Source organism: Impatiens glandulifera, chromosome 1, assembly GCF_907164915.1.
Source record: "Impatiens glandulifera chromosome 1, dImpGla2.1, whole genome shotgun sequence".
Classification (NCBI taxonomy): domain Eukaryota; kingdom Viridiplantae; phylum Streptophyta; class Magnoliopsida; order Ericales; family Balsaminaceae; genus Impatiens; species Impatiens glandulifera.
The window spans coordinates 142,337,711-142,409,799 of record NC_061862.1 but is presented as its reverse complement, the minus strand read 5'-3'; the positions used below and the strand labels follow the sequence as shown (position 1 = coordinate 142,409,799).

At 32.4% G+C, this 72,089-nt stretch overlaps 2 protein-coding genes across 2 annotated transcripts; one reads left to right on the top strand and one right to left on the bottom strand.

Moving 5' to 3' along the window:
- The first annotated feature begins 14,818 nt into the window (after nucleotides 1-14,818).
- LOC124919965 (ABC transporter C family member 10-like) lies at nucleotides 14,819-21,581 on the top strand. Its single transcript, XM_047460337.1, has 11 exons — nucleotides 14,819-16,798; nucleotides 17,650-17,970; nucleotides 18,040-18,126; nucleotides 18,200-18,781; nucleotides 18,859-19,023; nucleotides 19,101-19,395; nucleotides 19,472-19,686; nucleotides 20,534-20,839; nucleotides 20,931-20,994; nucleotides 21,077-21,316; nucleotides 21,400-21,581. Exons 1-11 carry the CDS (start codon nucleotides 14,834-14,836, stop codon nucleotides 21,510-21,512), a joined length of 4,353 nt encoding a protein of 1,450 aa, XP_047316293.1. The 5' UTR covers nucleotides 14,819-14,833; the 3' UTR covers nucleotides 21,513-21,581.
- Nucleotides 21,582-53,294: 31,713 nt separating this feature from the next.
- Nucleotides 53,295-60,033, bottom strand: LOC124919966 (ABC transporter C family member 10-like). The gene is made up of 11 exons (XM_047460338.1): nucleotides 58,025-60,033; nucleotides 56,844-57,164; nucleotides 56,688-56,774; nucleotides 56,034-56,615; nucleotides 55,793-55,957; nucleotides 55,420-55,714; nucleotides 55,119-55,333; nucleotides 54,039-54,344; nucleotides 53,868-53,931; nucleotides 53,545-53,784; nucleotides 53,295-53,461 (listed from the first exon to the last, which is right to left on the bottom strand). The coding sequence occupies exons 1-11, from the start codon at nucleotides 59,984-59,986 to the stop codon at nucleotides 53,349-53,351; spliced, it is 4,350 nt and encodes a 1,449-aa protein (XP_047316294.1). The 5' UTR covers nucleotides 59,987-60,033; the 3' UTR covers nucleotides 53,295-53,348.
- Between the last annotated feature and the right edge of the window lie 12,056 nt (nucleotides 60,034-72,089).

Genomic DNA, 72,089 nt, shown 5'->3' with positions numbered 1-72,089 from the left:
AATTATATTTAAGTTAATTAATTAAATAAAATATTTTTAGGTATAAGATTAAGTCTATCATTTTTTAACTTTGTCTTTTCTCTTTTATTAAATAATTTGTTTAATTTATATTTGGAAAGTTAGTTAGTTATCTTGTTTAGGAAAGTTAATTAGTCTTTCTTTTAGAAAATTAGTTAGATTAGTTAGGAATTAGTTTGTTATCTTCATTATTTTATTTTAGTTAGATAAGATCCATTAAGAACAAGCCAAGGTCCATGAAGATTCTCCAAGAATTGGTCAAGATCCACAAAAAATGGTCAAGAACTTAAAAGAAGGCCAATATCCATCAAAGAGAAGACACAATTTCAAAATATTGAAGGTCCAAACTCACATTAAGGTTAAGTTCATTTCAAATTAAAGTCAAGGCATGAGCCCAAACGAGGGGCCCAACCGGTGACCCGACCCATGAACCGGCCCAAGAACCGACCAAGAAAAAATCATGAACCTCTCTAGAAGCTTCTAGTCGTGGACCTTGAAGAAATAGGAGGGAAGATTCTCATTTTGAATTCAAATAAAGAGCTCATGTGGTGTAAACGAAAAGACCAAATCTCTGACATTAAAATCATGAGGTATTTTAATTTCATAGGCCGAAAAATGACATGTCATTTAATTTAATGACATGTAAAGGTCATGTCAAGAGGATAAGGTTTCCACCTCAGGGTTGTTACATCAAAAATAGTTGAGGAATTTTGAAATTTCATGATATTTTAAATCCTAAACACTTGGTGAGTTTGTTGGCTCCCACAAGACTAGATAAAAGTTGTTATTCATAGGCACATGGGGTTTAGGGCTTCCCTAGATATACCTATATAAATACCATCTAGGCCATTGTGCCAAGAATAATAATTTTCACAAAGTTTACGACCCTAGGCTGCCAAAATCTTCCCCCATTCGAATTCTATATAAAGGCGGACCATTCACCCTAAGAAAACACTAACTCTTGTTAGGTTGCGTCACAAATTTTGCTAAGGAATTTTATTTATTCTCCTTTTAAGGTCAAGAAAATAGCCTTCATATAGCTTGTTAGGATCGGGATTGTCGATAGGGGACCGGGGTCCGGCTAAAGGAAACCTCTTACACACACAATGGTTGGCGCTAATCTGGTTAGGAATTAACACCGGTCTTAACACCACACAGACTGTCACCAACTCTTGAACCGAGTTCAAGGGAGGAAATGTTTGTTTCATCCTGAAGCAACACACACGGATCGGATAGAAATAAGAATGGAGAAGGGTCAGTTAGAATAAGGGGAAATCGGTTTGGTTAGTTCAATGACCGGAAATGATTAACAAACACATGACACAAATTTTATGGATATTCAGAGATGAAACTCCTACGTCACCCCTTCTTCTCAAACAATGAGAAGGATATTCACTAAGGAATATTCAACAACACAATACACCACACAATCGAGTCTTATTTACTACTCGATGTTCACTTTACAACACTCACACAGTATTGTAATACACTTTTACAAATATGTAAATACCCAGAACTTAACAGTTTGTTTTTATCACTCAATAGCTTTGTAAATTTCTCAAGGTATGTTCGCAAGAATTTCTCTAACTTCGTAACCTTATCAATTTGAGAGCACCCAAAAGAAGTGTGAGCATAGAGTGAGCAGAAGGGAAAAAGTTCTTCAGCTTTTTAGCTTCCTTTTATAGTAGAAATATGACAATGGTCATATTTCTCTCTCTTTAAGATGGTTGGTCAAAAGGATCAGCAATGCATTTAATGCGGTGGAAGCTTCCCAAAGTATGATGTCGTGCCGGCTCAAATCAGGTAACTTGTACGTTTTATGTTTGTACACTTGGCAACTGTACATTTGACGGTTGCCTGCTCCTTGGAGGTTGCTTCTGGATTTATACCAAGTCAGGTAACTGTTCACTTGATAGTTGCCTGCAGTCTAATTAGCAGACTTGTTTCAGAAGACATGTGACGCAGTCTGAACCTTTAAAGACCTTCCTCTGCACATTCTAAAGAATATATATTTGCATCAACACGTCAACTGCCAATATATCCATATCTTTGATTTTGTTTTGATTTAAACTGTCCGGTGAAAATGTATGTTACCTTAGGATTTGATCCGACCGGACACATATCGGTTAATAACTTGACCGGTCCTGAATTTTAGCCGAACCAGACATCCGAGAAGATAAATAAGAAGTTTCGGTTTGTGCTGTTTTAGGAAAATAGTTTGACCAGTCAGGTTGAAAGTATGTACCTGCACATAAAATTGAATTTAATTAAGTTCTTTATAATTAACTATCTAATTTTTCTAACATAGCTCTTTTGATACCTTCACTTTATTTTTATTTTAAATTCTTTGTCTTTGCCTATAAATAAAAACTAACATGCTTGTGCATTATTTTTCTTTTCATCATATGTTTATATGATCTTGTTTATTAGGCTTTAAATCGTTCTTAAAGAAATATAAAATAGGTAATATATGATCCATCATGTTTTTATTTGATGTGAATATCTAAAAACTATTCACAAGAGTTACTAACAAATAACGTATATCAATAATGTATAATTGATCAATGTACTATCAACATATAGGTTTTTATGTGACGTGAATGCCGAAAAACTATTCACGAGAGTTACTAACAAGTAACGTATACCAATCATGCATAAATGATCAAAGTACTATCAACATATATGTTTTATTTGACATGAATGTCAAAAAACTATTCACGGGAGTTACTAACAAGTAACATATAACGATCATGCATAAATGGTCGATGTACTATCAATAAATAGGTTTTCATTTGATGTGAATGTCGAAAAATTATTCATGGGAGTTCTAACAAGTAATATATTTTAAGTGCGTTCATGTTGCTCGGTTCAATGAATTCTTAACCTTCTGCTATAAATATACGAACTGCTCATTTATAAAGGATTTTCTTGACCATGAAAGATCATTCCCTTTGGAAATGGAATTTACCCAGGAGTTCGCAGGTTTGTTTGAGAATCAAATCACCTTATTTTAGGTTTTTAGGTTTTACCTTCTTATTAAAAGTGTTTAATATTCGTGTTTGATAGATGTGGATTTTTCACAAGGCATTTAACCTCATGCCCTCCATTAACATCAGTTGTTCATATCGAGATTTGATCTAGTGTTTTTCAAAGTCATTACTTTATAAGATTATTTTTAGAGTGTTAATCTAGATTTCTATTGGTTTCAAAACATTCATGCCATAAACTAATGAGTAAGGAGTTTCACCAGTCGAAGCTCGAGCAGTTGTACAATACCCCCATAAGGCATATGATAATTATTCGTGCCAAACTTATATGTGTTGTTCATTTTCTTGATGATTCTAATCACATTTTTGTTTGTCGCTTCAACCTCTCTGTTTAGTTTATGGTTTATAAGGTGATGATTTGTTGTGATGCTCGATTTTAAACTCATTGAGAAATTATAACACTTCTTCTTGGAAGTGTCGGTCATTGTCTGAAATTAGAGCATGATGGACTCTATACCTAGAAGTTATGTTGGTGCATATCAATTTTTCCATGTGAGACGATTTCAGGATTTTATAAGAGGATGTTTCTACCCATTTGATGAAGTATTCATTGGCCACGAGTATAAATTCGTGTCCATTAGAAGCACGGAGATATAATTTCCCAATGGCATTGATACCCCAAGTAGAAAAAGGCTGAGGAGACATCATGTTGTAGAGAATTGATGTCGGGATATGCTTTATATTAACATAAATTTGACATTTACGATATATTTTTACATAGTTCACACATTTTTTTCTAGGTTTTTCCAATAATATCTTAGATGGAGTATTTTCTTGGCTAAAACCATTTTATTCATGTGTGGACCGCACACCCTTGTATGTATTTCTTGTATGATCCTTTTCAATTTAAGACCATTTACACAAAGTATGTTTTGACCATCATCGAATGATCGTTTATATAGTTTGTTTTCTATCCAAGCATAATTAATGGAATGTTGGTGTAACGCTCGTCGCTCCTTTCCTCGGAAATGTGGAGGGTATTCTCCATACTCGATGTTTTTTGAAGAGTATCATACCATAGTTTGGTAGATGTTTTGCAACAAGTCACTGTTCCTCTTTCAAAGTGGGTTTTTGCTTTTGTCTCATCTTGAGTGGCTTGACTTTAATTCCTTCAAGAATATGATTTATGACAACAAGGGTAGTTAGTACATCCGTAAAGTGGTTTTTGCTTTTTAGGGCATGAACGAATGATACTTGATCAAGTTTGTCTATGAGCTTAGTTAGATAAGCAAGGCAGGATTTCAAATTTTCCTCTTTTATTTTTTAATTTTTTTTGGTTTAAGATATAACCAAATTAGAGTCACCGACTACTTCTAATTTAGTTGCCCCTCGTTCGTAAGCCAATTTGAGGCCTAAGAGACATGCCTCGTATTCAGCCTCCTTATTTGGTAACGGGGAATTCAAGTTTTATAGATATCGGGTTATAAGTGCTTGTAGGGTCAACTAGTAAAATTCCAATTTCATATCATTGTTTGTTGAGACTCCGTCAAACATCAGTTTCCATGTGTTTGACGTAATGACCACGATTTCATCATTGGGAAAGTCGAGTTAATCTTCTAACTCAATATTAATGGGTTGATCGGCCAGGAAGTCTGTAATAATGCTTACTTTTATAAATTTTGGTACCGTATAGGCTATGTCATATTAAGATATTATCATCATCCATTGGGATATTTTTTTTGTTTATGTTCAATATTAATTAATAAGCATCAAAAACTAGAAAACCCAACCTATACAAAGAGCTCTTGAAATCTCTAACAAGAAAATTTTGCTACCACCCACCATACAATTGGGTGATCTCTTGTATCTTATTATTAAAAAGAAATTGTTTTTATTTTTTCGAAAAAGTTTTTTAATAGGATTGTCACCAAGAAATATGCATAAGTCAGTTGTGGGACGATGATCGTCCGGACAACCGACCCAATTAGAGTAAGAGAATGCAAATAGATCAAGAGAAAGTGATGGACGAATGAGAAGTCCATGATGATGAGTATGACGAAGATAATGAAGTATCATTTTCAATGTAGACCAATGAGTGGTGGTAGAAACTGCATGAATTGGTAGGCACGGTTGACAACAAATACTAGTTTAGGTCGAATATACGTCAAATATTAAAGAGCACCAACAGTCTTACAATACATCATTGGCTTAAGAAGAGTGTCACCATCATGACAAGATAAATATGACCTAAAAGAAATTGAAGTGTTAATAGGTTTTGAGTCACTCATATTAGCTCGAATAAGAATGCAAATAATATATTTTGATTGAGAAAGGAAAACGTCAGAGATAGATCGATGAGCTTCAATCCAGAGAAAATAGTGTAGTGGACCTAAATATTTAAGGGGGTGGTTAAGTTGAGAGATGATGGATGAGATGTGAGAGGAGGAATTGATAGTGAATATAATATCATCCATGTAGATAATAAATAACAATACAATTTGTGGAGAGTGGTACATGAACAAAGACGAACTATTTTTGGATTCTTGAAAACTAATGAAAAGAATGACAGATTTCAAGGTAGTAGACCATTAATCGAGATCTTGCTTGAGTCCATAGAGTACTTTGTGAAGTTTACACATGATTAGGATTATCAGAATGAGTAAACCCAAAGAGTTGAGACATAAAAACTTACTTGTGTAGAGTTCCATATAAAAATGTGTGCATTGTTAACATCGAGTTGATGAATAGGCCATTGATGAGTGACGGCAAGTGTGAGGATGGTTCAGATGGTAGTATGTTTCACAACTAGACTTAATGTTTTAAGATAGTCAATGCCTTCTTATTGATGAAGCCCCTTGTATATAAACGAGCCTTGTAACGTTCAATGGAACCATCAACTTTTTGTTTGATTTTGAAAACTCATTTGTAACACAAGATATTCTATGAGGATTGAGGAACAAGAGACCATGTATTGTTTTGAATTAGAGCATTAAACTCATTTGTCATGACAGAACGTCATTGAGTATCTTTACTGGAAATGGAGAAACATGTAGGTGGAGAGGTAGAGATGGTTACAAGGTTGGCGTTACAAAGAGCATATGTGATCATATGATGAGAGGAACATCCAAGAGCTTGTATAAAGGGGTAAAGTCCACGTATTGGAGTATGAGCATTGATCGAACATGAGTTAATTATTGAGAGTGGATGACAGTTGTTTGATGTTGGTGAGTTGTAGATGAAGATGGATGGTCGGAGTTTGATAATGATAATGAGTGTTCAGGTGTTAGTGAAGATGATAGATTTGTTGAGAAACAATCTAATCTAAACACGCGATAAAAGAAGATATAAAGATAAAGTGGTAAAGAATAATAAAGAACACAAGATATAACGAGGTTCGGCCAACAATGCCTACATCCTCGGGGAGTCGTCCATTTTATTGATATTCCATGGAATAATGGTCCAAGTAACCCTAGGTTACAATGTCTCTATTTATAGGAGTACATCAAAAGCCAAAAGACTAAACTACTACTCCTAAGCCCAATAAAGGCTTAAAGCCCAATTACAATATATAAACTCTAATTAAATATGAGCCCAAAACCCAACAATCTCCACCTTGGGCGAATACCGCGCTTATTGAGATGTGATGAATAAATTATAAATCTCCACCATGACGAATTTCACGTCCCTTAGGAAATACACGAGCCGTATCCATCAATCTTCACCTCCACTCCATTCAAGAGCCCTTAGAAGAATAACAATCTCTTAGAGATAAATCATTATACCTCCACTTCCGTTCAAAATCCCTTAGAAGATAAAATCATAGAGTTTATAACACCTAGTAAATTTGGCAACTACGCTACTTCAGCGACTAGAGACATTCAACAACTCTTCCCAATCTTTGTTCATACCCGTTGACATATGCGGAAACTAGAATTAACAATTCTTTATTATGTCAAAATAATCTTTACCTTTGTTTGCCACAAATTGAGTGTCTTATTTTTCAAGTCCAACAACCAACTGAAAACAAAATACCGAATAGACCCAAGACGAACTTTCATCGTCTACTTTTTCAAAATCAGATATCTATCGAAAACTGAGGACACCCAAAACGAACTTCCATCGTCTACTTCCTCAAAATAAGATATCGATCAAAAAACGAGAAGACCCAAGACGAACCTTTATCGTCTACTTCATAACAAATAAATTAGGCTATCACGACATCTCTTTTCTCTAACTCAAGATCTGACAAAGTATTTGTCACCCATCTTGCCTTGAACGTTGCATACTCAATCAACTTAAACCTCATACCTCTCCTTGAATAAATTAGCTTGCAATCTACTAGTTTTTTGAATCCAAAAACGCCTAGCAATCCAAGAATATTATTTCAATATTCAATATCTCTCTTCAATTGTCTTCACCCATGCTTCAAATGATCATCTATAGTTTTTTTTTCTGAAAGAAATCGAATACCCTTTCATTTTAATTGATCGAACCTCTCATCTAGCCCATTTTTCATGACTAGGAATCCCTATTCAAGGTCTCAATCATCACATTCATCTAATATATGATCCACAATGTACAGACAATTAAGATAGAACAAAAGAAGTAACAAAATCATCACCTTCGAATTAACCGAGTCTCACATCTAGCCCCTTTTTCATGACTAGGAATCTCACTCAAGGTTTTTATTTATCTTCTCACATTAGAAGATAATGCAATGATTTCTTCTCGGTCGTTTGAGAGTTGCTTTCAAGATGTGTCCACCTCAACTTATAAGTGTCTTTCATTTGTCTTCCTCTTCTTGGTCTTTCATTGATAATATGTGTTAACTGGAATTGTTTCAATCCTTAATCACCCGCCAACTCAATGCAATCTTGCAATTTGGCCTAAAGGATTGTCATGTCAACATGTCGACAATGTTATCATCGGTAAACACCATATAAATAACAACTTTCCATACTCGATCATGTTTTTGTCAAGTGTAAAAACACATAATCTCACCACAGTCTTCATCTTGATTAGCTCTTCCAATAAGATAAGGTCATAACCAAAAAGATACAAACTTTTTTTGGTCCCAAATAAGTCAAATAAAACTAAAATAGGCAGACACTTTAAGCCCCAGAAAAACAAACTTCGAGACGTCCAAACCTTGATCCGACCATTGAAAATGTAGAGGAATGAGTTACCAATCCTCTCGACAAAATCTCAGCGCAATCGGACTCTGTTTGAATCTCCCATCGTCAGTTTGATGAACCCTGTGCGGCTGTAGGCGAAAATCTACTACTAGATTTTCTCTCTACCCCTCTTTTAATTTGACTTCTTCAATAACCGGTTTCCAAAGAAAAATCTCTCCAAACTTATTTCAGCCGAGAATTTCTTCAAGTCAAAGCCCTCGCCATAGTGAAATAATGTCACCCATGTATGCCAAGACAACAATCAGTTATAATAAAACCTCCAACTAATTTTCAATAAGCATGAAGATGTATCGTTTGTTCTCCACATTCTTCTAGCAAAATCCTGCATAGAAAGAATCTAACAAACCATATATATGATTAGTGCATCCTCAACTCATACCTTAGAAATTATCATTCTTGGTAGAACCCTTGAGGCATCAACACCCACTTGACAACTTCGCACCAGCACTTACCGAGATTGCCAATCAAAACCTACTCATAAGGTTGATGCAAATCCAAATTCGGCCTTTATACACACATATCAAAACCACACTCTTGCAAACAAACATTAAAGCCACCCGCTTTAATCAGAAAACCCTTTACATGTTGCATCAACTGTTCCACAATCTGCAACATCGAATAAGCACTCCACCTTCTTTTTCAACTCCAATTTTCAATCTCCCCATTGACGAATATCAAATTTCTTAGAAGATAAATCACAAATCTCCATATTTGAGAAATTCAAGTCAAACAAGCCTCAATACAAATCCAAGATCAAAGCATACAAAGCTTTGAGAGTTTGATTAAAATCAAATAAGGCTTTACTTGTGAAAATTGGAACAAATAGGTATTAAACCTATTTTATAAAATCAAACGAGACTTAAATAAAAAGTCTTAGTTGAAAAATTCTTAGTTGTTGACTGCTTCAAAGATTCTTGGCTTCTCTATATATATTATATTATATCATAATATAATATCTATATATATGGAATATATAGAGATATATATGGAATATATATATGGAGATATATATGGAATATATATGGAAATATATTTTCTTTTTCCTTTGTATATTTTAATAGACCAAAAGAATATACCTCATCTTCTTCATTCTGGTGTTGTTGCTTACATGACGACTTTTCGTCACCTGCACCCATTGGCGCCTTCGAGAAGAATAAAAGACCATTGTCTTCTTCTCTCTTCTTCTCAAACCTCGTCACTCAAAACTAAGAAATATTTTTAACGACCGTTGACATCTCCTTAGCAATTGAAGATTTCGATTCAAATCTTCACAGCGGCTAATTCTTCTACAACCAATGTCGTTTCTCCAATAGCCATCTTCAACAAAAGCACAAATATCCAACAACTTCTTCAATGGTGGTTAGGGTTTCTATCATATCTTCACAAATAGATTAGGTTAAACATTCTCAAAACATGCTCTGATACCACTTGTTGAGAAACGATCTAATCTAAACACACGATAAAAGAAGATATAAAGATAACGTGGTAAAGAATAATAAAGAACACAAGATATAACGAGGTTCGGCCAATAATGCCTACATCCTCGGGGAGTCGTCCATTCTATTGATTTTCCATGGAATAATGCTCCAAGTAACCCTAGGTTACAATGTCTCTATTTATAGGAGTACATCAAAAGCCAAAAGACTAAACTACTACTCCTAAGCCCAATAAAGGCTTAAAGCCCAATTACAATATATAAACTCTAATTAAATATGAGCCCAAAACCCAACAAGATTTGAGGGTTGTGATGTTAAAGTTGGAGATATTAGAGGTGATGAACGTGACATGAAAAGAAAATAAATTATTGGAGAGACTCGTGGTGTAGAAGGATTAGTATATGTTGGTGTTGTATTTTTAAATAGAAATGTTTGTTCATCAAAATTGACGTGACGAGAGATATATATTATACCATAAGAAGGTGTAGATAGTGGTATCCTTTGTGATTTGGATTATAGCCTAGAAAAATACATTTTAGAGTTCGAAGATCCATATTGTGAGAGTTATATGATCGAGTGAGTGAGAAGAAAGAACATAAAAAAGTTTTAAGAATAGATAGTTAAGAGGACGATTAAAAAGAATTTCAAAAGGGAGATTGACGAGGTTTACCATTTGAAGGAAGATGTTTAATGAGATACATGATTGTCATAAAAGCATCATCCTAATAGGATAGAGGCATGAGTAAGAGGAGTAATACTCATTTATGTAAGGTGGTGAATTTTGCGTTCAATAATACCATTTTGTCCACTTATATGAGGGCATGATAGACAGTGTTGAATGTCGTGAGTTTCAAGATAAGCTTTGAGACTCCTATATTCGCAATTAGATTGTAGAGTTTTGATAGATGTATTGAATTCATTTTCAAAAAGTGTCTTAAATTTGATAAAAGTTGTTAAGACATCATATTTTCGATAGATAGTATATAGCCAAGTGAAGCGACTGTAGTCATCGATAAAATGAACAAAATATCGAAAACCATTAATAGAGAAAAGAGGACTAGGACCCTAGATGTTAGAATGTATTACTCTAATGAAGCATTACAACGAAACTGAAAAATATAAAAAGGAATTTTGTGTGCCATAATGTGTGATGTCAATAATAGTTAAATGTAAAGAAGACATAATAAATGTTGATGTGTATGATCATGAAGGATGTCTAGTACGATGATGCTATGAGTTTACAAATAAATTAGTTCCAACAAAAGTTTGATGAGTGGAGGGAGGCCCAATTTTAAGTGTTCTGCGAAGCAGTTCCCTCTTCATAACCTAATCTTTGACATTGCAATGATTTGATGAAATAAAAAAAAATTATTATTGTCAGAAAAAAATTTCGAAACCTTAGAAGATTTTTGTAATTAATGGGACATTTAATATATTACATAGATGAAGATTTTTTATTGAAACATGAAATGAATGATTTTCTAATATTAAAAATAGGAAGAAAGTTATCGTCGCCCATTTTAATAGTTTATGTATCATGATAAGGAGTTTATGTATCATTTTAATAGTTTATGTATCATAATAAGGAGTTTATGTATCAATATTAGAAATAGAAAGAGAGTTATCGTCGCCCATTTTTTGAATTAGTTATTTATTTCTAATCTCGTGCAATATGCCCGTATAGAAATTCTAACAAATAATTCTATTAATTCGAAATTATTTTTTTAATATCTATTATTTCTGGTGTCAAAAACGAGTGTTTACATTAACAAATAAATTATAAATAAATATTAATGTGTAAATTATTTTATTTGATAATATATATATAAATTAATTTATTATATATTAAAATATATGATATATTAAATTTTAAAATATTATTCTTCATTATAATATTTTTAAGTAATTAAGTGTACATTTTAATTTATTATAATTAAATTTATACATTGAATTTAAGATTACAATATCTGAAACAATAAAAGAAAATAACCAAATAAATATATATATATATAACTTATATTTCTTAAAACTCATTTACAATTAATACTTAATTATAACTTGTACATTGCTATCATATAACCAATGAATTGTCGGATAGTGGGTGTACTATATAAAAGTTGGGTTATGGGTTAAAGTGGTTTTATTTTGATTGTTGGTCCAACCACTTGTCTATTACTGAATATTTACTTATCTCCTTTAATATTTTCAATAATATTTTAATCTAAATAATTTTTACATGTAGTCTTTAAAATTCACCTCAAGATCTTAAAGTATCACATGAGTTTTTTGGGTTCTTATAATTTGGGCTAGATTACAGTAGCTCATTTTATATTCACATTTTTGTTTTTTCCAAGTATTTTAATTATGATTATCCTTTAACTAAGTAATTGTTATTGAATAAAATAAAATTTACTTTTAAAAATGTGTTGGATTTCAAAGTAAAATTGTTTAATTTTCATTTTTCTTTGATCATACACATTAATTGAGATGATAATAAATTTAAAAAAAAATGACATGTTATTTCAACCTATATATTTAATTATATTCTAGAAAAAACAAACATTTATCTAAAATCAAAGTAAATCTTATAAATAAAAAGTCAAATTTTAGTTAAAAATAGCAACTGATGCTTTTCTTATCTGTACAATCTTTCCTCAATCAATCTAGGAAATCAACTTTATCAAGATCATCATTGAATTAACACTTAAATCAGTCCTTCAACTATGTCAAATTTGAAATTATGTCTTCAACTATGTTTTTTAATCTATCTCCCTTAAACTGTTAATCTCTTTTTACATTAACTTCAAAATAAAACAAAGTCTTTCAAATACTTTAGTCATGTAAAACAATTTTTGATTTCTAAACACTTTTAAAAAAATTTATAACTTAAATAGGTTTTGACTTCTAATAAATAATTACATCAACAAATATGAATTTGATAAAAAAAAATATATATATATATAAAAACATTCATCACAATTCAACATTATTTCATGGCAAGTATTTTATCATTATATAATAGAAATGAGAAAGGAGAATAAATGATGTGACCAATCTTATTACCTAAAAAATAACAAATTTTATTTTCTTTCTCTTCACTCGCCATTTACAACCAATTATGTGATGCAACGTAATTTACTTCCACATTTTTTCTCTCAATTTCTCTCCCCTATCATTCATATCTATAGATTACAATTTTTTAAATCTTTTTATAAAAAAATATTTACCTATTCAAAATCACCGCCCATTAATATTTTTCAAATAAAAATAGATTTGTTTTATGAAAAAAAAAACTCATATGTAACAAGCTCTAAAATAGTTTCATAGTTTAAGGGTTTATTTAGAAAAATAAAAGGTTTAATGATATATTTTAAAATTAACTAATACTTTGAGGTGCTTTAAGTATACATGTGCTCTCTTTTGTTATAAGTAAAATAGAATTCCATCATTTCATAGTCTCAATAAAATAATCCCTTTGATTGACCTTCCTTGTTTTTATTCCAATAAATTCCCCCACTAGCTAGAGAAGAAGAAGAATTCAATTTGAGATCTTCAAGCTAAGACAGTGAGCTTCTTCATGTATTTCATCTCCTGATCCTTTCCTCCTAGACTGCCGGCCGGCCGGCCAGACTATAGCCATCCTCCGCCGCCCACACAACAAGGTATATATTTAAAAAAAATTATTTTCAAGATCATCATGACTTAGTATTCAACTTCTCTTCCAATTAGTAATATTTTGATTTTCATCTTATTAGTTAGTATTCTATTTATTCAAATCTGATATGTTTACTTGCTTCTTCTTATCATTTTGATTTATTTTAGATTATTCGATTTATTCGTTACACTTCTTGAGTATATTTGATTTTATTTAAATAGTGAAGTTATATATAATTCTCTAGTTTATTTCACCTTTATCGTATTTTTATTTTATTTTATGTAGTGTATATTTATTTATTTTAATTAATAAAAAAAAATTAATAGATGATACAATTTTAATGGGGGTGAGAATCATTTTAATTGAAATTCAGAAAATATGCTCAATTTTTTCTAAACATTTACCATTAATGGTTAATGATTTGTAATTCACACAATATATTATAAATGATATATTTATTTTTCACATTTTATTGTAAACATCTTAATTTTAAATTTTAGATAGTGCAAATTTAAATAATTATAAAAATTTATGTGTGAAAAAATTGATTACTATACATTATACATGTATAGGCCGGTTAAGTGGACATGCTAGTTTTGAAAAATGGGTTGTTTTTTTCCTTCATTCTAGGATGATTTCCATAAGGTAGTCATTGAGATGAGTGAAAGAGATAATAATATTTAATGCAATAGTGGTGTTGACATGCCACTATTAAGATCAAGGCTAGGACATGATATAATAAAAAAAAAGCTAATATAATTTTTTTTTTATTTTATTTAAATGTTAGAAATTATGAAACAGATTCTTATTACTTGAGGGTGGATTAAATAGTTAATATAAATTTTGAATTAATATATGTTCAACAAAATATATTATGAATTAGTTTTAAAGTGAAATAATAATAGTTATAATGTTACTAATTAAGATTCATTCTATTTTAAAGTATAATATAATAATAATATATGATAGTTATTATTATATTACTTTTTATAGAACAATTATTAATGATATTAATTATATGACTTGATATTTTTACATATCAAATTTAGCAAAGTATGACTTATATTTTTACATACCAATTTTTTTTAAAAAAATAATGAAACATAATGTGGTTGATTTAATTTTTATTTAATGTGAAAGATGTATTTGAATTAAATATTAATCTTTTCAATAACAAATAAATGAAAAAAGTGATCTTGTAATAAATTTTAAGATAATCTTAGAGAAAACTTTTTATTTTATTTTTATTTTTTGACTAAATGAAAAAATTAAATACCAAATAAGTTAAATAATTAAGAACACTATGACATAATAATATATATATTTTTCATAAAGCAATAAATTACAAAACTAATTTTACTTGTTATATCAAAAACTCCTTTTATAGGTGTGAACTTTAAAAATTGCATATACTCATTATTTTCAACAATTTTGATTATTACAGCTTATACTTTGAAGAATAATATTTCAAGTAAGATTCATCTGATTCAGATATACATATTTTACAGGTAAGAAAAGAGGATTAACCAAACCAAGAAGAATATGGATGGTCTATGGAGTCATGAATCTTGTGTTTTTGATGTTGAAAATTTGATGGATCTTTCAACTTGTGCAAACCATACAATTCTCCTCTGTTTTGACCTATTTCTCATCATCATCTTCTTCTTATTCCTTCTGATTCACAAGACATCATCAAAATCTGTCAACTATTACAATAAGATCACTCATTTTCATGGCTTTTCAAGTTGGCAAATTGCATCCGCCAGTTATAATGCTGCATTAGCCTTGGCTTATCTCTGTTTTAGCCTTTGGTTAAAGAAAACCATTTCTTTACATGAATGGTTACCATTTTTGTTGCATGGAGCAATTTGGTTGTCAATTGGGTTAAGTTTGAGTCTTAAAGGAAGAAGATTTCTTGGTTCTTCATCAATATGGATATTGTCCACACTTATCTTCATCTTTGCTGGCTTTGTTTTCGGTTTATCGCTGTTTTCAGCAATTTCGATCGGACATATTTCATTCAAGATAGTTCTTGATCTTCTATTCCTCCCTGGAACTGCATTATTGTTGATCTGCACCTATAAGTGTCACAAACACGAAGAAATCGACAATTATGTCACTCTTTTGAAGGGCGAGACAACTTCGAATGATAATGTTGATTCCTATTCATTTTCTGGATCTGGGGTTTTCAGCAAAATGACATTTTGGTGGCTGAATCCACTTATGAGGAAAGGAAGGGAGAAAACCATTGGGGAAGAAGATATACCGAAATTACGTGAACAAGATAAAGCAGATGCCTGTTACTTGCTGTTTATAGAACAATTAAGAAAGCAGAAAAGAGACGGCTCAATTTTAAAGGCGATCATCAGTTGCTTCTGGAAGGAAATTCTCGTGTCTGGATTCTTCGCGTTTCTAAAGATTATCACTTTGTCTTCTGGTCCTTTGCTCCTTAATTCTTTCATTAAGGTAGCTGAAGGAAAACAGAGTTTTGAACATGAAGGTTATTTCTTGGCTATAACTCTGTTTTTCGCGAAAATACTAGAATCCTTATCGCAAAGACAATGGTATTTCCGAACAAGACTTATTGGTATGAAAGTAAGGTCTTTGCTTACGGCTGCTATTTATAAGAAACAGTTGAGACTATCGAATTCCGCCAAGAAAATGCATTCAGCCGGTGAGATAATGAATTATGTAACTGTAGATGCTTATCGAATTGGAGAGTTCCCTTTTTGGTTTCATCAGATATGGACAACAAGTCTTCAGTTATGTTTAGCTCTTATAATCTTATACAATACAATTGGTTTAGCCACAATTGCAGCATTGTCTGTAATTCTTATAACAGTCGGTTGTAATGCTCCAATGGCGAAATTACAACACGGGTATCAATCTAAACTCATGTCGGCTCAAGATGAGCGGTTAAAGGCTAGCTCGGAGGCATTAGTTAACATGAAAGTGTTGAAACTTTATGCATGGGGAAGTCATTTCAAAAGGGTTATTGAAAAACTAAGGGAAGTTGAGTATAAATGGTTATCAGCAGTTCAAATGCATAAATCTTATAATTTGTTTATTTTTTGGTCATCCCCTATTCTTGTATCGGCTGCAACTTTTGGTGCGTGCTATCTTTTACATGTGCCTTTAAATGCAAGTAATGTTTTTACATTTGTGGCTACATTGAGGATTGTTCAGGATCCTATCACTCTTATTCCTGATGTGATAGGAATTGTTATTCAAGCTAAAGTCGCGTTTGCTCGGATTGTGAAATTTCTTGAAGAGTCTGAACTTGGAAACGAGAATTGTTGTCGAAATAAGGTCGGAGGAGAAGAGTTTAGCGTTTTTATTAAGGCGGATAGTATATCGTGGGAGGCAGTTGCTTTAAAGCCGACATTGAGAAATGTTGATTTGGAAGTTAGATCGGGTGAGAAGGTGGCGATATGTGGCGAAGTTGGCTCGGGAAAATCTACATTACTTGCAGCAATTCTTGGTGAAGTTTCGAATGTCCAAGGAAGTGTAAGTTCTTTCTAAGATGATCTTGTTTTTCTTTCTTTTATTTTGAAGGATAATTATTAGATAAGACTAGATATAAATATAAATAAGGTTTATTATTAGTGGGTAAAACACAAAGTTACACTTAAACAACTAATTCTACAAAAAAAAGATGTAAAAATAACTAAACTCTAAGGATGTCTACATTATTTGATATATTTTGTGTTAATTAACTTACTTGATTATCTATTATTTTAGATTTTATATTGTGATTTTTCAATAATTAGTATCCAATAATATTTTTTTCTAAATGTCTTAATCTAATATATTTGTAAAAAATCAGGTCAAATGTAAGAGTCATGTCTAAAGTAATGAGTTTAATATCTTAGAAATGAATAACTCATTTTGATATTTGATTTTAACATAAAGATGATTATTTATCTTGGTTTATTGAGATTTCAAACATTTTTTTAACGATTAGAAAACACGAAGATAACTTGATTTTATTTAAATGTCATTGATGTAAAGATCTCATCTTATCTCTATTTGTGTTATAACATGTTGTATCAAAGTTTCATCTTTTCTCACTGTTTTAAAAGAAAAATAAAATAGTTATGATAGGGCCTAATCGAGACTAAATAAGAAGCTCATGCTTAAATCTTGAAAAAATCTGAAAAATCAATAAATTGATTGTTTGTTTTCTAGATTGATTTGAGATATCATATTGTTATTAAGTTCCACAATTTATCTTAATTTTTTTTTATAGTGTGAATCGAATTTGTTTAATTAAGTTATATTTATTGATTTCTTTGTTTAGAATGAATGTGGATTGTGAATATACAAGTCTTTAGACATAACAATGATGTTGTGTGCAGGTTCAAGTACATGGAAGTATTGCATATGTTTCTCAATCAGCATGGATCCAAACAGGAACAATCAAAGAAAACATCATCTTCGGTTCTTCATTCGACAGTCAAAGGTATCAAGAAACATTAGAAACATGTTCATTAATGAAAGATCTCGAGTTACTAGACTACGGAGATCTCACAGAAATAGGTGAAAGAGGCGTTAACCTTAGCGGTGGACAAAAACAACGAATTCAACTTGCCCGTTCCTTGTATCAAAACGCCGACGTATATCTACTAGACGATCCCTTCAGCGCAGTTGATGCTCATACCGCCTCAAGCTTGTTCAATGTAAACAAAAGAAAATCATAAATTTCTTCATTTGAAAAAAAAAAACTTAACTTGATATGTTGTTTGTAGGAATATGTGATAAAGGCACTTTCAAAAAAGACAGTGTTACTTGTCACCCACCAAGTTGATTTCCTCCCCGCATTCGATTCAGTCATTGTAAGTTACAAATAAACTCATCATATGTGTATTGGATAACATCTCAATTATGGTATTTTTGTCTTTTTGACAGCTGATGTCTGATGGAGAAATACAACATGCTGCACCATATAACCAATTGTTAGCTTCTAGTAAAGAATTTAAGGATCTGGTGAATGCCCACAAAGAAACTGCAGGCTCAGAGAGACCAGCAGACACAATTAAGAATAAGGTTGCGGGTTCAGAAAAAGAGGAGATAAGTGAGAAGAAAATGAGGTTATCGAGTGGAGTTGAAGAACAACTGATTAAACGAGAAGAAAGGGAAGTTGGAGATACAGGTTTAAGGCCATACTTAATATACTTGAATCAGAATAAGGGATACTTATTCTTCTTCATTGGAACTCTTTGCCATCTTACATTTGTGATTGGACAAATTCTTCAGAATTTGTGGATGGCTTCTAATGTTGAGAATCCAAATGTTACCATACCATGGCTTATTTCAGTTTATATATTCATAGGAATTACATCAACTGTCTTTGTGTTTATTAGATGTATATCAAACGTTTCATTGGGAATGCGTTCTTCAAAATCCTTGTTCTCGCAGTTACTAAACTCGCTTTTTCGTGCTCCTATGTCGTTTTACGACTCCACTCCATTGGGAAGGATCCTTAGTCGGGTGAGACTCCTCATTTGTTTGTTTATTTATCATTTATATGAAAAAAATAACTAACTTTTTTTTTGTTGTGTTATCAGGTGTCTTCTGATTTGAGTATTATCGATCTTGATTTGCCATTCAGTTACTCATACAGTGTTTGCTCAACTATAAACGCGTACTCTAATCTCATCGTGCTCGCTTCCATTACATGGCAAGTCCTTTTCGTATCGGTTCCTATGATTTATATAGCCATCCGGTTACAGGTAACATTTTTAGTATTTGAAATGAATTATGAAAAATGAATGTAATTTAATTTTGTTTTCGTATATTGGTTCGATAGAAATACTATTATTCTTCCGCGAAAGAATTGATGCGAATTAACGGGACAACCAAGTCTGTTGTGGCAAATCACCTTTCTGAATCCATTGTTGGAGCGATGACAATAAGAGCTTTTAAGGAGGAAGAACGTTTTTTTGCCAAGAATCTCCAACTTATCGATGTGAACGCGAGCCCGTTCTTTCATAGTTTCGCGGCTAATGAGTGGTTGATTCAACGTCTCGAAATACTTAGTGCAACTGTCCTCTCTGCATCGGCTCTTTGCTTAGCTCTGCTTCCTCGAGGAACTTTCACTTCTGGTTAGTAACTAGTTTATAAGAAAAAAATGTCTCGATATTTGATTTTCACTAAAAACGTTATTACACTACATTGCAGGAATGATTGGAATGGCTCTATCATATGGTCTATCATTAAATATGTCCCTTATTTTCTCAATTCAGTTACAATGCACTCTTGCAAATTATATTGTCTCAATTGAAAGACTAAATCAGTATATGTATATACCAAGTGAGGCTGCAGAAACAGTGGAAGAGACTAGACCTCCACTCAATTGGCCATCTGTGGGTAGAGTAGAGATTCAAGATTTACAGGTAATTTTTTTTTATCATATCTCATTATTCCCATCATTATCTAGTATAATTTAGATTGTATTTCAAGTCAGAGTCTTAAATTGAAAGGTTAGTCTAATGTTCAATTACATTGATTAATATGTGAGTCCATGTAGGGTGTGATTAGGGGTAAACTCAGAATCCAAACCGAAAACATTTGATTCTCCGGTTATAAAATCGGACGTAAAGTCCTGATTAAGTATAATCGACGTACATAATATACGATTGTATATAGGTTATATTCAAATCACTTAACCAATCTAATTTGCCCTCATAATATATTAGTTAATGTTAACGATTAAAAAAATAATTTCACATTATACTATGTTGAATTTAAATTTTTGCTTAATAAAATAATTTGTTTGAAATTGATGTTATACATAAACATATTTTACTTGATTTTTTTTATTTAGTTGTTTTAAAATTAGTTTAAAATAAGTTGATGATGAATTATTGGACATATTTGGTCGGATATTCAAATAATGATAATCTTACCAATAATCGGCATGATACTGGTAAGATATAAGGTTTTAAATGAATAACCGACATATTATGGACATTTAAATTTATCCAAAAATTCGACCCAACTTGATACCTGATCTAAGTGTGATGCGCTACTAGTCTAGTTTCCAGGAAAAACAATTGTCTAAAAAAAAGTAATTTAGAAGCTTTGTGAATCACTATTAATTGTCTCTATAATGTTTGATATTTATTTACTTATTTATCTCCACCAGTGATATATGAGTGATGTTATGATTAAACGACTATCTATTTAATAAGATAAGATATGGGTGTTGAATAACATTTTCTTCGCTATTTCTTTTAATAGATAAGATATAGGGCAGATACACCATTAGTCCTACGAGGAATAAGTTGCACATTTAAAGGTGGGCACAAAATAGGTATTGTTGGTCGAACCGGAAGTGGAAAGACAACATTGATTGGTGCCTTATTTCGCCTAGTAGAACCGGTTGGGGGCAAGATTATAGTAGACGGTATTGACATAACAACTATTGGACTAAATGATTTGAGATCACGGGTTGGCATTATACCTCAAGATCCAACTCTTTTTACTGGAACCGTCCGATACAATCTCGACCCGATGTCCCAACACACTGACCATGAAATATGGGAGGCAAGAAAGCAAACAACCAATCAATGCCTTATCTTATTTATTTTTCATTTCTCTTCTTTATAAACATTTACAAAATTGTCTACTTCAACAGGTTCTTGGAAAGTGTCAATTAGAAGAGGTTGTGCATGAGAAAGAACATGGTCTAGATTCCTTAGGTGGGATTTTGTCAACTTGTTTGAAATTTTCAAATATTGTTTGGTTTTTTACACCATTAATTGTGACAATATTGATCATTAGTTGTTGAGGATGGTTCAAATTGGAGTATGGGACAGAGGCAGTTATTCTGCCTCGGTAGAGCTCTTCTAAGAAAGAGCAAGATCTTGGTTCTCGACGAAGCAACTGCTTCAATCGATAATGCAACCGATTTGATTCTACAAAGGACTATTAGAACCGAATTCGCAGACTGCACTGTGATAACCGTGGCTCATAGAATACCGACAGTGATGGATTGCACGATGGTTTTGGCAATGAGTGATGGTGAGAATAAGCAAAATTCATATATATGTTTACACAATCCACTATTCTATTTGGTTTAATTTGATTTGATTCGGGTTTTGCAGGAAAGCTGGTGGAATATGATGAACCAATTAAGTTAATGAGTAATGAAGACTCATTGTTTGGGAAGCTTGTAAAGGAGTATTGGTCACATTACCATTCTGCTGATTCTCATTAAAGATATTTTAAAATGTATGTATCATGTATGCAATGAAGAAAGATATTTAAAATGTTTTGTATTTCAAGATGATGATTTGTTTTTTTTTTCTTATAATTGTATTTCTTTATTTTGTTAGTTATATAGGTTAAGTAATATTTTTAATACAACTTTTTCATTGTTAAGGTTATACAAGATAATGTCATGTAAATTAAAATTCTTAGAAAAAAATGTATTGGAACTTGGAAGTAGATGGTTTTGAAGTTTGGTAAGATATTACAAAATAGTTAGTTGTTTTGATTTAATTTGAAGATTATGTTTTAGCATACTATAACAAAATTCAGTGTCAAAGAGCAAGTTACGAGTTTGATTTTCTCCATCAATTTAAATTTCATTTTTTCTTAATGTAGGAAGTTTATTATTATTTATAGTTATTATCTTTCAATTCAATTTAATAAGAATTTATATATTAAATAATATTAAAAATTTACAAAAATAAATTTTTTTAATAGACAAAATATAACAAATATGTCATTTTTGCAAGGTGATTCCAAATACGAATCGCAATGAAAAATGACAAATTAGAACAAATAGGACAAACCAATTAAACAATATTGAATGAATTACGTATAAATATTACGGTGTAATAGTTAAAAATGTATGTATTATGTATGAAATAAAGAAAGATATTTAATAATGATTTGTATTACAAGATTTGTTGTTTTTTCTTATAATTGTATTTCTTTATTATTTTAGTTAATAGGTTAAGTAATTTTTTATTTTATTTTTTATCCTAGTACAATGTTATGTATTCTTATTTTGTAAGTCATGACTTTCCATTCAATTATTAAATTATAGCACGGAAATTTAATGTTAGAGGCAAAAGTTTCATTCATTCTTCAATGGGGAGTTAGTCGAACCAATGGAGATAATTTTTCCAAGTTAGGTTTTCAGTGTTGGATATCTAGTATATCATTTGGATTCATATTAGAATGTTATAAGACTAAATTATTAAATTGGGCTTTGTTGGGCATTTAGGATTTTGGGCATATGGTTTATATATATATATATATATATATATATATATATATATAATGATAGCAACCTAAGTTTTTAACTATTTTGCATACAATAATTTGGATTTGTAAGATTAATTAAAAAGTAAAACATAATAATAAGTTATTACTCTCTTTTTTAACTTTTTATTATTAAATGAATTAATATATTAATTTTAAAAAAATAAATATTATATCTTTCATTCTTATTATTAAATGATTTAATAGGTTCAAGGTTTATTATTAAATGACTTAATATTTTAATTAAATAATAACTTAATAAGGTAACTCAAAATTTTGAGATTGATTTATAGGAGATCAAATTTCAAAAATTCGATTATTTAAGGATATGTTTGGATTTGTAAAATTGGAATTAAAAATTAATATTTAAATTATATTTCTAATTCTACGAGAATCGACATTCACTACAACAAAAACATATTTTGGCGACCCTTATTTGCCAACTTATATTAAGGGTGGCTAAAAATCAAAAGAAACAAAACTTTTGCCCACCTTTATACATTCAACCACCCTTACTAATTTTTTTATATTCATACTTTATAATTTAACTATTCTAAATTTAATATTTTTATATTTATTTTTTAACATTATAAATATTTTATTTCATTAATTTAATTTTTTAAATTTTTTTTTTGGGAAAAACGACTTAGCGTCATTTCATTAAAAATTCCCAAAAACGGGAAAAAAAACCACGAGTTTAAGAGATCATTTTAGACAGGCCTAGAATGATTTTGAAATCGTAACATTCTGAATAAAACTAAAAAGCTAAAAACGTAAATAAATTATCTGTTTACAATGCTTTCAATTCTAGTGAGTTTAAAAAACGGTAAATTTTAGTTCCTGCAGATATTCCAGTTCTCCTCCATGCTGGAAATTCTTCTCCACGTCCCGCGAGGGCGCTGCAATCCGATACAATATCTTTCCATAACTCGTCAATGCTCCTGCGGGTTCTGTCATATACTCTTGCATTCCGTTCTTGCCAAATGTTATACACCACTGCTCCAAAGCTGCACTTGAACACGCTTGTTGCAAATCTATTTCTCTTGCCTTTGAGTAGTGCTCCTTCTTTGATTTCATTCCATTCGTTTGGGAAACTGATCAGCTCTAGGCTTTTATAAAATCTGTCACAAAGCTTGGAAGCAATACAGCAGCTCCTGAATTGGTGATAGGTGATCTATGGTTCTGTCATATGCATAGAAGTCAATTTTTTTTAATTTAATTTGACTTATAATTTTATTAACAATAAAATTTAATTATAAAATTTTTTATAACATAATTATTAAAATTTTTATTAACATCTATCCTTTAATTAATTATTATTTAAATTAAATTAAAAGTAAAAAATAATATAAATTAAATATTATATTAAATTTAAGAATAAAAATTTTACCTATATATTTTTAAATTTAGAAACAATAGCCCAATTTCTTATCTCTCTTAAAACCTAATTACTTTATCTCTCTTAAAACCTAATTATGCTCCCAACTACGTAATCCACCTCTCCAACAGTTCCATTCCTCTAGAAAAGTCACCGTCACTCGTTCTCTCTCTATTCTGTCGGCTAATTCCTTCAATCTCTTGAGGAGGCACGCTCTTTATTGTTAGTGTTAGGGTTAATTCGTTGAGCTGATTTCTTCACATTATCATGTGATTTAGACTTGGGTAATCTTCTTCTTAGAGAGTTTATTTCCTTTGGAGATTCATAGATTCCATCTCCATTAACTGTTCACTTGATTATTAACGGCGCTAATTTGATCTTGTTCCGAATTCTAGTAAGGATTTGTTGAAAGAGAAACCATGGAGAAAGTGATGAATATTATAAAGCCAAAACCTAATCCTCAACAGTAATTGAGAGACTTGTTGGGTTATTTTGATTGGGTTCCCAACTATGAAATAAAAAGCCCAGTACATTTAAGAAGCCCAGAAGTTCAGAAACGCAGAAGTCCAGAAGCTTAAAAGTCATTTTGTATTAAATAGGGATATGATTGTCTTATTGGAAAAACACTTTTGAGTTGTCCATGTTCTACTGTAAGAGGATGAGGAAGTGGCTTATCAAAATACATCTGAAAGTCATCTAGCATACATTTGTAGAGAGATAGTGAGATCTCTTCATTGTTTAGCTCTTATCTTCATTTGTTTCGTGTTTAACATTTGATTATAGTGAAGCTTCTTTTGGACAAAAGTCCCGTGGTTTTACTCCTTGATTTGAGGAGGTTTTCCACGTTAAATTCTTGGTGTTCTTGTTTTATTTATATTTCCTTTTATGTTTTTTGTTTCTCGCTCCTAAAGATCCAATCAAGTGGGGACTAATTTATTATCACAAGTTTGATGATTATTCCGCTTTATTCCCAACATAGTGGTATTAGAGCTTGGTTATAAGCGTGTTTATTTTTTGATTGGTTTATGGAGATTAACACAAACAGAATGATTTTGCTAAATGGTTCAAACTATCATATTTGGAAGGGTAAAATGAAAGATCTTCTATTTGTGAAGTCTTTGCATTTACCTATTTTTGGTAGTGAAAAAACCTATCTCCAAATCTGACGAGGAATGGGCTTTTGAGCATGAACAGGTATGTGGTTTCATTCGACAATTTGTTGAATAGAATGTTTATAATAACATACAACATGAGACAAATGCACGTACTTTGTGGGGTAAGCTTGAGAATTTGTATGCTTCAAAAGACAGGAAGTAACAAATTATTTTTGCTCCAAAAGATTATTCATTTGAGATATAGTGATAGTGCTTCTATGGTTGATCATTTGAATGAGTTTTAGGGTGTTCTTGATCAGATGTCAGGAATGGGTATAAACTTTGAAGACGATGTTCAAGGGCTTTGGTTATTGACTACTCTGCCTGATTCATGGGAGACTTTTAAAGTTTCTCTTTGTAACTCTGTTTCTAATGGTGCAGTGACATTGAAGATGGCCAAAAGTGGTGTCTTAAATGAAGAATTGAGACGAAAATCTCAAGGCTCTTCATCACAGTCAAATGTGTTGGTTGCTGAAAACTGGGGAAGACAGGATAGTAGAGGCGAGAAAGATAAGTCGAGACATAATGGTCGGAACAAGTCTAAGTCAAAATACAAGTCAACTTAATGTTACCATTGTGGCAAAAGTGGACACATGAAGAAGAACTGTTATAAGCTCAAATATGAAGCGAACGAATCTAAGAAAAAGAAAGATGATTCTGAAGATCGCGTCTTAGCAACTACTTATGATCTCTTCACTGTTCACGACGAGAATACAGTTAACCTTGTATGCGATGAGTCAACTTGGGTGTTTGACACAGGAGCTTCCATACATGTTACGCCAAAGAAAGATTACTTTAAATCTTATACTTCTGGTAATTTTGGAGTATTGAAGATGGGTAATAATGCCGTAAGTAAGGTTATTGGTATTGAAGATGTTTGCCTAGAATCTAGCAATGGGTCTAAGTTGTTGCTTAAAGATGATCGACATGCTCCAGACACGAGGTTGAATTTGATTTCAACTAGAAAGCTTGATGATGATGGTTTCTCAAGCTCTTTTGGTACTGGAAAATAGAAACTTTCGAAAGGTAACCTCGTTGTTGCTCAAGGAGATAAGTTTTCAAATTTATATTTAATGCAATCTTTAATAAATAAAGATAATGTGAATGTTGTACGAAGTAAATAAGCTTCAAAGTTATGACACCGGAGACTTGGTCACATTAGTGAAAAGGGGTTGAATTTGCTAGTTAAGCAAAATGCTATTCCGGGTTTGAGTGAGACAGATTTAGAGAATTGTTCTCATTGTCTTGTGGGAAAGCAAACTCGAGTACCGTTCAAGCATAATCCTCCCTCAAGAGAGTCAGATCTCTTAGAGTTGGTGCATTCAGACGTTTGTGGACCTTTAAAGGTACGAACTAATAGTGGTGCTCTTTACTTTGTAACATTTATTGATGATCATTCCAGGAAGCTTTGGATCTATGTTTTGAAAACTAAAGATGAAGTTTTAAACAAGTTTAAGGAATTTCATGCTCTTGTTGAAAGAGAGACTGGAAAGAAGATCAAGTGCATTCGTAGTGATAATGGTGGTGAATATTTTGGTCCATTTGATACATACTGCAAACAATATGGGATTAGACACCAAAAGACACCTCCAAAGACTCCTAAATTGAATGGCCTTGCAGAAAGGATGAAAATGACAATTGGTTAGAGGATTAGGTGCTTGCTTTCAGAAATAAAGTTGCCCCCAACTTTTTGGGGTGAAGCATTGCACACGGTGGTACATGTTATTAATTTGAGTCCTACAGTCGCTTTAGACGGTGAAGTTCCAAATAAGGTCTGGACAAATAAACATGTTTCTTATGATCACCTACGAGTATTTGGATACAGGTTCTTTATTCACATTCCAAAGGATGAAAGATCAAAGTTGGATGTGAAAAGCTGTGAGTGCATCTTCTTGGGTTATGGCCAAGATGAGTTCGGCTACATAATGTAAGATCCAGTTGCAAAGAAGCTTGTCAGAAGTCGTGACCTTATCTTCTTTGAAGATGAGACTACTGAGAAAAGTGATAAGGCTAAAGACGATGAGTTGAAGGGAAAAGGTGAGTCGATAAATTTAGATAAAGTTCATTTATTTGATTCACCTATTTCAATTGAAAATTGGGTGCAAGAGGATGATGTTGAGGGTGAACATGGCGTTCACATGGAGAATGATAGCAGCGAGCAAGGTGAATTACCTACAATTCCACTTAGATGATCTATGAGAGATCGACAGCCTTCAACGAGATATTCTTCTAATGAATATACGTTGGTGACGGATGGAGGGGAGCCAGAGTCATATGAAGAGGCTAAAGATAGCAAATAATGGGTTGATGCTATGAAAGATGAGATGAAATCCTTACATGACAATCATACATTTGAGTTGGTAGAATTACCAAAAGGAAAGAAAGCTTTGAAAAATAGGTGGGTGTATAGATTGAAGCAAGATGAGCATACTTCATCTCCACGACACAAAGCTCGTTTGGTTGTTAAAGAGTTTAGTCAAAGAAAGGGTATTGATTTTGATGAAATTTTTTCTCCTGTTGTTAAAATGACTTCAATAAGAGTTGTCTTGAGTTTGGCAGCTAGTATTGATTTGGATGTTGAACAAATGGACGTGAAGACAACTTTTCTTCACGGTGAATTAGAAGAAGAGATTTACATGAATCAACCTGATGGGTTTAAGGTCAAAGGTAAAGAGAATTATGTTTGCAGATTGAAGAAAAGCTTGTATGGCTTGAAACAAGCTCCTCGACAATGGTACAAGAAGTTTGAGTTGTTCATGAAGGAACACGATTATAAGAAGACTACTTCCGACCATTGTGTGTTTGTGCAAAAATTCTCTCTTAATGACTTTATTATTCTCTTACTTTATGTTGATGACATGCTTATTGTTGGTCAAAGTGATGTGCGAATTAATAGGTTGAAACAAGATTTAGGGGAGTCTTTTGCGATAAAGGATCTTGGACCAGCGAACCAGATTCTTTGAATTAGAATCAGTCGTGATAGAAAGACAAAGAAATTATGGTTGTCTCAAGAACGATATATTGAAAAAGTGTTGCAGAGATTCAATATGGAGAAGGCCAATAGTGTTTCCACACCTCTTGTGGCACATTTTAAATTGAGTTCGGAACTTTGTCCTTCTAACGATGATGAGAAAGAAGATATGAAGAATATTTCTTATGGTTCTACTGTTGGAAGTCTTATGTATTCTATGGTTAGCACAAGACCAGATATTGCTCATGCCGTTGACACTATGAGTAGGTTCCTTTTCAATACAGGATAAGAACATTGGGAAGCTGTCAAATGGATATTGAGATATCTTCGAGGTACATCAAGTTTGAGACTTTGCCTTGGAAATGAGAGTCCGGATTTAGTTGGTTATACCGACTCTGATATGGCAGGTGATGTTGATTCGAGAAAATCTACTTCTGGTTATTTGATTAATTTTGCAGGGGGAGTTGTTGCCTGGCAATCCAGACTTCAAAAATGTGTTGCGTTGTCAACCGCTGAAGCTGAACTTATTACAGCAATTGAAGCTTGTAAAGAATTAATTTGGGTTAAGAAATTATTATCTGAACTTGGTTTTGTGCAGGATAAATACGTGCTTTATTGTGATAGTCAAAGTGCGATTTACCTTGCTAAAAACTCAACATTTCACTCTAGATTGAAGCACATTGATGTGATGTATCATTGGATACGTGATGTTTTAGATGAAAAGTTGTTGGTTTTAGAGAAAGTGCATACATATGATAATGGCGCTGATATGCTGACCAAAGCACTACTAAAAGGCAAGTTTGAGTTTTGTTGTTCAACTGTGGGTTTGACAACAACCCTTCCATAGTTGTGATGGGGGAGTTTGTTGGGTTATTTTGATTGGGCTCCCAACTATGAAATAAAAATCCCAGTACGTTTAAGAAGCCTAGAAGTTCATAAACCCAGAAGCCCAGAAGCTCAAGAGTCATTTTGTATTAAATAGGGACAGTGTTGTCTTATTGGAAAAAGACTTTTGAGCTATCCATGTTCTATTATAAAAGGATGAGGAAGTGGTTTATCAAAATACATCTGAAAGTCATCTAGCATACATTTGTAGAGAGATAGTGAGATCTCTTCTTTGTTTAGCTCTTATCTTCATTTGTTTCGTGTTTAACATTTGATTATAGTGAATCTTCTTTTGGACAAAAGTCCCGTGGTTTTACTCATTGATTTGAGGAGGTTCTCCTTAAACTCTTGGTGTTCCTGTTTCATTTATATTTCCTTTTATGTTTGTTGTTTCTCGTTCCTAAAGATCCAATCAAGTGGGGAATAGTTTATTATCATAAGTTTGGTGATTATTCTGCTTTATTCCCAACAAGACTGACAACAACGTCTTCGCTAGGAATGCCGTAACATCCAGGGATGGACTCAGGATTTCGAACTGGGTGGGCTTAAAAAAAAATTTAAGGCGGGCTTGAAAAAAAACAAGTATATAAAAGTAAAGTTTTACCATTTTTTTAATAATTATATAAAAAAACAATGAATTATATTATTTTTTTTAAGAAATTAAGGGTAATTTCATATTTCTATCGTAAAAAAAAACTTTCCATGCACCATGCTACAGATATTCCAATTCTGCTCCATGCTTGGAATTCTTATCCACGTTCCCGCGAGGGTGCTGCAATCCGATAAAATATCTTTCCATAACTCTTCAACGCTTATACGGGTTCTACTATATACCCTTACATTTCGTTCTTGTCAAATGTTATACACCACTACTCCAAAGTCGCACATGAACACGCTTGTTGCAAATCTATTTCCCTTGGCTTTGAGTATTGCTGCATCTTTGATTTCATTTCATTCGTTCTGGAAATTGTTTAGCTCCAGATTTTTATAGAATCTGTCTCAAAGCTCTAAAGCAATACAACAGTTCCCGAATAGGTGATCTATGGTTTCTTCATTTCCTCTTCATGTGTTGACCATACATGAGGAGCCCATTCTACTTTCTGCGTTTTTTCCCGGGTTACCTCCCATATTTTATTCGATACCAGCTTCCCATTGTCCTCAGCTTTCCATTCATGAATATTCGGTCTGTCGGAACACATCTCTATTTTGTGCAAGGGGAAATGGTGAATACATTGAGGTTGTATTAATTTATTAATGGTTTACAATAAAGACTATTGGAAAAAATGAAGACATAAGTTAATTCAGATCATTTTAGGTCAATTCCAATTTGTTATTAGAAAATGACTGCGGTAGACACATGCTCATGACACTCTTGGGTTAAAAGCCTTTCTCACAATACGTTTCTGAGTTTATCAATTTTGTCTCACTGTTTGTTGATTGTTGTTGTGTTGTTGCTGTTGTAACTTGAAAATCGATACCTACTTTCCTTACAGAAAATTTGTTGGTTGTGTTGTTGTTGTCGGCTATGAATATTCTCTTATATGCGCGTATAGTGTACGGCATTTATATCATTAGTACTTCTCATGCTCAGCTACCTACCCACTTGCCTTCTTTCTGTATCTGGAGTCCTATATCTAAACCTTCATCACTACATTGCTCTATTTTGTAGATCTTCTTATGCAACAATTTCTAATTTTCATATCGATATAGAGATCTAGTCTTTAGCTTATCTAGTCTTGGTCAAATATTAGACTCCACTTGATTGATCATGTGTTGATCATTTTGATGCATCATCTTTCACATCTCCACGAATCTCTCTGTTTATGGCTAAATGGCTATGTGATTATTATCATCTTTAATCAACATGCAAAAGTTCTTATATGAATGAAGAACTTTGCAAAATCTTAATGCACTAGTTCTTGTATTCATAAACTCTTATTAACTTGTTTCCTTTGATTTGTAGACGATTCTATAGGTTCTGATGTGCCAACAATATTAAATGTGAGGCAGAGTGGCAGCTGAAATATGTATTGATCCTTTATATTATTCTATGAATTGATGCTGAATCTTCAATTAGGTATCAAGTAATAAAATAGCGAGAGATGAAGGGCTCTCCAAAGACCTTAATTTCGAAAGTTTGATCCTTGATATTATTTTCCTCTTATATTATGAGCCCTATAGTTTTGTAATGGCAAGCAATGGAAACAGTTATGTGAACTTTATGAAGTAATTGTTCTTGCAATGTCTAGCTTTACATTATTTTTTGAGACATATTGGGTCCTATAATTTAAAAAAGTTGATAGTATCAACTGAAGCAGTTCAGTCCATATATAATCTCAAACTGCAACTTCTACTAATCTTAATGAAAAATTTGGACCTTGAAAGTCTCCTCCAAATGATTCATGATAAAAAAAACCTTTTAGGTGATCAAGACTGTTTATTATGTTCTTACATTTTTTGTATGGTTTCTTTTATGGTTATGGTTCCTTTGTCTCGTGTTATCTCTTCCAGAAAAGAGAAAAATAGTATACTATGGTATGATCTTCAATGATATCTGCTATATTTGGCTGAAATATTTATTGCATATGATAATTACATGCCTAATATTGTTGCAGGAAATGATCATCTTGGCTATCTTCGTCAAGCATTTGAAGTTGTATCTTTAAATTATTTTCTTGAAATTCTTGAAAGTGAGATACTGAATGGTTCTGATGTGAGTTTCTTGGCAAATACTTTTTACTCTGCTCTCATTATTGATTCCCATATATCCTGAATGTTTCTTGGGTATGCTTTGATCAAGACCACACCTTCATTATATGCTTTTGTCTTGCCAACTATATAGCCTTTTATGGAAGCTTCACATCGACTTTATTCATTAGAGTCTAGTTGCAGGTTATCGAAGTGTTTTGCGAACATTTGTCTCAACATTTATTGCATCTTATAAAATTAGTCTTGAGGTAACTGTTTGTTTACACTTAGTATGTGCTTATAAATATATGGTGAATTATATTATCTTTTATCTGTTTATTCATTCACATTGGACCTATTTATCATTTTTTTGTAGTATGTGTAATCTGGGATGATATTGTTGATCTGGAGCTTGGCTCAGGGTTTGTATCTTGATAGCTGTAGAGAGGACCTTGTCATTATTGACTTAGTTAAATGGTATCATTTAACATGGTAATGACCTGTGATTTTATTACTAATGAGAGTTGGTTCGAGACCTATGAGAATACTTTGGTGGAAGAAGTTTTGATAGGTAACAACAAGTCTTGTAGGGTGATGGGGATCGGAATAGTGTGTTTGAAGACGCATGATGGAATCGAGAGGGTATTGACGAAAGTACGACACGTCCCAAATCTTCGGAGGAATTTAATCTATCTTGGCTCACTAGACCAACTTGGTTTTGCATGGAAGGGTGAGAAGAACGTATTGAGGGTCACAAAGTGTTCGCTAATGGTAATGAGGGGTATGCGAGAGAAGAATCTTTACGTCCTTCAATGTAGCACCTTAGTTAGTGATATGGCGATAGTAGTAGAACCTTGAGATGTATCGTCCACAAGTCAATGGCATAAAAGATTGGGGCATGTGAGTGAGAGGGGTTTGAAGGAGTTGAGTAAAAGAGGCTATTTTGGCAAGGAGAAACTTGATGATTTGGAGGTTTGCGAGAACTGCATATACGGTAAAGCTACGAGGGTGAAGTTTGGGAGATCAGTTGAGGTGACTCAGAAGACACTTAGTTATGTTCACTCAGATTTGTGGGGGCCAGCAAGGACTGAAACTCCAGGTGGAGGTCAGTATTTTATCAGCTTCATTGATGATTGTCCGTGCAAGGTTTGAGTATACATCTTGAAGCACAAGGATGAGGCATTTGCTAAATTCAAGGAGTGGAAGAAGATGGTAAAGACTCAGACCGAGAAGAAAGTTAAAAAGCTCTGAACAGATAATGGGTTGGAGTACCTATGCGAGGAGTTCAATCAGTTCATCAAGGAAGAAGGGGCAAGGTTAATTGTGAAAAGATTTAAAAAAAATTGATGTCAAATTGATATTCTCTCTAGTGGTCAAATTGATGTCAATTAGAACTATTTTGAGTTTAGTTGTGAAAGAAGACCTTCATCTTTAGCAAATAGATGTCAAAATCACTTTTCTTCATGGTGATTTGGATGAAGAGATTTACATGTGATAAAGGTTGTTAAGGAAATGATGTGGTTTCAACTCTTTTGCAAGAATTCGGTCAAGACTACGAGGGAAGAGTTTTGCGATGCAATAGTCAGAGTGCATTAATTTGGAAAATAATACAGTTTATCATGGCATAATGAAGCATATACATGTTCGTTATCATTTTATCCGATCAATTTTAGAAGATGGAGTACTAGATTTTGAGAAGATTCATAGGAGTGAGAATCTAGTTGATATGTTGACGAAAGTTATGACAAATGAGAAACTGAAGTTGAGAACAACTTCTGTTGACCTTCTTCGTTAAGACACTAGATGGAGAATTGCTAGCGATTGAGAGAGATGAAGTTAATGTTGAGTTATGAAGTCTACACTTATAATAAACTCTAAGAACTTAATTAGAGTTTATTGGGTTTGTGTTTGGGTTTGGACTTTAGTATGATCAAGAGTTATTTAGGTTTATTAACTGAATGTTTACCCTATAAATATATTATTGTTAAGGATTTTACATTAAGAAAAAAATAATTCCAGAGAGATAAACATTGTGAGATAAAACTTTGTAATTCTTTTTCTTCATAATGAAAATCTGGTGACGACATGAAGTGGACATAGCTCTTTTGAGTGAATCACTATAAATATGTGTCTTCTTTTGTTCTTTTTTTCTTGAGTTCTTACATATCGTTTCAAACAAGTTAGATTTAAGGAATCCAAATTCTAATAAAAGATAACAACAAACATAGAAAATTTACATAAAACCCAAACCGAAAATGAAGTAGAACTACCTAATAAAATTAGGTTTAACCTAACAAAGTTGTTATCAATCACAATAAAATCGACATGTAGGAAGCTATACTACAAACTTAAAAGTCGGTTTGATAATCTTGGATTTTTGCATTGGAATTTGAATTGGAGCTCCAATTCCAATTCTTAGGTTTATTAGACCCTTTAATATGAGGAGTAATAGGAGGAGGGAATGATATCACTTGTTTGAAAAATGATAAAGGGTGAGGAGAGAGAGAAGAAAGAGAAATTTTATAATTTTTTCGGCCAATCAAATTGTGCCACGTAATCCCTTTAAAATTCTCTCTCCCAATCATTCTAGTGTAATTTTATAATTCTCAATTTCACTCTTTTCAGCTTAAAATTGTAATTTCAAATTTTATTTTTTCTATGTTTTTCAAACAAAAAACTTATTTTTTATCATTTAAAACACGATTAATGTTTTCAATCGATTATTATTTTATTTTAAAATTTATTATTTTAAAATATCGAAACGATGTCTTTTTTAATTTAATAAGTTAACATTTTGAACCGATATATATTTTTTTGTATTTAAGAAGTTAACATGTCGAACCAATATTTTATTTTTGAATTTAAGAATTTAAAATGTCGAACATATATTAATCTATGAAGTTAACTTGTCGAACTGATATTTATTTTAATGAGAATCTAAACTTAAAACAAAACTCTTGGCACTTTAGATATCCTAATTGGTTGTGTTAAATCATTATTTTAATAAAATAAATAAAATATATTAAAATTATTTTTATTAAATTCTTTTTTTGAACACGTAAACATGAGAATTGAAACGCAATTCAATGTCAATTCTTGTGAAATTGGAATTATAATTCTATTATTAATTTCAATTTTACTCATCCAAATATAACATCGGTGATAATTGAACTCGAGATCTGTAATTTCTTATAAATCATCCTCAAAATTTTGAATTACCTTATCAAGTTATTATTTAATTAAAATATTAAGTCATTTAATAATAAACCTTAAACCCTATTAAATCATTTGATAATAAAAATGAAAGATATAATGTTTAATTTTTTAATATTAAAATATTGATTCATTTAATAATAAAATGTTAAAAGATAGATTAATAATTTATGCTTTTGTTATACTTTTTAATTAATCTTACAAATCCAAATTATTGTAGGCAAAATAGTTCAAAATTTAGGTTTCCATTTGGAATCCCGGAAAAAACCCTTAGTATTAGGTTTTGCGAAAACATTCGAGGTTCGAGAAATTTTAACTTCGGTTTGTGTGTCGGGAATTTTTTTTAAACAAAATATTATTTAAAAGATTTTAAATGATCCCTGACAGTTTTTAAATTAATTAAGAATAATTAATTTAAGGATTCAATTTTAAATAATCCATGGATTTATTATAATCAAATTACAATTTGATTTTTAAAAATCTATTGGTTTAAATTAATTAAACATAATTAATTTAGAAGATTATTTATTTTGAAATAGAGCCGCCAATTATTTTTGAAAATGAATAAAAGTTGGCATACATGTATAAACGTATTGGCCAAAGTTTTTTTTTAGTTCGTAGTTTGGTGATACTCGTGAAATGGATTTCGCTTACTTATAAATTTGGCTTTTTAAAATCGGTTGTGTATGAACTAAATATCTACATTCCAATTTATAATATTAAAATAATTATTTTGATTTATTTTTAGATAAATAAGATCAAAATAAATAAACCCATGGCAAAAATCAATTTAAAACAGTTAATTAAGATTAATTATTATGCTAATTAATCAAATTAATTAAGAATTAAGGGCAAAATAAAAAATAAAATTATTTAAGATAAATGTTGTACCCATACCATCTCAAAATAAGGATAAAAATTATATAATTTTGATGAATTGTTATATTCATTTCATCTAAAAAATATTATTTATTTAAATCCTAAAAATATTAAAACAAAATTGGTAAAATACTTACCATATTTATTTTTATATTTTATGTATTTAAAAAGATCAAAATTAAATCCAACATGGTAAAAGAAAAATCAATTTCAAATAAACCTTTAAGGATTTAATAAATATATATATATATATATGTGATCATGGGTGGCCGAACCTAAAGGAATTAGTTGCAGTGCACGTCAAGACCATCGGATGAGCCATGGATTTTCATCCAGCGCTTAGGAACGCTTTGTGTAGTCGGTTGTAGCCGAGGAGAAGCGCATGTGTGAAGGACTGAATCAACTAATGGGACGTTAATTCCGTTAACCGAAAATGCCCAAACGCCAACAGCGCTGGACAGAACGCCAAAACGCATATGACACGACGTCGTTTCATGTGCCACCATCGTCTCCAAAACGACGTCGGAGGGATAAGAATGAACAACGATGGATGATTTCTCCTTTTTAGAACTTCCTCCACAGTCCACCATTTTAGCTCAATTAAAGCTAAAATGACCACCCTATGATGGTAATTCAGTCACCTCTATTATGGTGCCATTAATGACTTTTGGTCGACTCAGGCCACTGGACTCCCCCAACCGACTTATGACGAGCATAAATACCTCATTAAAACTAAGGAAAAACTCATATCCTTCAAATCGAAGAAAATAAAAAATCCGCCATTAAAACATGAAGTTTTCGGAATTTTATAATTTTCTATTTGACACCTTAAAGCTTGGATCTGAACATCCAGGAAACTTCCCTAAGGATCAATGAGTGTTCTCAATCCTTGGTAAGGTTTTTCCATCAACCTCTAATTCATATTTACAGTTTGAATTTATAATTTTTATATTCCAAATTGCAAAAGCTTGTATGCTTTTTGTTTATGATGTATTATGGTTGAAAATTCATCCCTAGATGATTTATAATCAATATGGATAGAATAGAACCGATCAATCGATCTAAATCACAAAAACCTAAATTGGAATTTTGAAAAAAAATACAATTTGCTTTTCTAGGGTTAATTTAGTTGAATCACAACCAAAAAAGTTTTCCAACATGATTGTTAATATGTGAGCAACTGTTTAGACCATGTTTGATCCATCACGGTCATGTTTGATTAAAATCAAAATTTTCAAAATAAATTTAAAATATTGAGTTCTTGAATTGGTCAAAACGAATAGCCACTGTTCTTGATTTGGTACCAATCAAGTATATGTAACATAAAGAAGCTATTGGATAGCTTCTTACACTTGAAAACAACTTAAAAATCAAAAACTCGATTTTTGATCAACAAACTATTTTGAACAGATTGATCATCATCCAAGTCAATTCATACCTTGAGATGATGATCAACATGTTTTCTAGGAGCTTTGTGAAGCTACCCAAGCTCTTTGATCAAAGAATTAGAGATAAAAATGAATTTAATAAATGGATCCTTGTGTTCTTGAGGACCGAGGCTTGTGAGCCTAGGACCGAGACCAAAGACCGAGAAAATCGAGCTAGAACCGAGACCTAAGACCGAGGACCAATATTCCATAGTTAGGATCGAGACCTAAGACCGATGTTCTTGAGCTAGGACCGAGGGATCTGATTGAGGATTCTCACCTTGGACCGAGAGGTTTGAGTCTGGGACCGAGACTCCTGAGAACCATGACCGATAAGTCTAACCCTAGGACCGAGAGGTTTGAGTCCAGGACCGAGAATCACAAGACCCAGGACTAAGAGGTCTAACAATGGGACCTAGCATCCCAAGCTTGAGACCAAGAGCTCCTGAGCCCCTAACTGAGGAACTTAGCCTAGAGCTAGCCCCAAACCGAGAGGTTTATACATCCCGACCGAGAAACCTTGCCCTAGAATAGTCTAGTACCGATATGTTTTTACTCCTAGACTGGTAAGATTAGCCAAGGACCGAAGGTCCTTAGAACCTCGATCGAGGAACTTCGGTTCACAGACCGAGAGCTCACGCACTCATCTCGGGGGTCTCTGGATCCCGACTAATAAAAAAGAACCTCAACCTTATTATTTAGGTCCTTAGGCCTGTTTGGTTCCACTTCTCAAATCCAAAATTATTTTTGTGATTTTGGGACTCCAAATCATTTTCTTAAAATTCCGAAAAATTAGAAAATGCATTTTAAATATTTTTGGGATATTTTCACAAAAGTATTTCAACAAAGGCTCGTTTGGAATTTATTTCTAAACACTAATGCCTTCAAAAAATGACTAATATTTATCAAGTATTTCCACACTAGTTATCATCCGTAACATGTACCTATATTTTAAATATTGTTGTTTCAATATTTTAAATAATGTTAAAACCTAGAAGTATGACTAGGACTAGAAGAATAACGGGTTAAAATAAAAATATTATACAACCGATTTTTAATATCCAACTTTATAAGTAGAGACCGTTTTTAAAACGGATGTGAAGGATGATGTGTGAAAGCCCTTTTCCGAGTATCACCAAACTACGAACTAAAAGAAACTCTAGTTAATGCATTTATATACGTATGCAAACTTATATTGATTTTTCAAAAAAATCAATTGACGACACTATTTCAAAATAAACAATCTTTTAAATTAATTATGTTTAATTAATTTAAACTAGAGAATTTTTAAAAAAATCAAACTGAGATTTGATTATCATAAATTCCCAGATTATTTAAAATTGAACTCTAGAATTAATTATTTTCAATTAATTTCAAAGAGCTGTTAGGAATTAATGATACATTTTAAAAATAATGTTTTATTTTAAAAGAAAATTCCTAACACACAAACTATGGTTGAACTTCTCGAACCTCGAGCTTTTCACTAGGGATCCGCTCCAAAGGGGGTTTTTTCTAAGGGTTATAACTTTTTGGCCACTTTATTGGGACTAAAGGTTTAATTCGAAAACATAAACTTGGCTTTTGAAACATTTGTATCACGTTTTCACACGTAATAGGCTTGTCTTACAAGGTACAACACCTTAACAGACGCCTAAGTTTTATCCATATTTTATAGCCTTTATGTGTAAAAGGGTGCATCACCCTCTTCAAAAAAGTACTCGACTGGGATCGGTACTTCTACACCTATGTGTAAAGATTGTCAATGTGGAATGACAACTTGTTACAAACCGAGTGATGTTGCGAGAGAAAAAATGAGAATACTCGGGATCGACCCCACCCTTTGGCGATGAGTCATTTGATATGACGCAGACATTGTAAAGGTGGGGTAAATTCCCAATTGAGTAGATATTCCCTGGTTTATGGAAGAAGTTTATCCCTTTCACTATCGATGTATAAAACTCTCTTATCATTCCACTCTTAGAACAAAAAAACCTAGTTACTATCACAAAGCCAATTGTTTTTCGTGCCTAGACAACCAAAATACCTCGTCACTACAACTCCTTATGTGACTATTATATATGTATTATGTGTATGCATGTATAATCTAAGTGAGCATTTTGAGCATGTTCCTTTCTTTTAAAATAAACGCATATTTTTAAATGTTTTGAATTTACAGTCATAGACGATGTTCATGTTGACGAATGTCGCGCTGGTTCCCTGGATTGATAACTTTCACATAAATGAATGAAATTATCGATCTTATAGCATCATTCCTATCATGAGGTTCATAAATTTCAAAGTAAATTCCACCTTTATGATGGAAATGCAACGAAGTTGGAACCTTGTCAAACAAGCTTATTTCCTCGTCAAAAGGTTTATGTGCCCAACTATAGAGGAATTTCGGGGTATTTTTATGACGGACAACAATTTTTTTCTATTAGCTCATTTCTTTCTAACACCAGCAAACAGTAAATCCTCATCGAGAATCATCGAGGTAGCACACCAAATGTGGAGAGACAACAAATATCCCTTTGGTTTTATTTTTACGAAACGCTAATGGGCCTAAATAACTCATGTCTATCTTCTACCATGAGTAAAAGGAGTTCTCCCTTAATCCTCTACATATGCCTTCTTGACAAACTCAAGCGCTTACCGCCAGTTTTGCCCAATGGCATAATCTTCCCTTCTATCTAATATTGAAGAATGAAGGAATCCTTGTTTGGACCTCCGGTACAGAGCAATGAAAAAATCTGGGACATTCTCCCATGGTATCTATTTGGTCAAATTATTTTGACTAACGATATTTTGATGATGAACTTGTGTAAAAATTAAATAGGAATAAAACTAATTCGTCTAAATTTTTTGTATGTAGGTGCATCAAAACATGCTAAGTTAGACTTAGCTTGAAATAGGTTTATTAGACGTGTTGGTTGTTAGACGCGCTTCTAGTTAGATGTGCAATCTAACAGATACGTAGTTAGACGTGTAGTCTAACAAATACGTAGTTAGACATGCAGTCTAACAAATATGTAGTTAAACGTGCAGTCTAACAGATACGTAGTTAGACGTGTAGTCTAAAAGATACGTAGTTAGAAGTGTAGTCTAACAGATACGTAGTTAGACGTGCAATCTAACAGATACATAGTTAGACGTGCAGTCTAACAGTTGAAAGTTAGATGCATTGAGTCTAACTCCTTCAGTCTAGTCTGAAGTGACCCGTAGTTAGACGTGCCATCTAACTCTATTAGACTTGATGGTCTAATGGATCCAGCTATTAGACGCGGACGTCTAAGTTCATTAGATTTGGTAGTCTAATGGAGCTTGTCTAAGGTCTTGCTTCAGCAGTTGCTTGAAGTCAACATCAGTCTATCCACGATCAACTAGCTGTACGCTACTCCTACTCCACTTATCCGTGCAGATCAGTACGACAGCCAGTTGAATCCAATGAATGAATGTCACGTAAGTAAATATTCTTTCCACTACTTGTTCCTTGTAGGACAATTCCAGAAGAATATCCGACGCACTACCAGATTGGTATGACCACGATATTTGTGCATAGAGTCTGTTGTACTCGTGTACTATTGAGGCTTTCCAATGGGTTTTTTCCACGTTTCAATGCAGAAGATTCGACCGTTAGTACTTATCTTCTATTTAAAGATCTTCAAGGACAACGGATGAGCAGCCGCACTTACACGCTATCTTACGAATTGCTTACTTGCTTACTGAGTTTGTACATCAAAAGAGAGATATAATCAAAACATTGTCTAGCTGAGTGATATTCTTAAACATACTATTAGTTGAACAGAGTCTGTTCTGTTCAACAGTTACCTAACACTGAAACTGTATTTGATTCAAAGAAAATTATAGTGAATCATTCTAGTGGTTGGAAGAAGGGGTGAGGTAGGAGAGTTTTCTCTGAATATCCATAAAAAACATGTTGTATCTTTTACATTTTGTCATCTTCTCTTTCATTGGTTCTTAACTTCAAACCTGAGCAAACATTTCCGCACTTGAATCGCTTCAAGAGTTTGCAAGGGTTTGTAAAGAATAGAAAGTGATATAAATCCCTAACAGGATTTCTATCAAATCGTTTTTGCTAGAAGTTGTCATCAATAGTTAGACTCCGTCTCTATTGGTGACACTGATCCTTTCAATTGGTATCAAAGCCCTGTTTTCTATTCTAAAGCATTACAGAACCTGAATCATGTCTATCATCAATGAGATCCCTTTGCTTTCGAAAGAAAATTACGATTATTGGATGATGAGAATGCAAGCTCACTTGGCTGCTCTTGATTGTGATATGTGGAGTGTCATTACGAACGGTCTCATAAAGATTGCAAAGCCAAGATGTGAGTGGACAACGGAAGATAAGATGACAAATAAATTGGATAACATTGCCAAAGATATCCTATATATATCAATCAACATGAATATATTCTGCGAGATCAAATCCTGCTCCTCTGCTAAAGATATTTGGGAGAAGCTGATTCAAATTTATGGTTGTACCGTCCAAACTAAGAAGAACCAGAAAGATCAGAAAGTTTTCATGTGTGCTAAAAATAAGTCCAAATGGGCCGATAATGATTCAGAGGATTCACCTATTGAAGAGGATACAGAAGCCGTCACATGCTTGATGGCAGATGATCAATCCAAGGTAAATGATCTTTCCCCACAAGAATATACCGATGAATTAACTACTGCACTCAATGACATGGCCATTGACTACAAGAAGTTATCATATTCTTTTTATGAAATGAAAGCAAAATATGAGACCAATATTTCTTCTTCATACAAAATATCTGAATCAAATGTTTTTGAAAAAAAGTGGTCGAGATCTCATCTAAGAATGAGATGCTCAAGGAACATATTCAAACTCTTTCTTCTGAAAACAAAAGGTAAAAAACTATATTGTTAGTGCTTGGACAAGGTCTAGAGAAACTTTCAAATATCACATTAGTCTGTTGAAACCTACTAGATCCAAATCCGGTTTAGGATTTGATAACAATGACCCAAACCAGCCCTATAAGAAGTTAAGCTCAACAATTGACAAGCTTAAGCCAATAAGTTTTGTCAAATGATGTCTAAATGATACTGAAACTGATTCAATCCATGAGGAGTTAGCTTTGATGAATGAAATAACTTATGTTCCGCCGACTGTTAGCTGGCTGAAAATTAAGTTAAATGCAGCCAGCAAGTCTGGAAATCTAACACCTAACAAGAAGTCAAGGATTTTTATAAAAAAATCATCTTCAAAAGCTAAGGGATTAGAGGCTAGCAGGAAGGCATCTGATATGTCAAAATCATACGCATTAATCACAACACAAAATGGGAAATCCATCAAAATAACTCAAATATGGATTTCTAAGGGACTGATTGACCGAGGACCCAAGTGAATGTGGGTACCAAACGATTGTAAATTTTGTTTTGTGTAGGTACATGTGAGTGATTTCCTGGAGGACTCTATTTGGTATATGGACAACGGTTGTTCCAGACACATGACAGGAAACAGACGACTTCTTACTGATATAGCAGATTGCTCAGGTCTTAAGATCACTTTTGGTGACAACAAGAAAGGTAAGACCATGGTAAGGGTAAGATTATCCATGGTAATCTAACTATTAATGATGTCTTACTTGTTGACAATCTTGTTATAACTTGATTAGTATTAGTCAACTATGTGATAACGGTTTGTCAGTTGATTTTCAAACTCGTGCATTCCTAGTTAAGGATCAACACGGTAATACTTTATTAACTGGAAGTAGGGTAGCAAATTCTTATAAAATGAACTGGAAAAATAAAACATCTGATCCTATGTGCAAGATTGCCAAGAATGACCAAAAATGGTCATGGCATAAAAGGTTAAATCATCTGAATTTTAAAACCATCAACAACTTTTTTCGAATAATTTAGTGTTAGGTTTGCCTAAACTACTATTTTCTAAGGACAAGGTTTGTCCTGCCTGCCAGTTAGGCAAACAGGACAGATCATCCTTCAAAAGTAAAGGGAAATCTCAATTCAGCCGCTGCTTAGAACTGTTACACATGGATCTATTTGGTCCAATTCTTGTAAAGAGCCTAGGAGGAATGAGATTTACCCTAATTGTTATTGATGATTTTTCACGATTTACATGAGTAGCATTTTTACAATCAAAGGATAAAACTGCTGAAAATTTGATTAAAATCTTTAGAAGAATTCTGAACCAGAAATCTTTAAGTATTGTTTGCATTAGAAGTGATTAGGGATCTGAGTTCACCAACAGATGCCTATCCTCTTATCTCGAGGAGTCTGGTATTAGACATGAGTTGTCTAGTGCCAGAACTCCACAGCAGAATGACATTGCTGAGAGGAGAGTGAGGACACTGAAGGAAGTAGTGAGATATATGCTTGCTGAATTAGATGTTCCTCAGAGATTCTTATCAGAAGCCATAACACATCTTTCTACACACAAAATCGGTCAATAATCAACAAACGTTTTGATAAAACACCCTATGAACTGTTTTACGGAAAAAATTATACAGTGTCTTACTTTAAGGTATTCGGGTGTAAATGTTTTATCCATAACAATGGGAAGGATTATCTGACAGCTTTTGATGCTAAAGTAGATGCTGGATTCATGCTGAGATATTCCTCAGTAAGCAAGGCTTACAGAGTATTTAACAGCAGAACTCAATCCGTTGAGGAGTCCCTACATGTTGTTTTTGATGAATCTGTTGAAAGTAATTATATTGATCACATCGACCTTGTTAACAAATTAGAAGCGACAAGTCTTGAATCTGTGTGTGACGATGAAGCTCTGGCTAAACGGATTTCATTGTCTTATCTTGTGGCTAATCCGGTTGAGAACCAACTAGACGTTCAAACTCCTGTTCAACAAGATGTTGAGAGTTCGGACAACGCGGAGCCATCTAGTCAGATGACCAATCCTTTAGGTCCCAACTTCAGATGGAACAAAAATCATCCACCATAATTGATCATCGGAAATCCTAACTCTCCTCGTAGGACAAGACGTCAATTGATGGATGAGATGACCAATTTTGCCTTTATTTCTCTAATTGAACCAAAGAAAATTGGTGAAGGAGTTCTTGATCCAGATTGGATCAATGTTATGCAGAAAGAGTTAAACCAATTTGTGAGAAATAAAGTGTGGCATCTAATTCCAAGACCAACTAATCAATTAGTTATTGGAACTAGATGGGTCTTTAAAAACAAGCTTAGTGAAGATGGCCTAGTTATTAGAAACAAAGCCAGATTGGTTTCTCAAGGATACAGACAAGAGGAAGGCATCGACTTTGATGAGTCTTTTGCACCTGTAGCTAGACTTGAGGCAATTATAATCTTCCTAGCTTATGCATCATTTAAGAATTTTAAAGTTTTTCAAATGGACGTGAAAAGTGTATTTTTAAATGGTAAGCTAAATGAAGATGTTTATGTTGAGCAACCACCCGGTTTTGTAGATCACACTTTACCAAACCATGTTTTTATACTTGATAAAGATTTATATGGTTTGAAACAAGCTCCTAGAGCTTGGTATGATACATTGACAAAAATTTTGTTTGCTCGTGATTTCGTTATTGGAACTATTGATAAGACACTGTTTAGATTTACTAAAGATTCTCATATCCTACTTGTTCAAGTATATGTTGATTACATTATATTTGGATCAACTAACCCCAAATTGTGTGAGAAATTTGCCAAGTTGATGCATGATATATTTGAAATGAGCATGATGGGAGAATTAAACTTCTTCCTCGGCCTTCAAGTTCGTTAGCTTGAAAAAGGAACATTCATCAATCAAGTCAAATACATCAAAGAGCTGCTGAAGAAGTTTGGGATGGAGAACTACTCTGCTGCAGCTACTCCAATGAGCTCCTCCAGCAAGCTAGACAAAGATGATGGTGGACAGAATGTAGACATCACTACCTATAGAGGTCTTATCGGATCCCTACTTTATCTCACTGCCAACAGGCCAGACATTCAATTTGTTGTGGGTGTCTATGGAATATTCTAGGCTAATCCGAAACTCTCTCACTTTACTAATTCTAAATGCATTCTTAAATATCTGAAGGGAACTCAAACTTTGGGACTGTGGTATCCGAAGGATTGTAGTTTCAATTTAACTAGCTTCTCAGATGCAGACTATGCATGGTGAAAAATAGATAGGAAAAACACGAGTGGAACCTGTCAGTTCCTTGGAGATCGTCTAATCTCGTGGTTCAGCAAGAAGCAGACATCGGTTGTCATGTCTACAGCTGAAGCAAAGTATTTTGCTGCAAGTAGTTGTTGTTCTCAGCTTTTGTGGGTTCAACAACAGCTAAGGGACTATGGGATTGAGACAGAAGAATCTCCAATTTTCTTCGACAACACAAGTGCCATATCTATCACCTACAATCTAATTCTGCATTCTCGGACAAAGCACATCGAAATCAGACACCACTTCATCCGAGAGCATGTCAGTCAGAAGTAGATTCGTCTTGAATACATCCTAACAGATCAACAAACTGCAAACATCTTTACGAAGCCTCTATCCGAGAATATTTTCTCACTTTAGAAATATATTAGGATTTGTTGATCTTGACTGATTTTATTATATGCATGAACTGAGGGGGAACCTACTGTTCAAACATTACTGAACAGACAAGTAGACAGAGGTCTCAATACGTCCAATGGATCAGTAATTTAAGAAGCACAACTACTTATACGTGAGTTTGCTCAAGCAGTTTTTATCTTCATTTGGATTCATGTCTTGGTTAATAACCTGTGCGGTTAGACGCCTACGTCTAATAGATGTTTATACGTTTATAAGACAGGAGCAATAGGATGCTCACATCTAACCAAACACATGTGTTGCACGTGGTGTATATGCGTAATTAGACGTTCAAAGTCTAATAGACTTTTGACGTCTATAAGACAAACGTGATTAGACGTTGACGTCTAATAGACGTATATCCAAATTAGAAGTAAAGAATGTTGAAAGTAAATTAGACGTCTAACTACTTATGTAATTAGACTGTTCATCTTCTGGCTATTGGGACAAATGTCCATTGCCATCGTATATGTCCATATACTTTTCCCGCCAAAAATAAAACAGTCACTTCACAAATGGATTAAAGACAAGTGTCTTTCAATATTTAAAGAGTGACTAAAATTTTTGATGACTTTTCACTGCACGTCTAACATTAATAGCACTTTTTCATGATTAATATTAAATGATAGTTGCGTCTCTTGGGAATAGGTTTCTTAAGTTTTTGACGGTTCATATAATCATCAAGTTAATTGTCACACGTTAACTTTCCTGTATTTAATAAACGGTCATACTCAAAGGATTGAGTATCTCATTTCTGGATTCCCGAATCTCTCTCTAAGAAATCCTTATGTGAAACTTCGAATCTCTAAGATCTTTCCTTCATCTTGATAAAATGTCTTCTCTTTCTCCAAAATCTCTTCAAATAGATTTTAAGTCTGTATCCACCTTGGTGATTCTATAAATGGTTTCAATGTTTGAATCTCTAAAAGCTTATGGGCTAAAGATATTTTTGCGTACCCACTGCATCTTTCATGAACAGGCGGTTCGTGAATTCTTTGAAACTGCCAGATTTCATCATAAAGAGTACATTCGTGCAACCATTCTTGGCAAAAGCGTTTGTTTCTCGGAGGAAACATTTGCCATGTTCTTCTAGCTTCCAACTGAAGGAATCTACGAGTTCCCTCCCTCTTCTAATGAAATCTTGTCTGAGATGAAATTTGCTTTCTCGGATCAATCGTTTGAAGGGCATTTCTTTCCAGTCGCCTCTCACGGAAAGAGTTCTTGTCTGAAGGTTGAGTATGCCCTACTCAACAACATAATCTCAAATTCATTCTTGTTAAATATTCGTCCTACATCTACTGCAACAAAGTTTTTGAAATAATGGTGGCCATCACAAGAGGTGTAGCCATCAATTGGTCGAAATTCTCTTCAACAATCTAGTAAACATAATTTCCTCTCATAAGAAGATTTATGGATACGATGCTCCTCTCAGCACGTTCCTCTGTTGTCTCCTCTCTGAAGCCGGCCACGGCTTTCACTTCAATCCTTCCAAAGTCCTGAACAACCAAAAGGTTCTCGACTATGTTCTACGGGTAGGTAGGCTCAGGTTGAAGAGAAGAAACCGAGCAACATATCTAGCTGAAAAGGGCACACTAGGTTTTCTTCCCCTAATGATGTTAAAAAGGGGGAAAGAGAAAAGATTAGCCTTAGACACAGGGGGAAGGAAATATCTTGATGTTTTTGAATATTGTTGTCTTTGAATATTTTTGAAAAATATTCCTGATGTTATGGATCAAATTATATCTATATGTTGCTATGAAATATCTGAATAGTCTTTTACTATCTATTGCGATATGAATTTTCTACTGTACTTATACATTTATAATATTTTATTTAAGTTCTAACATCATAAAAAAGGAGAAAATTGTTGGGTCAAATTATTTTGACTAACGGTATTTTGATGATGAACTTGTGTAAAACTTAAATAAGAATGAAACTAATCCGTCTAAATTGTTTGTGTGCAGGTGCATCAAAACATGCTAAGTTAGACTTAGCTTGAAATAGGTTTATTAGACGTGTTGGTTGTTAGACGCGCTGCTAGTTAGATGTGCAGTCTAACAGATACGTAGTTAGACGTGTAGTCTAATAGATACGTAGTTAGACGTGTAGTCTAATAGATACGTAGTAAGACGTGCAGTCTAACAGATACGTAGTTAGACGTGCAGTCTAACAGATACGTAGTTAGACGTGTAGTCTAACAGATACGTAGTTAGACGTGTAGTCTAATAGATACGTAGTTAGACATGCAGTCTAACAGATACGTAGTTAGACGTGTAGTCTAACAGATACGTAGTTAGACGTGTAGTCTAATAGATACGTAGTTAGACATGCAGTCTAACAGATACGTAGTTAGACGTGCAGTCTAACAGATACGTAATTAGACGTGCAGTCTAACAGATACGTAGTTAGACGTACAGTCTAACAGATACGTAGTTAGATGTGCAGTCTAACAGTTGAAAGTTAGATGTATGGAGTCTAACTCCTTCAGACTAGTCTAAAGTGACCCGTAGTTAGATGTGTCGTCTAAATCTATTAGACTTGGCGGTCTAATGGATCCAGCTATTAGACGCGGGCGTCTAACTTTATTAGACTTGGCAGTCTAATGGAGCACATCTAATGCATTGCTTCAGCAGTTGCTTGAAGTCAGCATCAGTCTACCCACGATCAACTAGTTGTACGCTACTCCTGCTCCACTTATCCGTGCAGATCAGTACGACAGTCAGTTGCATCCAATGAATGAATGCAACGTAAGTAAATATTCTTTCCACTACTTGTTACTTGTAGGACAATTCCAGAAGAATATCCGGCGCACTACCAGATTGGTACGACCATGATCTTTGTGCACATAGTCTGTTGTACTCGTGTACTATGGAGGCTTTCCAATGGGTGTTTGCCACGTTTCAATGCAGAAGATTCGACCGTTGGTACCTGTCTTCTATTTAAATTCAAGGACGACGGATGAGCAGCCGCACTTACACGCTATCTTACGAATTTTTTACTTGCTTAGTGAGTTTGTATATCAAAAGAGAGATAGAATCAAAATATTGTCTAACTAAGTGATATTCTTAAACTTACTGTAAGTTGAACAGAGTCTGTTCTGTTCAACAATTAGCTACTACTGAAACTGTATTTGATTCAAATAAAAGTATAATGAATCCTTCCGGTGGTTGGAAGAAGGGGTGACGTTGGAGAGTTTGCTCCGAACATCCATAAACAACCTGCTGTGTCTTTTACATTTTGTCCTCTTCTCTTTCATTGGTTCTTAGCTTCAAACTTGAGCAAACGTTTCCGCACTTGAATCGTATCAAGAGTTTCAAGGGTTTGTGAAGAATAGAAAGTGATATAAATCCCTAACAGAATTTCTATCAAATTGTTTTTGCTAGAAGTTGTCATCAATAGTTAGACCCCCGTCTCTATTGGTGCCACCGATCCTTTCAGTATCCCATCAAGAAAATAACTTTCATGATGGATGACAAGCCGCTAATCATGCTTACTGGTCTAGAATGGGTTACTTACTATTATACACATAGATTATTCAAGAATTTCGGCTACAGCTTCATCGAATCTGCTTTTGTTGTGGACAGGCCAATCGATCGCATGGCCTATGTAAGATATCTAGAAAAATGGCATGGAGCATTCCAAATGAACGCCCTATCAAAGAGAATGAAGTACCTGAATCTCATTCTCCAACAATACGAGGAGGTCTAGGAAAATAAAGTGGAAGAAGATGCTAGTGTTTGAAAAGGCTATAGTTGGACCTAAAGCCTATGACCTCCGTCAAATACTTTTTCCCTTTTAGACTCTCTCTGTAAAATATCAACAAGAGAGTCATGTCTGTAACAAACTAAGAGAGTGTGTGAATACAACAATTCTACGTTTGTTTAATCAAATCATAAAAAGAGATGCTCATTCTCTATGATTCATTTTATATACATATGAATTGTATTTGTACTTTGTTAAATCTGCAAACTCTCACATCTTTCTCTCCGCAATAGTCCACGACTATGACTAGCCGACACGGCCCTAGAAAGAGAGATCTAAAATCTAGACGTTTTATACTCCAATGGATGGCCGAAGAACTTTCCGTACTTGAATCGATTTTAGCGGCCGAATTTAGAGAAATGAAGGAAACTTTGCAACATGTAACAGAGCAACTCACATTGATCACAGCTTCTTTAGTTAATCAATAAATTATGTCTACATCCTAGAACATACCTTCTTCTCCTCATTTTCTTTACCAAGCAATCCCAATTATGTTCACTCCCATTAACCCCCGTCCTACTGATCAAAAAGCTTAAGAATAAATCTCTCTCTACAAAGACTTCGAAGAGGATATCAACCAAACTACACGGGTACAACTTGAGGAAGTAATCAACCTTTAGTTTCATAGGAAATAAAAAATTCCAGCGACTAACCAACCACTGCTAATGGAATATGAATGCAAGATGGACCGAGAGTCCTTAGCACATCGACCGATGAAATTCGGTACTCAGACCGAAAGCTCTTGAGCCTAGACTGAAGGTCTCTGGACCCCGACCGATAAAAATGAACCCCGATCTTAGGATTCTGGTCCTAAGGCCTGTTTTGTTCCACTTTTCAAAATCTAAAATTATTTTTGTGATTTTGGGACTCCATATTATTTTCTAAAAATCCTGAAAAATTAGAAAATGTATTTTAAATATTTTGGGATATTTTAAATACCTGAAAAACATTAGTCATTTTTAAAAAGAATTAGGGTTAAACATAAATCTCAAACAAGCCTTTATCGAAATATTTTTGTGGAAATATTCTAAAAATATTTTCTATTTTTCCAGGATTTTTAGAAAATAATTTGAAATCCCAAAATTAAAAAAATAATTTTGGATTTTGAAAAGTGGAACCAAACAGGCCTTAGGATCAAAGCCCTAGACCTTGCTTTTGTTTTTGTGGGTCGGGGTCTAAAAACCCTCGATCTAGGTCAAGGAGCCTCTTAGTCGAGGATCAGGATCTTCAGTCGGAGTACCAAAGTCCCTCGGTCTAGGTGCTAAGGACTCTCGGTCCTTGGCTGAGATCATCGGACTAGGTGTATAAATCCACCGATATTGGGTTATATATGGGCTAAGTTCATCGGTCTTAGGTTCAAGAAGTCTCGGTCAGGATCGAGATTCCTTGGTCCTAGGTTTGACCTCTTGGTCTTGGGTGGAGGATGTCTGTCTTGAGTCCAGGGGTCCTCGGTCCTATCTCAAGAACCTCGGTCGGACCTCTTGGTCCTAGCTCAAGAACATCAGTCAGATCTCTTGGTCCTGTTGAAATTCTTGGTCCTAGGTCTCGGTCCGGACCGATGATTGTCGGTTGGACCTCTCGGTCCTCAATAATGTCAAAGTGTCGTTATTTTAATTTTTTCTTTTAGCTTGGATTTTTTTAACCCAAAGGCTTGGAAAAATTAATAAAGCTCCCAAAAACATGTTGATCATCATCTCAACATATCAATCAACCTAGATGATGATCAAATCATTCAAAATAGTTTGTGTTCAAAAATTTGATTTTTGATTTAAAGTTGTTTTGAGAAGAAAGGAGCTACACAATAACTTACTTATGTCATATATACTTGATTGGTACCAAAAGAAGAACACTGGTTGTTCGTTTTAATCAAATCAAGAAGTCAAAAATTTCAATTATTTTAAAAATTTTGATTTTGATCAAAAATGATCGGGATGGATCAAATATGATCCAAATAGTTGTCCAACATGATTACAATCATGCTGGGATGCTTTCTTGGTTGTGATTCAAGAGAATTGGCCCAAGAATGGTAAGCCCATTTTTTTATTTTTAAAATTTAAATTTGAGTTTTTTCTGTTTTAGGTTGATTGATTGTTTCTAATCTATCTAGAAAGTTTGTAAATGATCATAAGATCGATTTCCAACTATAAAACACCATAAACAACAAGCATACAAGCTTATGCAATTTGAAATATAAAAATTTCAAATTTAAACTGTAAATATGAATTAGAGGATGACTGGAACCTTACCAAGGATGGAAGAACACTCCTTGATCTTTAGGAAAGCTTTTGAAATGCTCAGATCAAGACTTTCAGGCCTCAAACATAAAATTTGAAAAATCCAAAAGCTTGAAGCTTTAATGACAAAAATTTTATTTTCTTCGATTTGAAGCTGGAGAGTGGGTTCCTTGGTTTCAGAATGACTTAGGGGAAATATTTATAGCATCCCTGAGTCGGTGGAGCCTTCAAGTGTGCTGAATCAGCCAAAAACCATTAATGACGTTTTGGTTGTTCTTCCGACCACTTGAAGATATATGAATGAATCACCCCTATGGAATTAGCATAAATGATCACCGGAGTAGGGTGATCATTTTAGCTTTTGAATTAGTCGAAAGGTGGATTATCAGCCAATAAATCAAAGACGGGTCTTTGATATTATCTTCTCTAGCGTCGCGATGAAGACGATGGTGGCACTCAAAACGATGTTGTTCCGGGCGCGTTTTGGCGTTCTAACATCGTTCCGTCAAGCGCCGTTGTATTTTGATGGATGACATTAACGTCCAGTTAGTTAATCTGGTGCATCTCGGACGCGCGCTTCCTCGGCTATAACGGGCTACGCGGGCGCTCCTTGGGCGTTGGATGAAATCCAACGTCCATCTGATGGTTGTGGTTTCGGATGTAGGATTTTCACAGAATTTCGGCTAAACCCGATTACAATTTTATTTTTATTTTAAAACTTTAAGAGGTTGTTTGAAATTGTTTTTTCTTTCACCCTTAAACTTCGTTTTTTATCTTTTTAAATACACAAAATATTAAAATAAATATGGAAAATATTTTAAAACTTTTTTTTTTTTTTTTTTTTTTTGTATATTTTAACATTAAAAAAATAATTTTGGGGTCCTAATTTATTTTTTATAATCTCTTAATTTTTTGTTTAAATTATTTTAAGATAACTGGATATAACATTTATCCTAAATAATTTTATTTTTTTAATTTGACTATTTTTCATAATTAAATTTAAACTTTAACTATTACAATAATTAGTTTAATTAATTGTTTTAATTAAATTGGGTCATTAGTTAATTATTTTGACCTTTTTTTATTCAAAAATAAATTAAAATAATTATTTAAATTTTATAAATTGGTACTTAAATTTGTAGTGTTTAACTATCTTATTTAAATATATACTTACCATCATTTTGTATAACCCTATGCCCAAAATCCTAAATTCCCAACAAAGCCCTATTTAATAATTTAGTTTTATAACATTATAATATGAATCCAAGTGATATCCATCCATCACTGAAAAACTATGGCCAAACCTGGAAAAATCATCTCCATTGTTTCGACTAACTCCCCATTAATGGAGAATGAATGAAATTTTTGCCTCTAATTTTAAAATTCCGGCTATAATTTAATAACTGAATGGAAAGTCATGACTTACAAAATAAGAATACATAACATTCTACTAGGACTAAAAAAATACAAAAATTACTTAACCTACTTAAAAAAATAAAGAAATACAGATTATAAGAAAAAAAAAACAAATCATTATCTTGTAATACAAAACATTTTTAAATAACTTTCTTTATTGCATACATGATACATACATTTTAAAATATCTTTAATGAGAATCAGCAGAATGGTAATGTGACCAATACTCCTTCACAAGCTTCCCAAACAATGAGTCTTCATTATTCATTAACTTAATTGGTTCATCAAATTCCACCACCTTTCCTGCAAAATCCAAATCAAATCAAATTAAACCAAATAGAATAGTGGATTGTGTAAACATATATATGAATTTTGCTTATTCTCACCATCACTCATTGCCAAAACCATTGTGCAATCCATCACCGTCGGTATTCTATGAGCCACGGTTATCACAGTGCATTCTGCGAATTCGGTTCTAATAGTCTTTTGTAGAATCAAATCGATTGCATTATCGATAGAAGCAGTTGCTTCGTCGAGAACCAAGATCTTGCTCTTTCTTAGAAGAGCTCTACCGAGGCAGAATAACTGCCTCTGTCCCATACTCCAATTTGAACCATCCTCAACAACTAATGATCAATATTGTCACAATTAATGGTGTACAAAAACCAAACAATATTTGAAAATTTGAAACAAGTTGACAAAATCCCACCTAAGGAATCTAGACCATGTTCTTTCTCATGCACAACCTCCTCTAATTGACACTTTCCAAGAACCTGTTGAAGTAGACAATTTTTGTAAATGTTTGTAAAGAAGAGAAATGAAAAATAAATAAGATAAGATAAGATAAGATAAGGCCTTGTTTGGTTGTTTGCTTTCTTGCCTCCCATATTTCATGGTCAGTGTGTTGGGACATCGGGTCGAGATTGTATCGGACGGTTCCAGTAAAAAGAGTTGGATCTTGCGGTATAATGCCAACCCGTGATCTCAAATCATTTAGTCCAATAGTTGTTATGTCAATACCGTCTACTATAATCTTGCCCCCAACCGGTTCTACTAGGCGAAATAAGGCACCGATCAATGTTGTCTTTCCACTTCCGGTTCGACCAACAATACCTATTTTGTGCCCGCCTTTAAATGTGCAACTAATTCCTCGTAGGACTAATGGTGCATCGGTCCTATATCTTATCTATTATTAAAAGAAAGACCGAAGTAATAATATTATTTAATATATAGTCGTTTAATCATACCAACACCAATATACCGCCAGCAGAGAAAAATCAAACAAATAAATATTAAACATTATAGAGACAATTAATAGTGACTCGCAAAGCTTCTAAATTACTTTTTTATAGACCATTTTTTTCCGGGCATCACACTCAGATTGGGTTTCAAGTTGGGTTGAATTTTTAGATAAATTTAAATTTATTCATACTAGATTAAAACTCTATATTTTACCCTGTATCAGGATGATTATTGGTAAAATTACACTTGTTTGAATATTCAACCTTATATATCCAATAATTCATCGTCCACCTATTTTAAACTAATTTTAAAACAACTAATTAAAAAAATCAAATAAAATATATTAATATGTATAACATCAATTTCAAACAAATTATTTTATTAAGCAAAATTTTTAATTCAACATAGTTTAATGTAAAATTTCTTTGTGAACCGTTAACATTAATTAATATATTATGAGTGCAAATTAGATTGGTTAAGTTATTTGAATATACCCTATATACCATTGTACGTCGATATTATTTAATCAAGACTTTACATCCAATTTTATAACAGGTGAATCAAATGTTTTCGGTTCGAATTCAGAGTCCACCCTTAATCACACCCACTCACATATTAATCAATGTAATTGAACATTTGACTTTAACCTTTCAATTTAAGACTGAAATACAATCTAAATTATACTAGATATTGAGATATGATAAAAAAAAAAAATTACCTGTAAATCTTGAATCTCTACTTTACCCACAGATGGCCAATTGAGTGGAGGTCTAGCTTCTTCCACTATTTCTGAAGCCTCACTTGGTATATACATATACTGATTTAGTCTTTCAATTGAGACAATATAATTTGCAAGAGTGCATTGTAACTGAATTGAGAAAATAAGGGACATATTTAATGATAGACCATATGATAGAGCCATTCCAATCATTCCTGCAACGTGTAATTTTAAATTGTAATAACGTTTTTAGTGAGAATCAAATATGGGGACATTTTCTTCTTAAAAACTAGTTACTAACCAGAAGTAAAAGTTCCTCGAGGAAGCAGAGCTAAGCAAAGAGCCGATGCAGAGAGGACAGTTGCACTAAGTATTTCGAGACGTTGAATCAACCACTCATTAGCCGCGAAACTATGAAAGAACGGGCTCGCGTTCATATCGATAAGTTGGAGATTCTTGGCAAAAAAACGTTCTTCCTCCTTAAAAGCTCTTATTGTCATCGCTCCAGCAATGGATTCCGAAAGGTGATTTGCCACAACAGACTTGGTTGTCCCGTTAATTTGCATCAATTCTTTCGCAGAAGAATAGTAGTATTTCTATAGAATCAAAACCAAAATAAATAAATTAAATTACATTTATTTTTCATAATTCATTTCAATTACAAAAAATGTTACCTGTAACCGGATGGCTATATAAATCATAGGAACCGACACGAAAAGGACTTGCCAAGTAATGGAAGCGAGCACAATGAGGTTAGAGTACGCGTTTATAGTCGCATAAACACTTAATGAATAACTGAATGGCAAATCAAGATCGATAATACTCAAATCAGAAGACACCTGATAACACAACAAATAAAAGTTAGTTATTTCTTTCATATAAATGATAAATAAACAAACAAATGAGGAGTCTCACCCGACTAAGGATCCTTCCCAATGGGGTGGAGTCGTAAAACGACATAGGAGCACGAAAAAGCGAGTTTAGTAACCGCGAGAACAAGGATTTTGAAGAACGCATTCCCAAATAAACGTTTGAAATACATCTAATAAACACAAAGACAGTTGATGTAATTCCTATGAATAGATAAACTGAAATAAGCCATGGTATGGTAACATTTGGATTCTCAACATTAGAAGCCATCCACAAATTCTGAAGAATTTGTCCAATCACAAATGTAAGATGGCAAAGGACTCCAATGAAGAAGAACAAGTATCCCTTATTCTGATTCAAGTATATCAAGTATGGCCTTAAACCTGTATCTCCAACTTCCCTTTCTTCTCGTTTAATCAACTGTTCTTCAACTCCACTCGATAACTTCATTTTCAACTCGCTTATCTCCTCTTTTCCTGAACCCGCAACCTTATTCTTAATCGTGTCTGCCGGTCTCTCTGAGCCCGCAGTTTCTTTGTGGGCATTCACCAGATCCTTAAATTCTTTACTAGAAGCTAGCAATTGGTTATATGGTGCAGCATGTTGTATTTCTCCATCAGACATCAGCTGTCAAAATAACAAAAATACCATAATTGAGATGTTATCCAAGACAAATATTATAGTTTATTTGTAACTTACAATGACTGAATCGAATGCGGGGAGGAAATCAACTTGGTGGGTGACAAGTAACACTGTCTTCTTTGAAAGTGCCTTTATCACATATTCCTACAAACAACATATCAAGTTAAGTTTTTTTTTTTCAAATGAAGAAATTTATGATCTTCTTTTGTTTACATTGAACAAGCTTGAGGCGGTATGAGCATCAACTGCACTGAAGGGATCGTCTAGTAGATATACGTCAGCGTTTTGATACAAGGAACGGGCAAGTTGAATCCGTTGTTTTTGTCCACCGCTAAGGTTAACGCCTCTTTCACCTATTTCTGTGAGATCTCCGTAGTCTAGTAACTCGAGATCTTTCATTAAGGAACATGTTTCTAATGTTTCTTGATACCTTTGACTGTCGAATGAAGAACCGAAGATGATGTTTTCTTTGATTGTTCCTGTTTGGATCCATGCTGATTGAGAAACATATGCAATACTTCCATGTACTTGAACCTGCACACAACATCATTGTTATGTCTAAAGACTGGTATATTCATAATCCACATTCATTCTAAACAAAGAAATCCATAAATATAAAAAAAAAAAGTTAAGTTGAATTGTGGAACTTAATAACAATATGGTATTGCAAATCAATCTAGAAAACAAATAATCAATTTCTTTATTTTTCAGACTTTTTCAAGCAACTTATTTTAAGCCCTATCTTAACTATTTTATTTTTCTTCTAAAACGATGAAAAAAGATGAAACTTTGATACAATGATGTTATAACACAAATAGAGACAAGATGAGATCTTTACATCAATTACGGTTAAAGAGAATCAAGTTATCTTTGTGTCTTGTAATCGTTAAAAAATGTTTAAAATCCCAAAAAACCAATATAAATAATCATCTCAGTTAGGTTTTAATCAAATATCAAAATGAGTTATTCATTTCTAAGATATTAAACTCTATCTTAAATTCATCATGACTTTAGACATGATTTTAGACATGACTCTTACATTTGACCTGATTTTTACAAATATATTAGATGAAGACATTTAAAAAAATATTATTGGAAACTAATTATTGAAAAATCACATATAAAATATAAAATAATAGATAATAGAGTAAGTTAATTAACACAAAATATATCAAGCTTCATTCAAATAATGTAGACATCCTTAGAGTTTAGTTATTTTTACTTTTTTTTTTTTTATAGAACTAATTGTTTAAGTGTAACTTTGTGTTTTTAAATACTAGCATATAGACAACCTACTAATAATAAACCTTATTTATATTTATATCTAGTCTTATCTAATAATTATCCTTCAAAATAAAAGAAAGAAAAACAAGATCATAATAGAAAGGACTTACACTTCCTTGGACATTCGAAACTTCACCAAGAATTGCTGCAAGTAATGTAGATTTTCCCGAGCCAACTTCGCCACATATCGCCACCTTCTCACCCGGTCTAACTTCCAAATCAACATTTCTCAACGTCGGCTTTAAAGCAACCGTCTCCCATGATATACTATCCGCCTTAATAAAAACGCTAAACTCCTCTCCTCCGACCTTATTTCGACAACAATTCTCATTTCCAAGTTCAGACTCTTCAAGAAACTTCACAATCCGAGCAAATGCGACTTTAGCTTGAATAACAACTCCAATCACATCAGGAATAAGAGTGATAGGATCCTGAACAATCCTCAATGTAGCCACAAATGTAAAAACATTACTTGCATTTAAAGGCACATGTAAAAGATAACACGAACCAAATGTCGCAGCCGATACAAGAACAGGGGATGACCAAAAAATAAACAAATTATAAGATTTATGGATTTGAACTGCTGATAACCATTTATACTCAACTTCCCTTAGTTTTTCAATAACCCTTTTGAAATGACTTCCCCATGCATAAAGTTTCAACACTTTCATGTTAACTAATGCCTCCGAGCTAGCCTTTAACCGCTCATCTTGAGCCGACATGAGTTTAGATTGATACCCATGTTGTAATTTCGCCATTGGAGCATTACAACCGACGGTTATAAGAATTACAGACAATGATGCAATTGTAGCTAAACCAATTGCATTGTATAAGATTATAAGAGCTAAACATAACTGAAGACTTGTTGTCCATATCTGATGAAACCAAAAAGGGAACTCTCCAATTCGATAAGCATCTACAGTTACATAATTCATTATCTCACCGGCTGAATGCATTTTCTTGGCGGAATTTGATAGTCTTAACTGTTTCTTATAAATAGCAGCCGTAAGCAAGGACCTTACTTTCATACCAATAAGTCTTGTTCGAAAATACCATTGTCTTTGTGATAAGGATTCAAGTATTTTCGCAAAAAACAGAGTTATAGCCAAGAAATAACCTTCATGTTCAAAACTCTGTTTTCCTTCAGCTACCTTAATGAAAGAATTAAGGAGCAAAGGACCAGAAGACAAAGTGATAATCTTTAGGAATGCGAAGAATCCAGACACGAGAATTTCTTTCCAGAAGCAACTGACTATCGCCATTAAAATCGAGCCTCTTTTCTGCTTTCTTAGTTGCTCTATAAACAACAAGTAGCATATATCTGCTTTATCTTGTTCACGTAATTTTGGTATATCTTCTTCCTCAATGGTTTTCTCCCTTCCTTTCCTCATAAGTGGATTCAACCACCAAAATGTCATTTTGCTGAAAAATCCAGATCCAGAAAATGAAAAGGAACCAACATCATCATTCTGAGTTGTCTCGCCGTTCGAAAGAATGTCATAATTCTCGATTTCTTCGTGTTTGTGACACTTAAAGGTACAAATCAACAATAATGCAGCTCCAGGGAGGAATAGAAGATCTAGAGTTATCTTTAATGAGAAATGTTCAATCAAAGTTGCAGCAAACAGCGATAAACCGAAAACAAAGCCAGAAAAGATGAAGATAAGTGTAGACAATATCCATATTGATGAAGAACCAAGAAAACTTCTTCCTTTAAGACTCAAACTTAACCCAATTGACAACCAAATTGCTCCATGCAACAAAACTGGTAACCATTCATGTAAAGAAGTGGTGTTCTTTAACCAAAGGCTAAAACAGAGATATGACAGGCCTAATGCAGAGTTATAACTGGCGGATGCAATTTGCCAACTTGAAAAGCCATGAAAATGAGTGATCTTATTGTAATAGTTGACAGATTTTGATGATGTCTTGTGAATCAGAAGGAATAAGAAGAAGATGATGATGAGAAATAGGTCAAAACAGAGGAGAATTGTATGGTTTGCACAAGTTGAAAGATCCATTAAATTTTCAACATCAAAAACACAAGATTCCTGACTCCATAGACCACCCATCTTCTTCTTGGTTTGGTTAATCCTCTTTTCTTACCTGAAAAATCTGCATTTCAGAATCAAATGAATCTAATTTGAAATCTCTATCTTCAAAGTATAAGCTGTGATAATTAAAATTATATCATCTATTAAAATTTTATATTATTATTTAAAAAAATAAATATACACTACATAAAATTAAAGGAAAATATGATAAATAATTAATTTTATTAAAAATAAAAGATAAATGTGATTTAGCTAATGCATAAATATAGTTAATATTAGCTAATTAATTTAGCTTACCTAGTTTAAGTAAGTTTTAAGATAGGTTATCCGTTTATAAAATATCAAAATCAATTATATTGAATGTTTAGCGAATAAATCGAATAAGTCAAAATAAATCAGAATGATATGATGAAACAATTAAATGTATCTTATTCGAATATTAAGAAAAGTTGAATATTAAGTCATGAAAATAGCAACATTTCGAAAATCAAAGGAAATAGTTAAAACATAATTACTTGGCAGTCTAGGAGGAACACATGAAGAATCTCACTGCTTAGCTTGAACATCTCAAATGAAATTTTTCTTGATTTTCTTCTCTAGCTAGTGGAGGAATTAAGTGGAATAAAAACATGGAAAGAACAAAGGGATTGTTTTATTGAGTTATGAAATGATGGAATTATATTCTATTTATAACAAAAGAGAGCTACATATATACTTAAAGCACCTCAAGATATTAGTTAATTTTAACATATATCCATAAACTTTTATTTTTCTAAATAAATACTTAAAATATGAAACTGTTGATATTAATAATTATATATTTTGTTTGGTTCAAACTCACATCAACATTAGATTATTTTATTTATTATTTATGAGTAAACACTTGTTTAAGTTATAAAAATTATTAAAAGTGTTTACAAATCAAAAAAAAAATTACATGACTAAAATATTTGAAAGACTTCATTTTTTTTTATAGTTCATGTAAAAGAAGATTAACAGTTTAAGGGAGATATATATTAAAATAAATAGTTGGAGGCATAATTTCAAATTTGACATAGTTGAAGGACTGATTTAAGTGTTAATTCAATGATGATCTTCATAAAGTTAATTTCTCTAGATTTATTGCGGAAAGCTTGTACAGATAAGAAAGGCAACAGTTGTCAATTTTTTTTATTCATTTTTAACTAAAAATTTGACTTTTCTTACAATTTAGTTATAATTTGAGACTTTATCTCAAACACAGTTTGTCTCTTAATTTGTAATATGTTATAAAAAAAAATATTAGTAATTGAATTAGAATTTTATTGTCAATTTCAATTTCAATTCTAATTTCATTTATTCAAACATACACTAAGAGAGTATTTCACAACATTCATCCCAAAATAAAGAGGTATAATAATTAAGTCTTTTCCAATCTTCCACTAAGAAAGGTATCGTCACGACAACTCAATTTGTCCGGTAAACTAGTTGCCCCATGGTTTAGTAAAAATAAGGGGGGCTTATTAGTGAGATCTTAAAAACTGAATAGAATGAATGGAATGAAAGGCCATTCCATTTGTACTTGAAGCAAGTAGGCGACACAACTCTATGCTTTCTATCTTGAAATCGGATACCAATTGCTTGGATGCGTTTGAAAGCCTCAAGATGACTTGCAGAAAAAGTGTATTCTAGGTTTGTCTTGTGTCCCCGTAACAAATGGTCCATTTATTGATGGGCAAACGACGGAGACCGAACCCGCGCGTGGTGGATTCACAATCCACTGCCTTGATCCACTTGGCTTCATCCGCCCCTACCCCCGATTTAAGTCTCTATGGTAGTGATTCTTTTTGAACTGATGATGATTAAGGTAACAAACTAAGTAGTTGAAGTCATTACATTCTCTTAACAGAACACTTGCTCCAAATTTCTTCATTTTATTACTTTTGGATTAAAAATAAAAACAAGATGGTGAATCAATAAAAATGCTTAATGAATGCAGTTAATTCTCTCTTCAAAATATTTAGATCAAACCTTCTTTATATTTTTGAAACATTACCCTATTTATTTTTTTTTGTCTCTAAGAGATGAAAGATGCATAGAAACGAGTGAGTAGACAAACATTCCATAAAACAGAAAAAAAAAACTGGTGTGATCGCACGTCGATCACCAAGGCGGCCCTAAGGTAAATTCTAGCTCGACGGGCCTAAAAACCCTCTCACAAGGGCACCCAAATTAAAAATAAAATAAAATTAATAGCACCAACAAAGTTATGTGTTAACATATCATTTAGTCAACTAAATTATGTTATTTTTATTAAAAAAATAAATACAAACTTATTATATTTATTTAATAAAATATAAAATATAACTACTAAATTCAAAAAAAAGAAAGAAAAAAAAAAGAATACATTTTTTTTTTGCTTGGGCACCTCAATTCAATATCTTTCGCTGAGAAGTCTTCCTCGGAACGACTCATTACATTATCAACATTTTAAATTAATGAGATAAACTAAAGTTAAAATTCATTAAGTGAAAAACTCAATAGTGCGTGTTATGAAACTGAAATCAAATTCTTTCAGAAATTTGGAATATAAAATGTCTTTTTAAATGCAAAATAAAGTTTGAACTTAAAACAATATTGTATGTGTGAATGATTTTTACATGTGAAATCATTCTACTCTCCAAATATATATATATATATATATATATATATATATATATATATATCCAAGAAGATGCATTTTTCAATTCTCAACTTCCTTAGGTTTTGTATACTTTAATGTATTAGAAGAAATATGAATTGTATAATCATAATCAATCTTCCATGAGTTATGATTACATTAATCATAATATATTCATAAATAAACAAATGAAGTTTTAGTGCATTTAGTTTCAAACTAATTTTTAAACTTAAGCAATATTTTTTCACGTGTTAATTCTTTTTAGAAAAAAAAAACAATTAAATTTTGTTTTTATCTGGTTGAGTAGGATTTTTTTTTTCAATTTCTTTAGATTTGGTTTGATTCATTTCCATTATGCTTACATGAATTGTCAAATTTATTTTTTCACCTTCCTCATAGTCATAATTTCTTCTTCTTGAACATACATATTCAAAAAGTTAAATAACCAATATTATATCATTATTTGTGCTGTAAGATATTTTGAAGAAAATGTATAATTGAGGCAAGGTCTTCAATCTAAAGAGAACGATAAAATATTGTGACATCTTTATTTTACGACTTTCAAGTTGAGCCGTAATATCCTCATATGCATGACATTGTTACGAACCTATGGTCACAATCATCATTTACTTCTAGATCTGGCCTGTTTAGATTTGCAAATTAACTAATGCTGTGGACTTATTTGATTAGATAATATATTTATGGCGCATCTAATGTTCAACTCAAAGCAAAATCAAAACGACGAGACTTCGACATAAAATATAAATTCTACCAAAAACATTATTGAATTTGAAGCTACCCAACAAGTTCATTTACCGATTACAGCTAGCTAGGGACGCCCTCACATTTCAATAATTTCAAATAATCAATTTTGTCAATGTGACAGCAGGTGGATGACATCCACTGTAAGATAAAGAGAGGAGAAAACTTATATATGACTCTTCTCAGTCTAAATAATGATAATAATTAATGTTAATTTAATTGTAAAAGTGAAATAAAAGATAAAAATGTGTTATTTTTATTTTACTTTTTTTAAAATGATCCATGGATATAAAATTGTGTTATTATTAACAACTATTTATTTTTTTAATTAAAATTATATTTTTTTTATTATCCCTTTTAACTTAAATATATATAATCCTAAACTTGGATGTCTTTTTAATTTGGTGTTATTTTGAATAAATTTCATTTTATGAATTTAAACGTGAGAAAATGAATTATTTAAGTTAAGGTATTAAAATGATTTTTACATATTTTAATTTTATAAAATTTATAATTAAAATTATTTAATAAATAAATTGAATAATTTAATTGTAAGGTAACAAGATTATATGGATTAAACAAATCCAAAACATTTAATGATTGCAATATTAGTCAATTTTGATAGAGTAGTTAGAGAGGATGGTTTCCCAAACTAACATTATTGTTTGAAAACTAACTTAGTTTGTTCATTCATTCTTAAACTAACATTGTTACTATTTAAATTTATTTTTTTAAATATATTTAAATTATTATTTGTATAAACTAAATTATTTATATTTTGATATATATTTTTAATTATTATTTTTATAAATTTGAGTATTTATATTTTGATATATAATTTAAATTTTTTTTTTATAAATTTGATTATTTATATTTTAATATATATATATATATATATATTTACATTTCAATTATTATTAATTTATACATGATAATAAATACTCCTTTAGTATTTTAATAAATAATTGATAAATACTAATAAATTTAAAATATTTTAACCATAACAATATAATAATTAACTATTCATAAAAACGATTATAATCATCATTTATCTAAATTATTGACGATTTTGTTTAGGACAGCGTTGGTTACGTCTCGTATGACCTTCTTGGCCACACTTCCCACAAATGATGGCCTTTCGTGGGTTATCCATTTCGGTTCGAATATGCTGGCTTTGACCTCGTTGGTTTTTCTTCTTTCTCAAATTTTCATTGGGAACAAAATTACCATATTTCTTCTATATATTTTTTTGTAAAAATAATAATTTAAATTATATATCAAAATATAAATAATCAAATTTATAAAAATAATAATTTATAATATATATCAAAATATAAATAATTTAGTTTATACAAATAATAATTTTAATATATCAAATTTATAAAAATAATAATTTAAAAATATATATCTATATATACAATGAATTTTAAATGTAATAAAAAAAAAATAAAAAAAAATAAAAAACTGAGTTTGAACCGTAAACTAGGTTAGTTTGTGAATGAATGAACAAACTAGGTTAGTTTGGAAGCTGAACGCCAAACAAGGTTACTTTGGGAAATCATCCGTACTCGGACACATGCCACTATAAAAACTTGATTAATCACTATAGTCAACTGGATATTGTAGCGGTTTGATTGACGGAAACAAAATCAAAGGAATATATTTATTTTGAAAAATTTGTGACAAATTTTTGATATTGTTTGAACATAACTTTCATCGCAAATGTTTATAAATTAATTTATCAATAATTTTTTTAAATTAATTTCATAAACTTGAAATATATTAATTTATATATATATATATATATATATATATATATATATATATATATATATATATATATATATTAATAACTTAACATAATTTTTTAATAAACCATGCTTAATTAGAAGAGAACATTATACAAATTTTTTCTGAATCTCCAGAACATAAACACAATAGTAAAAGTTAAGTATTTTTTTAAGACAACCTTAGTACTATATTTTTCACCTTCTATGTCGGAAGTTTTTCACCATTCTTTACTCTTCGAGGTTTGCAAATACTTTTTTGAGCAAAAATGATCACTGATCCAATTTGAGTACTTCTACTGGATAGACCTCAACATAAAACTGAAGAGTAACGACAACAAGTGATTGAGTTCAGTAGTTCCTTGTATAAAATTATTGACTCTAGAGATATAGTAATATGGAGAAGACAAAATTGTTTCAAGCACCGACAGAACCGAAAACACCCCTTATTTCAAAGAGAGGAGGACGGGTTATTCACATTTCATTTGATGGTCAGAGGCGAATTGAAAAACTAAGCAATAGTAATTCGAAAGATTCCCCGAAGAAAAATAGAGATGTCTCATATGTTACCCATAATATGTGAAAGTATCGACGTAATTTTATAGAGTCATTCGGTCTGAATGCTACATGAAGAACATAAGTCAGATGACGAAACGGGAAGACCTATGATGTAGAAGATCCTAACATGAGTGATTCGGCATAACTTCTATGTCAATCAACAATTCTCGTGGATTAGACCCCACCAAGTTAATCTTATATATCACCGCACATAGATCAAACGATTGACATTTCTTATCTCTTTGTTATGTTGACATTTAGTTTAAACAATACATAGTTTTAATTGCAGCTAGTAATAATTGTCCATAATAATTGATATTAGCAATAAAATTATTATTTTTACAATAACAATTAACAATAATGAATGTATTCAACTTTTGTTATTGTCACATTCAAGACATTAATATTAATTAAACAAAATTCATACACTAGTAGAATTAGGGTTTTAGCGATGAACATTGGCGACGACGAAGTTACACCGTGGTTAATAAATAATATTAGCTTCGTCAACTAAACCGTTGTGGTTAATAAAAAATATCAGTCACGGCGAATTTACTCCGTAGTTAATAAAAAATATCAGCCACGACTTTCGTTGTCGGTGTCGTCGCTAATAGTCTGGCTTTTTCGTCCCCCTACCTCCATTATTATCAGCGACGGTTTTCGATGTGAACGTCGTGGCTAAAATTCAGGTTTCCCCGTCCTTTACCTCCAATTTTTAAAAATAATATTAGACACGGCGATAACATAATGTATAATGTAGTGTCTAATATATATATATAATGATGCTTAATTTTTAAAGTGTCCGGATTGCCAGGTCGAGAGTTGTGGTTAATTTGGATATATATGTGAGAGTAATGGATATTTGGGTCAGATTGTGGGTTGATCCGCCCATAAACTTAAAACCGTTAAAAATAAAATTAAAAATGTTATAGGTGTGGTTCAAACTTGAAACCTAACAAAAACTCGTACAATAACATTATTTTATATTATAACATCCTCTTTTTGTATTATGTTGTACTATATTCAAGTAAATATAAAATAAGTACTATTTCTAATATCATCAAAATCTTAATTCAACAAATCATTCCCATGTAGAAACTAATGACGATGATATATTGATATTAGTTGTAATGATTGAGAGACAAATTGTGATCATTTTGCCCGGTTAGCACGTCAAGTTTTGTGTAGTGATCATTTAGTTTTGTGTAGTGATCATTTTGCCTGGTTAGCACGTCAAGTTTTGTGTTGGCGCAATAACCTCCATTCTTCAAGAAGGTGGTAGAATTTATATACATTATTATTTTTGTTTATGAGCTAGATAGGAATGTATAATTAATGTATGTATGTCAAGACAATATTTATCATGTCTATGACAACAAAACAAGACAAAAAGAACACACTCAATGAGAGTGAGTGGTTCACCTTCATGCTTACATGCCCTCCTCATTTAATTGAATGAAGAGGCCAAAATGGGATATAACTTATTTTTATTTATTTATTGACAATATAATACATGAATGGTTACACATTTCAAGAACTCTGATTAAGTTTAACATGGCTATCAACATATCCAAGAGATTAAAAAAATACCATGAAAGAAAAGTGTTTAGTTGGAATATTAGTAAGCCCCAACTATGTACTTGCAAATGTTATTGATCATGAATATTCAAACCAACAATGATTTGATACCTAAAAAAACTATAAACCTCAGACAAATCTTAGTATATAATGATGCTTAATTTTTAAAGTTTCTGGATTGCCGGGTGGAGAGTTGTGGTTAATTTGGATATATATGTGAAAGTAAATGAATACTTGGGTCGGATTGTGGGTTGACCCGCCCATAAACTTAAAACGGTTAAAAATAAAATTAACAAAGCTATAGGTATGGTTCGAACTTGAAACCTAACAAAAACTCGTACAGTAATATTATTTTATATTATAACATCCTCTATTTTGTATTATATTTTACTATATTCAAGAAAATATAAAATAAGTACTATCTATAATATTATCAAAATCTTAATTCAACAAATCATTCCCATGTAAAAACTAATGACGATGATATATTGATATTAGTTGTAATGATTGAGAGACAAATTGTGATCATTTTGCCCGGTTAGCACGTCAAGTTTTGTGTTGTGATCATTTTGCCTAGTTAGCACGTCAAGTTTTGTGTTGGCGCAATAACCTCCATTATTCACAGGTGGTAGAATTTATAGACATTATTATTTTTGTTTATGAGCTAGCTAGGAATGTATAATTAATGTATGTATGTCAAGACAATATTTATGATGTCTATGACAACAAAACAAGACACAAAAGAACATACTCAATGAGAGTGAATGGTTCACCTTCAATGCTTACATGCCCTCCTCATTTAATTGAATGAAGAGATCAAATGGGATAGAACTCAATTTTATTTATTTATTGACAATATAATACTTGAATGAGTACACATTTCTAGAACTCTCATTAAGTTTAACATGGCTATCAACGTATCCAAGAGATTAAAAAAATACCATGAAAGAAAAGTGTTTGGTTGGAATATTAGTAAGCCCCAACTATGTACTTACAAATGTTATTGATCATGAATATTCAAACCAACCAATGATTTGATACCTAAAAAAACTATAAACCTCAAACAAATCTTAGTATATAATGATGCTTAATTTTTAAAGTTTCCGGATTGCCGGGTCGAGAGTTGTGGTTAATTTGGATATATATGTGAAAGTAATGGATACTTGGGTCGGATTGTGGGTTGACCCGCCCATAAACTTAAAACGGTTAAAAATAAAATTAAAAATGCTATAGGTATGGTTCGAACTTGAAACATAACAAAACTCGTACAATAATATTATTTTATATTATAACATCTTCTATTTTGTATTATGTTGTACTATATTCAAGTAAATATAAAATAAGTATTATCTCTAAGATCATCAAAATCTTAATTCAACAAATCATTCCCATTTAGAAACTAATGACGATGATATATTGAAATTAGTTGTAATGATTGAGAGACAAATTGTGATCATTTTGCCTGGTTAGCACATCAAGTTTTGTGTTGGCGCAATAACCTCTTTTCTTCAAGAAGGTGTTAGAATTTATAGACATTATTATTTTTGTTTATGAGCTAGCTAGGAATGTATAATTAATGTATTTATGTCAAGAAAATATTTATCCTGTCTATGAAAACAATAAAACAAGACACAAAAGAAAAAACTCAATGATCGACTGTCCATTCACTTCTTTCTTTTTCGATCTATATCGGTCGGTTAGAAAGAATGAATATCATCTCGTCATCCATAGTGATCAGATGCAGATGCATCCGAATCTTTCAGTCGGCAAACTCTTCAATTTCTAGTATTGGAGGTTTCTCACCGTGAGTCATGCTTGTTGCTTGGGTATTGAGACTAGCTGCTCTGATACCAATTGATAAGATTGAGATCGCCGATAGAGGACCAGGGTCCGAATAACGGAGAACGCTTAAACACTCACAATGGTTGGTACAAATCCGGTTAGAGATTAATACCGGTCTCAACACCACACAAGCTGTCACAAACTCTTGAACCGGGTTCAAGTGTGGAAATGTTTGTTTCAGCTTGAAGCAACACACACAATTTGATCAGCAATAGGAATGGATAAAATGAAGAAGGATCGGTTGGAATAACGAGTAATCGGTTTGGATGATAGGAAAAACCAGAATATAGAAAGGACGCAAAATACAAGGATTTTATGGATGTTCGGAGATAAAACTCCTACGTCACCCCTTCTTCTCAACCTCGAGAAGGATATTCACTAGGAATATTCAATACAATTTACAATGCTTACGTCCAAGAACCAAGACTTATTTACTGCGCATTCTTGACCTCTCAATAATGGCACTCTATTGAACATACAACTTCTGTCAACTTACAAAATCTAACTACTCACACATAATCAATGAGATGATTATACACTTTGATACTCTTGAATAGATTGTAAGAACAGTAAACTTGATAGCTTTTTGTAACTGTATGCGTGTAACCTTAACTCTCGCAACTGTTCAGCCTTGTGACTCTTGTAACTCTAATTCTTGTAACTGTTGCTTTTGATTTTCAGCTTTTCCTTTTATAGTGGAAATATGACAACGGTCATATTTCTCTTTCAACGGATACCTGCAAGGTAGTCCTTGAATCTGATTAGTTGGTCAAAAGAAGCAGCAATGCATTAAATGTGGTTAATGATTCCCAAGAAACAATGCATCCGATCAGTTTTGTCTTCACTTGACTTTATCATATGTCGGTTTGGGCAGTTACCTGCTCATTGGAAGCTGATTTTGGAGTTATACCAAAACGGGTAACTGTTAATTTGACAGTCTTTTGCTGCCTGTAGTCTGTTTAACAAACTTGTATTAAAATGGAAATTGCACAGTCTAAACCTTTGAAATCTTCCTTCTGCACATTACCAAAGAAATCTGATTGCACCAAAATGGAAACTTTCATTAGTTCCATATCTTTGATTTTGTTTTGATTAATCTACCCGTTGGAGTTGTACAGTGGCTTAGGATTTTCAAGAAGTTGAACCAACCGGACATCATCGGTTGACCGGTCCTACCGAAAAGTAGCGACCGATCAAGGGAAGGAGTTCACCGATCCTGAAGTTGAGCCTGACCGATCTTCTGAGAAGATAGATCAATTAAGTGAGTTCCGGTTTGTGCTGCTTCAGAGATGTAAGTTTGACCGGTCAAAGAATGTGACCGCTCCCTGTCCCTTCACATAAAAGTTGAATTTAATTAAGTTTTTTATATAGTTAATTACTTATTAATTAACTATTTAATTTATCTAACATTGATAGATTTATGTTTGATTTAGGTTGATAGATACTATTGATACTGTTTGCTGATAGACTGCCGTTGTTTTTTATTTTCAGTTTTACCGGTCAAAATTAAATAAGTTTTCGACATTTACTCTTCGTCAGCATTCTCCATTTGGTAAGTTCTAAAATCTTCCTATGTTTTTTTCATTATTAGGGTTGCATATTTAAAGAAACGACTTACTTGAATTATTAGGATTGCATGTTTAGAGAAATGAATTACTTAGATTATTGAGTTGCATTTTAGTATTTGATTAATTGATTATATGTTATAGGTAGATGTTAATTTCATTACTGATTGTTAATTCCTAGTTAAAATGGAAATCCCCGATAAAAGTTAGATGACTCTACGCCGATATGATCCAAATTATATTTAAGAGGTTGAAATGTTCATAGACTTTACGATTAGATCTATTAACATAAATTTGATTGCTTGTCCTTGTGTAAAGTGTGCAAATCGAACTTATGAGAATATAACAATGGTGAGAGATCATCTAATTGCATTTGGAATCCTTCAAAATTACATTTTTTGGTACTGTCATGGAGAAACGAGATCTTCGAATGAAAGAGATGATTATGAGGATTATGATGAATTAGATAACCTTAGAGATGAAAATCAGGGTAGAGTAGGAGATAATGTTGTTAATGATGAAATGAATGAAGAAATTGATCAGTTTATGGAAGACATCAAGGATTTGTATCCAACCGCTGAAGCCTCAAATAATGAACACCTTGTTGACGATGTTAATGCATTATACCAGTTGTTGAATAATTCAAAACTTCCCTTGTACGAAGAATCCCGAATTTCAAAAGCCTCCACCTTACTTAAATTACTTCACATAAATAATGTTGGTCAATGGACCAACACATCATTTGATTTTTTATTAAAATTGCTCAAAGAATAAATATTACCAGTTAATTATGAGTTTCCAAGTTCAAACTATGAGTGTAAGAATTTATTACAGACTGTTAGGATCAGTGACAACAAAAGAAGGGGGGGGGTTAAATATTGTTGTTCTAATTTTCACTTTCAATGTGATTTTAATCCTGTTAGAGATTAAAATATATTTCTATTTTTCGGAAAATTGTCGCAAGCTCTTGAACGGTTTCATATACGATATTTACTTGCTAGATTTGAAGCGGCAGACAACAGACACTAAGAAGCAGTAAGGAAATAACACACAGTTTTTTGGATGTTCAAAGATAAAACTCATAAGTCACCCCTTCTTCTGTTTCCATAAATATTCCACTAGAAGATTTTGATTTGTATAGCATCTACACAAACCCAATCAGGACTCAAAATTTAACAATTTCCTATTTTGAACTCCTAACTATCACTCACTGTTGAACAGACAACGTTCTGTTCAATTTACAACACTGAAAAATACACTCAGGTAGTATAGTGAATTATCTCTCTACTTAACGTAGTAAATTACAGAATACACTTGAGAAAGATTATTTAGAGAGAATAAATTAATCGAGAGATATATTCGCGAAGAGC

Coding starts and splice junctions, on each gene's coding strand:
- LOC124919965 (XM_047460337.1), top strand. CDS start 14,834: ATGGATGGTCTATGGAGTCATGAATCTTGTGTTTTTGATGTTGAAAAT. Junction 16,799..17,649: donor TTTCGAATGTCCAAGGAAGT/GTAAGTTCTTTC, acceptor TGTTGTGTGCAG/GTTCAAGTACATGGAAGTAT. Junction 21,317..21,399: donor GGTTTTGGCAATGAGTGATG/GTGAGAATAAGC, acceptor CGGGTTTTGCAG/GAAAGCTGGTGGAATATGAT.
- LOC124919966 (XM_047460338.1), bottom strand. CDS start 59,986: ATGGGTGGTCTATGGAGTCAGGAATCTTGTGTTTTTGATGTTGAAAAT. Junction 57,165..58,024: donor TTTCGAATGTCCAAGGAAGT/GTAAGTCCTTTC, acceptor TGTTGTGTGCAG/GTTCAAGTACATGGAAGTAT. Junction 56,616..56,687: donor CCGCATTCGATTCAGTCATT/GTAAGTTACAAA, acceptor TTATTTTGACAG/CTGATGTCTGATGGAGAAAT.